Consider the following 63,379-nt stretch of genomic DNA (forward strand, 5'->3'; position numbering starts at 1 on the left):
TTGACTTTCTGGAGGTCGATAATGCGTTGCACATTTACTCACTTTGAGTAGTGCGGGATCTTAATGAGACATAGTGCCACACCACGTCAAATCCTGGCGTTAAAACCAGAATGGGAGCATTCCATATCTCCCCCTAACGACGGGAAGTATGTCTCATCAAAGTGACCGTCTGCTAATATCGCATGATAGAGATCAACGGTTGTAGATTGGAAAATAGCGGACAAGTGTTGGTGATTCATAAATCATAACCAACCAGAATACTTAATCGTTTCAAGTAGACCCATTGAGATAACTACAATACAGGCACCATAAACAACTTTAACCAAATAGGCGTTAGTGAAAAGAACGTTGGGACCGTATCTAGTGACCATCTGGTACGCACTAAACTCTTGGCAAGTTGTGGGTCTGAAACGAATAAGTGTCGCTGCATGCAATATCATTACATATCCCCATGCAAAAATCGGCAGGTTAGTACCCATAACCAAGTCCGAGCTCTGCGAGATCGTGCAGTGAATGAACATGAGGAATAATATGTTCAACGACGATCCCAGTAGACATGCAAAACGAAATCATCAAAGTCGTGGGGGTGAACTTTCCAACGGTATCCATTCAAATAGATTTGAGAGGATAGGAAGGGTGGTGAGCCCTTAGGATGATGATCATAGCTAAAAACTTTAGCGAATGCAGTGTTTCTTGTGGAAAGCAAAGCGACGTGTGACCAACGCGTCGATGCTCTTAACCTATACCATAAAAATACCGAAAAATGTCCGTATTCGGTTGGATAGGGTCCACTAATGTCACCTTAAATACTTTGTAAGAATGGAATGTTCTCGGTTGGAGCCTTAGCAAATAAGGACTTCCTTGAAATCTAGCAAAAGAATAAGCTTTGCAAAATGAGCGATTGGCATCAGAGATTGTCATGGAGACATTAGAAGACACGGGAGGCATCACAAGCTCCTGTGAAGGAAGGGATGCCGCCACCGACGGCCTTAATGCCACGGAGCCGCCAAAATAGGCAGGCTTAGCCTCACTGTGCATGGCACGGATAGGCTCGGCCTCACCGTGTGGAGCATGGGTGAGGTGGTCCTCCAATCGCTTCGTGAACATGAAAAATAGATGATAATGTGAATTTCAAAGAACTCAAATCATCATATCTTGTTCAAAATGACCAAAAAACGATCATGTCAAAACCGAGAAGACAGTAAAACCGAACCCATGATTCAAAGAATCTTGAGTTACATAAAGCTACTGCTGCAGGCAAGCAAAACGATGTCTGCAGGCTAACAAAGCTACTGTCGAAGCTTGAAAAAGATAATGTCAATGAAATCTGACAGATTTATTCCTCTCCATTCTTAACACAAATATCAAGATGAAAATCCATCATTGGCATGAATGGCTTTTAAAACTTAGCAAGGCACGAAGATATACAACACAATCTCCGCACGAGATCCGTAAAACAACTACCTGCACCGTAGGATAGTGTGGGTGGTTACGCAATTAGCAAGACACTCGATTTCACGGCGGGACATTCTCAAAATGAAGATTAAGAGAGTCAACAACGCGGTGAACTTCTCTACACAATACGCCGTAGGATATTGTAAGAGAGGGGATTGAAACAAATGGAAATCCCATCGAATGTATCACATGGCAATAGAACTACATTCTTCAACTCAAGAGTTGGAAAAACATGGTATTGGAGCAGTTGAATACCAAACAATTACGGTGGAAAACCTTCCATTTGGTGCGGGTGGTCACCAATAATAATAAAATCATTTGAGCTATGAAACGACTTGGAGAAAACAGGAAAATTAACCGGAAAACCATGTCAAATTAACTCAAAACCGGGTGAAATTTGGACTGGGAAAACGTGACAGCAAGAACTGCTGAAATATGCGGAAAACATGACGAGAAACGACGGAAAAAAAAACGTCGGAAAAACTCGTCGAAAGCCGGCGGCACCGATTGCCGGAAATCCGGCCGGCAGTGGCCGGACCTGGCCGGTATGGAGGCCATAACTTCAGGTCTGACAGGGAACGCCGTCCGGAACCGGATGTCGGTGCCGGAAACGCCGGAATATGGCCGGAAGGCGGCGAATACGCCGGTAAAACGTCAATAAACGTTCCGGAAATGCCGGAAGAGTAACCGGGAAAAACGACGTCAATTTTGACGTTCCGAGTTCCGTTTTCCAAATTTCAAAGTCCAAAATCACAATGTAGTGCTATTGGGGTCCCATGTAACCCAAAAGCGGCTAATTTAAAAACCACGTGAGTTGCAAACGTTGACCATACATGCTAAGCCAAGGCAAATAAAATTCTCACGAGTCCAAGAAAGACGAGAAATTTTATAGAATATGCCAATATTTAATACAACACAACCAAACTTCCAATTCCAATAGACGACTTAAGCTAAAGTCGAACAAGAAACATGGCAATGCCAACGTCATACTTGAAAAATAGTAAGCAGAAAACATAGTCAAAATAGATTGACTAATCAAAAGTCCGTAGCAACAAAATCTTGCATATCGGATCGAGCGGAGCCTTAGCCTAAGGCTCAAAAATGTTTGCTCACTTGAGAATGGAAGAATGGTACTTTTCCATCTCCAAAATTCCCTCAAGAAATAGATACAGGTGCCAAAAATGGCATGCGTTTCTTGGATATGGAGTATGCATCAAGGTCAACTCTGATAATACAACGTCATAGACGTTCATTAAATCACTTTAAGTGTGTCCCATAGAATTCTTTATTTTTGGGATCTTTTGTCAGCAAATAGTGATGCATCAGAGTAATGAATCAACTCAAATAAATGAGTACGTAGACCTTGGGATTATCGTTTATAGACATGAGTTTAAGAAAACTCAAACATTCAAATAACAGTCGCGATGGCGACGCATCCATAAGAAACGAGGGTTGTATAGGTTTCGAATAATCGAAATATTCAAGTATGTAACTGGAATTATAAGGGTTGTGATGTATATGGTCACAAAATAATCGATGCATATCGGCGATTCTCATGATCGCACCCAAAACAGCGGTGCACTCAGGCGCCCACACGAAATCGATATCTTTCTTTTTAAATAATAACGTGACTCCCCCAGGACCGTCACACGAAAAACGTCGACCAAGAGGGGAATCATATCCCTCTTTGGTCTCATCGGCGTTATAAGAAAGGCCGGAAAAGAAGACATGAAAAAGGCTAATAGCGCCCGATAATTTTTATATATATCTTCAAAAGCAGCAACTTTAAGAAAAACATACTTGTTGGTCTGCCAAATAGACCGCATATAAGTAAATTGCTCTGCAAATCGATCGTCATGCATGAAGTTGCTTGTTGAATTCCTTTTCGATCTTCGTCCGATGACATAAAATCTTGAGAGGGTACGATCAAATTCGTATGTAGATGACAAAAGTATCATCCATCTCGGCATGAATGTCATCACCATAGTACGACGAATGATCACTTTTCCTATGCAAGCACGTGAAACATAGTTAGAAAACGAAAACGTGCACATAAATGATTTAATAAGCAATAGGAAAATAAAAAGGAAAAAAGAGAAATAGTTTAAAGGCCCAAAAGGGTAGAGAAGACGGGAGTAGCTTCTCTTGAGCGAAGAGTTTGCTTGTGCAGTTCGCGTTCATTGCGTATATATGCGGGAGGAGCAATTTTGAATCCTCTGATGCGGGGTTTTTCGGGGCAAAAAGATGTTTTTGCGGAGCGAATGCGGAGGATACCCTGCGGAGCTGCGGAGGCTGCGTGCAGGGGCAACAGGGGGGTCGCAGGGGCAGCAGGGGCCGCAGGGCAGAATCTGCGTGCGGGGCTGCGATGCGGGGGCAGCATGGGTGCGTGCGTGCAGGGCTGCGTTGTGGGGGCTGCAGGGCAGGGCAGCGCGCGGGGCTGCGGGGGTAGCATGCAGGGGCTGCGCGCGGGGCTGCGGGGGCAGCATGCAGGGGCTGCGCGCGGGGCTGCGGGGGCAGCATGCTGGGGCAGCGTGCAGGGGCTGCGCGCGGGGCTGCGGTGGCAGCGTGCAGGGGCTGCGCGCGGGGCTGCGGGGGCAGCGTGCAGGGGCTGCGCGCGGGGCTGCGGGGGCAGCGTGCAGGGGCTGCGGGGGCAGCGTGCAGGGGCTGCAGCGCGGGGCTGGAGGGGCAGCATGCAGGGGCTGCAGCGACGGCGAGCAGGGGCTGCGCCGACGAGGAACGTCGACGGGAAAATGTCGGAGGCCAGAGACGACAGTGGCCGGCGGTGGAGAAGAGAAAAAGTTTCTAGGGCTCTAAAAGTTCAGGGTTTTAGAGCAACGTGCTGATAACGTGTTTCAGGATGAAATAATTGTGTATTATTGAATGATATGGGGGCCTATATATAGGCATTACAAAACCACAATCCCGTAGGATTCGGAGTCCTAATCTATTACGGAGATGTTAATCTATCTCCTAACAGGAAACCTATTAGGCTAAGACACATACAAGGGTAGAGTAGTAATTCTCTCGGAACAGGAACATTTTATTGCATTCCCATTAACACTGATTTAGATAATTTTATATCTTAAGAAGGTCAATTTTATATCTTTCCATTAGTATTCCATTTAGCATATTTAAACACATATATAAGTTAGAAAATTTTGCAAATAGTCATAGTAATTGGATATATATATATACACACATAGTATATTCATTAAATGTGAAGTCCCTGCGTTATTTTATTCCATTGATGTTCAAAGAAAATTAAGATAAATTATGATAAATTTATACGGTAAACTTTTAAATTTAAGATTAATCTCATATCCATATCCCCTATAAAAAAGACTATTTTTATTAATTCTTTTATTTAAGGCTATTAAAAGAAAATCCTACATATGCATCAATTAATAAGGAAATTTACATTGTAAATGTATTTGATTGACGTATAGAGTATTATTTGGGAACATTTTATTACTTTCCCATTAACACTAATTTAGAAATTTGGATATATTAAGAATGTCAATTTTATTTGTTTCCGTTAGTATTCAATTTAGTATATTTAAACACATATATAAGGTAGGAAATTTTGAAAATAGTTGTAGTAATTGGATATATATATATACATATATAGTATATTGATTATACGTGAAGTCCTTGCTTTCCCCAATCGATCAGAATATATGAAAACAAAATGAAACTGAAATCTTAGTGTAGAAATCAAATAAAGGTCTTTTAATCGAAAAATAAAATAAAACAAAGGTGCAGATTGCTCTCCAATTAAAAGACATGGTGTGGATCAATAATGTAAGCCGTTGGATGACCCTATATCTAACGTTTCATACTCACCCACACAACCAAATTCCATCTCCTTCCTCCTCCATTATAATTGACATAAACCAGATCTATATCATTAATCTCCTCTCTTCTTTACTCCTCCATTATAATCGCAGAAACACACAGATCTCCTCTTCTTCCTCCTTCTTTCCCAATCTTTTCTCCATTTAGATCCCAAAACCCACTATTCCGAATCAAGAGCTTCCGGCACCGCCACAATCAACACATATTCGTCACCATTCATCGCCCCACTCATCGTATTCATCGACTAATCCTAATACCCAGGTAAGGAATCAAGGAGTTTCAACAACTTGGGGTTTTGGATGGGCTTTTGGTGGCTCTAAAATTAATTGGTGTATTTGGGATTTAGGTTATCGTCGAGCTCGGATAGTTAGTGGTGGTGTTGGTAATCTAGTGTGAGCTCCGCTGTGTAAATGGTGGTCGTTTTAGGATTTTGAAGGAGAAGGGGAGAGAGAGGCAGTAGGCCGTTTTGCCATTGCTTGGTTGTGGTGGTGGCGCGGTGGTGGTAGTAATGGTTTCAATGGTGGGAAGTCGATGTGGTGGTGAGTTGTGACAGTTTAGGTGGCGGTTGATTAAGGCAATTAAGACTAATGAAACTTAATTAATGTACCAAATAATTTGATTAACCACATGTTAATATTTACTAATTAATATTTAAAAAACAGTATAAAGCAATAATAGAAAAAAACAAAATCATTCATATAACAATTAAATTCAGATATTAATAAAATTCATTAACTAAGGCGACGAATAGTTTAACTATTTACATTTGTCGTTTTATTTATCAGGCGACAAGAGTAATTTTGTCGTCTTACGTTGTACTTAGGTGACGAAAGACAAAGTGTTGTCATCTAAGTACTTGAGTGAGATCGCTAAGTTGACGGAACTTAGATGACAAAATGTTTGTCGCCTAATGACTTAAGACGACAATAATAGAGTTTTATGTGACAAAATGTTGTTGTCCTCTAAGTAATTATTTCTGGTAGTGGGTATTTAAGTTCTTTATTTGGTGATAAAAAAGATAATGAGTAGTCAGTTTTTTTTATTGAAACATTTTCTTAAGGGCTACCGACCCTCAATTTAGAGGCTATTGGAAGTTTAAAACACACTTTAATACTATAGTGACAACCCATGCTACTAACCCATAATTGAGTAGGGCCCTTAGTAAGTTAGTAGAGTACTATTGACTCTCAGTAGGATAATGGTATATTGACTTTGTAGCTAATTTTTCAGTCGCTAATTTTTGTGACGACAAGGTATATAATCCATCGCAAAGTTGTATTTCGTGACGGTCTTTTCCATCGCTTATTGTCGTCGCCTTATTAGTGACGGTGAAGGTGTTACACCTCTTGTAGTGGCGAATAACACTGGCGACCCTGGCAACCCTGGCAACGACGACAATGCGATTGTTGTTGCCACGCTGTCGTCGTTGGTGATTTGCGACGGTAAATAGGCTTTTGGCAGCGGAACTCTGCCATGGTGAGCTGAATTAATATTTGTAGTGGTAGGATAATAGTGCACTGACTCTCAAGAGCTTACTTGTGTGATATTAACCTTCAGTAAGTTACTAGTAACCCCTTCCAAAATTGAACGAAACTCTTCAAAAGCTGTTGCTATGTTTCATCTACCACCACCCCACTCAGATCTATCTATCTTTATCATACAAATCTTTTACCTTTTTTCTAACCCAAAATTCTTAGATCTATCTATCTATCCCCATCCATCTATCTCTCTCTCATACCAATCTTTTACCAATTTTCGGACCCAAAATGACCTTGTAGCTCAATCTTTATTTAGATCTGACCTCCCTAGATACGAAACATCACCGCATCAATACTTCGATCTCTTGCCGGACTGCAAGTTCTTCTCCTAACCGTCTTTAACAAAATCAACGATGTGAAGGGCTTCGGCTACTACTCCATCGATTCCACTCGTAGCCGGAGTACGTAGTAGGTTAAGAAGTCTTTAACAAAATCAACGATGTGAAGGGCTTCGGCTACTACTCCATCGATTCCACTCGTAGCCGGAGTACGTAGTAGGTTAAGAAGAAGAAGAAGAAGAGTGACAAATTTTATATTTAATTGTTGGAGCAATTCAGTAAAATTACAGTAATGAGATATAATTAAAAATGGAAGGGAGTTAACGAAATCTTTGTGCACAGTAAAAAAATAAAATAGAAAATTATTTAATGGTATAGAGCATATTTAAATTAACTAAAAATTTATTTTTTATATAAATTATGACATAAGCTCAAATCTAAATAATAAATAAAACAAAACTGATTAATTAATTAATGTAAGAATATTCAAAATACCCTTATTTTCGTGAAAATTACCAAATGTCACTCTTATATCTAACAAATTTATCTCTCCTCATTTTTTTAGTTTTTTTTCTGGTAAATTGAAGTTTTCCGGCCAAACCACCAGCAATTTGGAGGTGAGCCAATATATAAAGTTGTTACTTATGTCATGGGTTTTCATTTAAGTACCATATTGCATATGTTTTGAGAAATTTTGAAATTTTGAATTTTTGAAATTTTGAATTTTTCTCACAAAAAATCACAGTAGCAGTTAGTTTCTCAGTCGATAATAGCATCTAGACAATAACATGTACCTTCTAAGTCGACAGTAGCAGTTAGATTCATAGTCGACAATAGCATGTACCTTCCAAGTCGACAGTAGCAGGTGTCTTCCAAGTCGATAGTAGCACCTAGTTTTTAACTCGACAATAACAGTTAGTTTTTATAGTCGACAGTAGCTCCATTGATAGTAACAAACACTATGGGTCAAAAAAGGGTAAAAAAGTAAAATATTTTATGATATGTGGCAACTTGCCATCATTTTGTCCTTATTTATAAATTTTGATCATTCTGCTTTATCAAATTAAGTAATGAGTTATTTGTAAACTAAATTGTTGTCTGATACTTTTGAGTAGTTTGTTAAAAATAAAAACATGATTTGCTGGTGGTAGAAATGGACTCAAATATGTAGTTATTGGTAATTTTTTATTTTTAAAATTTGTAATATCTTTTAGGAACCCTTAGTTTTTAAATTTACCGAATGAATAATATAAACACGTAATCTCCGAATCAGGATCCTAGACTTGTATCAAAATATAATTTTAGCCAGGTTATAGATATTACTCGAGGTTCTATTGTATTAGTGATGTAGGTGAATTAAAATGAACATAAAACGCCTTATATGACGTCAACAATGGAACCATGCAAAATTATCAAAACTTTAGGAAAGTCAAATTAGTAGTAATTCTTACCATATGTTAATTGAAAACCATCACAAACCAAAGTAACTGTGAGATCAACAAACTTATTTTGAAAATCAGACCAGTTAACACATAAGGGGTGACCCTGGTCTGGGATTCATCGCATGATCCCTTTACACAAAACCATCTTGGATCCATCCTCCTTTGATACAAACGTCCTAGCACCAAGTCCATGGTTCTTAGCCTTTGGAGTCCCAAGCAGCTTTCAACTCCGGTTTGTTCATAGAGCTCAAAGGGCGTCCAACTTTCCTTTTTTTCCTATTAGGAGTGACATGAAGCAACCCATGCTCATGGGAAAGGTTAAGACGACAGAAAACGAGGCTTTATATGTGGTATTTGCTCCATCACGGTCAATCGATTGCTCCCTTTTTCTCATAGATTGCAATTCGGTTGATCCCTACAAATTCACTACCCCAGTTCGTTTTTGGCTCCGTGAACACTCACTGCAGGTGTAGAGCAAGAAAACTACAAGGGCAATACCAGGGCCGTAGGAGTGCGAAAATGACCGTTGCACACCAAATGTTGACACTCTTGGAATAGAGAACATGAGTTAAGACCAAGGACTAAAATATCGGCGAGAACGAATATATCGACTGTCTAAAAAATAGAAATTTCGACAGAAATTTCGGAAAAATATGATCTAGAAAATTAATTGAGAAATTTGATGGAAATTTAAATAAAATCATGGAAATTTTGAATGAAATTTCGATAGATGTTTCTTTGATTAATTATCTATTATATTTTATAATTAAAAAAATCTTGTATAACTATTAGTCTATAATGAGTTGTAGTCCTTTGAGGTGAAACAATCGTCGATAATTCTTAAAAAATGACTCTAAAATTTAACATCTAATTGAATTGAAAATGAATATAGTAGATAATGTATTGCTAAATTTCCCCCATAAGTTCATCATTAATCTATATGATAGTAGGTAAGTGGTAAAAAAGAATTCAAGAAGAACAAAAGAAAAGAGTAGTGGTACAACAATCTACTCATATTATTACGAACCCCCTTTATATAGGGAAAATATTACATGAAAATGTATCAATCAGTTTAATGACAATAAAGGAAAATTGATCAGTTACATAATTTAGATCCGTAATTAACTAAATATCAATATTGATTGCCCAATTGTCTCCGTCAGTTATTTTGACGAAGACACACTAATAAGGTAATAATGTTTTTCCTTTAACACTCCCCCTTGTGCCAAGTCAAAGACATAGTAGTGCGTGAACTGTTGCCTCATCAAAAACCTTGCCAGATAATAAAACCCAATGGGACAAAATGAATATTGGTCGAAGGGAAAAAGAGTAGAACACACTAATGACATGCGTGGGTCTAGACTCCCACTGACTCTTACTTTAATCAAAGGAGTTCGGAAAGCTTTCGCATTCCTATATTCTTTACATGTTTCTCAAACGTAACTTTAGGCAATGACTTGGTAAATAGAACTGCCACATTCTCCTCAGATTTAACTTGGTTCACTTGAATCTTGAGGAGAGCTTGTTGTTGCTGATTGTAGAAAAACTTTGGAGATATATGTTTCATATTGTCACCCTTGATATAACCTAGCTTCATATGTTCGATGTAAGCTGCATCGTCTTCATAAATGCACGTAGGCTCTTCAGTGGTAGAACTTAAACCACTAGTTCCTCGAATATGAGTAATGATGGACCTTAGCCATACGCACTCACGAACCGCCTCATGTAGAGCAATAATCTCTGAGTGGTTCGAAGAGGTAGCCAAAAGGGTTTGCTTGGTTGATCTCTAAGATATCGCCATTTTCCCAATAGTGAATACATAACCAGTTTGGGAACGGCCTTTATGTGGGTCAGAAAGATACCCAGCATCAGCGAAACCAACCAAAACATTATTTGGGGTTTCAGAGTAGGGGATAGTAATTTTGTCATCGACATTTTCTTTAGGAACTGCAATTCCATTTGCGGATCTTTCTGTCTTACTGTAAGGAAAGAATAAACCCAAGTCAATGGTTCCCTTTAGGTATCAAAATATGTTCTTCACACCACTCCAATGACGCTGAGCTAAATCTAGCTAACAAGTTCACTGAGAATGCAATATCTGGTCGAGTACACTGGGCCAAGTACAATAATGCGCCTATTGCACTTAGGTAGGGAATTTTAGCTCCTAATACCTCTTCGTTCTCTTCCTGTGGGCGAAATAGATCTTTCTTTACATCCAAACTATGACCGATCATGGGAGTGCTAACAGGGTGCACTTTGTCCATGTTAAATCGCCTAAGCATCTTTTGGACATATGCAGACTGGTGGATTAAAATTCCACAAGCTCGGTGCTCTAGTTCAAGGTCTAGACAAAATCGAGTTTTCCCCAGATCTTTCATCTCAAATTAGGATTTCAAATAGCTCGTGGTTTCTCTTATTTCGTCAAGAGTACCTATTATGTTCATGTCATCAACATATACAGCTACAATAGAAAATCCGGAACTTGTTTTCTTTATAAATACGCAGGGGCACAATTCATTATTCTTATATCCCTTCCCAATCAAGTAGTCACTTAGGTGGGTATACCACATCCGCCCGGGTTGCTTTAGTCCGTAAAGTGAGCGTTTCAACCTAATTTGCAAACGCACTCCGTGGTCTAGAGTCACTTGACTTCGGCAATTGAAGGCCATCAGACACTTTCATATATATCTTTGAATCTAGATCCCCATAGAGATATGTTGTAACCACATCCATAAGCTGTATGTCCAGTCCTTCAAAAACTACCAAACTAACAAGGTAGCAAAACGTTATGACGTCCATTACGGGAGAGTATGTCTCCTCATAGTCAATTCCAAGGCGTTGTGTGAAACCTTGCGCCACAAGGTGAGCCTTGTACCTTAGGACTTCGTTCTTCTCATTACGCTTTCTGACAAATACCAATTTATGTCTTACATGCTTTACACTTGGTGGGGTTAGCACTACCAGACCAAATACCTGTCTTTTTGCTAGTGAATCTAATTCTACCTGGATTGCGTCTTTCCATTTAGGCCAATCTTCTCTTTGTTGACATTTTGCAACAGAGTGTGGTTCGATATTATCATGCTCTATTATTTCTTGAGCAACGTTATATGCAAATGCATCATCAATGTGTATGGAAGATCTTTCCATCAACTCATGTGCACTGTCATAATTCATTGAGATTTCTTTGTTCTCTGGAATCATACCAAACATTGGAGGGTCCTCCAGTAATGATTCATGGACATAACTATAATCAAAGATAATCTCATGAGAGGGATTCTCCACATCGATGATTAATGGATCTGGTTGTGCCTTAGTCACCCTTTTCTTCCTTGGGCGAGTATCAGTCTAACCAAGTGGCCTCCCCTTCTTCCTTTGAGGAGCCACAGCCTCAACCACACCTCCACTAAGTGTGATTGCAGTGCCTCCTACTACGGCACTATTCCCCTTTTTGGGGACTTCTAACCTTGCAGGCACATTTGCAGCTGGTATATGTGATCTTGTCACTTTAGCGATATTAGAAAACGCATCAGGCATCGAATCTGCTACGTTCTGAAGATCGATTATTCTTTTCACTTCACTTTCACATTGTGGAGTGCGGGGATCAAAATGAGATTGAGTGGGGACAAACCATGACAATTCATGTCGTTCTCTTTGAAAATCTTTTTTCTTATCTTCCCCTAACGACGGGAAGACTGTCTCATCAAAGTGACAATTCGCAAATCTAGCGGTAAAACGATCGCCTGTCAAAGGTTCCAAATAACAAATAATTTTTGGGGATTCATATCCAACATAAATACCTAGTCGTCTATGAGGACCCATTTTTGGGCGATGTGGGGGCGCAATAGGCACATATACAGCACAACCAAATATGCGTAAGTGTGAAATATCAAGCTCATATCCAGTAACCAACTAGTACGTAGTGGTTGGCTAGCAGTAGGTCTGAAACGAATAAGCAAGGTTGCGTGCAATATTGCATAACCCCATGCACTGATAGGTAAGTTGGTGTGCATAACAAGTGCCCTAGCCACCATCTGTAACCTTTTGATGGTGGCTTCAGCGAGACCATTTTGTGTATGCACATGGGGAACATGATGCTCTACATCGATCCCAATAGACATGCAATAATCATCAAATGGTTTTGATGTAAACTCTCCAGTGTTATCAAGCTTTATAGACTTAATAGGGTGATCAGGGTGGTGAGCCCTTAAACGAATAATCTGTGCTAGAAGTTTAGCAAATGCAGCGTTTCGTGTGGACAATAATGTAACATGTGACCAGTGAGTCGAAGCATCTACCAGAACCATAAAGTACTTAAATGGCCCGTATTCTTGATGGATAGGTCCACAAATATCACCTTGTATCCTTTGTAAGAATGGAATGTTTTGTTTCGTATCTTTAGCATATGAAGGTCTCAATCTTGTTTTTGCCAAAGAGCAGGCTTTGCAAAATGACTGATGTGCCTTGGAAATAGTCATTGAGGCAGAGGGAGGGAACACTTCTAGTACTTTAGAAGGTAATGACTGCATTGGAGCAGTGTAACAAGCACTGTGCATCGTATTGGATTGTTGTCCCCTTTTATTTTTCTCTTGAAAGAAGGGATGCCCGTGTGAATTCTTTAGAATACGGACCATCATGTCCCAACCAGGATGTCCTAATTGGTCATGCCAAAGCCTGTATAAGTCAGTGTCCCAAATTTCATCATTGGTGACAACATAGGATTCAATAATCTGAATGGTAGTAAGATATAGTCCATTGTCTTGACTCTTCATTTTCTCTAAAACGTGTGTCATTCCACATTCAAGAGAAGTAAGACACAAATATTCACTTTCATTCTCACAATAAGTGTTCAGATGATAACTGTTGGTGCGAATATCTTTGAAGCTTAACAAGGTTCGAGGGGCTCTAGGTGCATATAGAGCATTTGTGATTTTCAACAATGTGCCATTTGTCAGGAAAAATTGGGCAATTCCTCGCCCTTTTACTATTTGGTTGGATCCAGTCATAGTAGACAAACATGAATTATAAGGAATTAATTCAACAAATAATTGTCAATTCCTTAATACAGTGTGGGTAGTCACACAATCTGCTAAGCACTCTATTTGTCCTCGATTCATTCCTACAATTAAATTTTGACGTGATCATTAAAAATATATATCTCATATGCATTATAGTATTCTAGCGTAGGTCGAATGATATACTTTTCATTCCAAAAATTTTCTTTTTATTGCATGGATGTATTGCTTTACATCATTAATAGTGTTATTTTCGAACCATGTATAATAATTTAAAAACTTGAACAATCTCAATACTTCAAAATAAAATCTGAAAATTTATTAATAATCCAACGATAATCAAAATAAGTCTCATACATAGAAATCCAATTTCAACAAACCATTATTGAAAAATAACTTTAAGACCAAACCAATAGTCTAATTAAAATAAGGCATTATGCCTTCACACTCAGCTTGGAAATAAATGAAAAAGATTAATCAAAATCTGGAGTATCGCTTAACTTGGCAGGGTCCATCTTGCCATTAAAGTCCGAGATTGTGAGGTTGATATTACGTTCAAGACCTTCTTCCTCCATATAGTGAGCCTTTTGTTCTCTAGACTCTCTATACCTCTTGTAATTGGCTGCTACTCTGTTGCTTGCCTGGTAGTTCTTATACCAATGAGTAGTGTCTCCACACCTATAACAAGGTTCATTGCCAACTCTTTTTCTTTTTGCTTGGGGTTTTTTTGGGCCTTTTGCACTTTGTGACCACTAGATCCAGTGCCACCATGGCCAATAGGACCTGCACCACCATCTATGCGCCATACATTGGGAGGACCTTCACGGGCCATTCCACGGCCCATACCACGGCCTCCATATCTTTTTCCACATGGTGTATTACCCCCACGTGTGTAAGGGTCAACACGTCCAGTCCCCTTTTCTTTAGGGTTCTTTCCATCCTTCACCTTGCCATAGTTGGCCTCGGGAATTTTCTTTGTCCTAACAGGCCTAATATTATTGTTCAGAAGAACTTGATCATTACGCTCACATACTTACAACATGGTGATCAATTTATGGAAGATAGTGATTCTTTTGTTGTCATACTCCAACCTATACTGGTTTGCTAGTATAAGTGCCGAAGTAGGGAAAATGGATAGAGTTTTCTGGATCATATCATCTTTTGTAAGTTCCTTGCCACAGAAATTGAGACGTGCTTTCAAGCGCAACATATCACTGTTGAAGTCATTAACCCTTTTGTAGTCAAGTAAGCGGATTTCATTCCACTGGACAGTTAATTCTGGGAGCAAAGTGTCATTTAGGGCATCCCACAGTTCTTTGGGTGTTTTCAACTGAAGTTACTCCCATACCAAACTTTGATCAATATGCCGCCTCAAGAACATTAGGGCATTGGCTTTAGTTTTTGCCGACGGTTCATATTTTTTGTCGATGGGAGGATAATTGGTGGTTGTGTAGTCCTTTCCCACAAACGCGGTTTCAACATCAGAAACCCAACGCCTCAAATCCTTCTGAGTCCAAAATGGCAAATTCGGGTCGAGTTTGGTCAGCCATCTAAAAAACAAGAGTAAATGTGTATTAATTTTCCAAGAGTGTGAATTGAATTTCGAGACCAAATTTCGTGGTGGTAACATATTTTCTTTCGATGTTTTTTTTGGTGAAAATAGTTTATCACATAGTTACTTTATAAAACTTTATAAAGCGCATGATTGTTCATTATCATGGCAAATAATATATAGGTCGTGCTAAAATAATAATATTGATGTCAAAAACCAAACATGCATATATTTATTTCTTAAGCACATCAAATATGCCACAATCGTAAAATTAATATGTCTTAAATCTACCATGCATAATTGAAAACATTACCAACATAGCATATCCGTGTGCAGTAAACCCGACAAACAAATTATATTGTAGACATGCATATTTACTTATTTTAAAATAAATAACACATAAAAAAACAGTAACCAAACTTTCACATTTACTATTTAAATTTCCAGAATGGTAAAAGTAAATGATTACTATAAATTACTAAAAATAAAAAAAAATTGTGAAAAACTAACCTTAATTTACCAGAATGGTAAATATTTCAGTTTTTTTTTCGAAACGGGTTGCGGATCGAGGGTCGTGGGTTGGGTGTCGTGGATCGGGGGTCGCGGGTCCGGGTCGGGATCGATGGATCTGTCGCAACAGAGGAGATCCGGTGCGGTGTTGGCCGATCAGAAATGGTGAAGCGACGGTGGGTCGGGGGTCACATCGCCGATCTTGCTTGCGGCGTGGTGGATCCTGCCGTGCTGTGTCGTCACAGGGAAGAAGACGGAGTGTCGATGTCGTCGAGCTGCGTCGCCGTAGGGACTGGATGCGGCGGTCTGGGTCGCCGATCGGGGTGGGCCGGAACGACCGGGGAAAAAAAACAATGGTTTTCAGTGTTTTTTTTTGTTTGGCTAAAAACTCAGAATAAAGCGAAATGGTTGATAACGTGTAAACGTGAAACGGAATTGGTCTACTCATATTATTACGAACCCCCTTTATATAGGAGAAATATTACAAGGAAATGTATCAATCAGTTTAATGACAATAAAGGAAAATTGATCCGTTACATAATCTAGATCCGTAATTAACTAAATATCAATACTGATTGCCCAATTGTCTCCGTCAGTTATTTTGACGAAAACACACTAATAAGGTAATAATGTTTTTCCTTTAACATAGTATAATTAGTTGGGATTAGTAAATCATTTTTATAAACTAAGACTAGTAATTAAGGAAAATACATATATAATATAACAGTAAATGGGCTTGATTGAGATGGCTAAGGCATTGCATGTGTAAGGGGCTGATCAGAGGTTCGAATCCCCTCTTCAGCACCTTTAAATTTAAGGTGGTGGTGGCGACACGTGGTGATGTGAGGTTGGTCCATGCAAGATATCGGGATATATCGTGATATTTTTGAAATATCGGACGAAAGTGAGTTGGTATGTGAAAGAAATATCCTCATGTGAGAAAAACGAAAATATCGCCGAAATTTCAATGATATTTTCGATTTTTCAATCATCGCATTAATGCAAGATGGTTGCTAGAGAAGACACCTTGTGAACCCATACCAACACTAAACCCTATCCATAGAGTCAATATAGGGTTAAGGTTTCGAGCAATAAGGAATGTACGTAGAAGGGAAGCCCAAACCAGGTAGAACTATTAGTAATTTAGTATATTAGGGTTAGGGTTTCGGGGACCTCCAACATCTCCGAGTAGCTACACCTCATTCAAAGCCAATGGTCCGTAATAACCTTCAATGGTCTACTTTAGAAATCTGTATGTACGGCAGTAGCCGAAGACTCGGTCAAGTGAGAGAAGCCAAATACTAGTCGAGCCAAGTTCATAAACCATGGCTAGAAGGCTTGACATATTTACTCATAAACGTCTTTTAAAACTGCTGGTTTTGTTAATTTGGGTTACATTATAGTTGCACCTCGCAATTTGTTATGTATACATGTTATCCTCTCCCTCTCTCTCTCTCTCTCTCTCTCTCTCTCTCTCTCTCTCCTTCAATACCTAGTGAAATAAATTATTCTAATTACTTCGTAAAATCAATTTCTTTCACCACTCAATACATGTTTCATCTTAATTCTTACTAAGCCAATCATTATTCATAATATAAATCTGCATGGACTGATTAGACCTGAAGAACTCAAGTCTATGGCTAAACGACGCTTTACATGGAACGAATTGGTGGACAACTAATTAGATTGAGTCATTGAGGTAGTTAATCAATGGAAAGGTTATCAGAAGATACAAAGATGCAAGGATCACCTTATTTTTGCTAATGATAATGATGTGTGGAATCTTATTCCCCATGTTCCTAGACAAAGTTCTTTAACTAACTTGCAGAACTGGCTTAATGAAATTCTTTTCAAGTGCCCGCCAGGGTCGCAAAGGATGGCTTGTTAGCATGTTGGCATCTTTGGAAAACCCGAAACAATGTTATTTTAATTTCCGAGCTGCCACTGCGTCTTCTCAACACATTGCTATTGCTACGGCCTTGCTAGGTTTTGCTTAACGCAATGCTATTAAGAAGAATCGAGAGGTTGCTGCGCCTATCTCACAAGTCACAATAGATCAAGTGAGTTCCCCCCAGCCCCAAATTAGTGTAAGTACGGAGCAGTCACTCCTTCAGCGGCTGCTACGGGATTTGTCATCCGTAATTCTGATAGCCTGGTCATTTGTTTCGAAGCAAGGAGAATTCACACCAACTCTGTCATTGTAGCTGAAGCTTCTCCTCTAAAGGATGGCCTAGTTGCTGCTCCTGATCTTTGTATCACCTCTATTCATATTGAAGGAGATTCAGCCACGCTAATTAAGTGCGTGAATGAGAATCAGAAAATCCCTTGGTTGGTTTTGTCTCTGGTTAAAGATATGAAGTCCCTCCTGGCTAGCTTCACTCATGTCACCATTGATCATATTTTGCGTGAAGCTAACTTCTTGGCGGACTATTGCTGTGGTCGGTCTTACGGTCTTACCTTAGATAGCTCTTGCAGATGGATTGGTAGCATCCCCCCTAAGGCGATTCGAGCGTTTGAACTGGATTGTTTGGGTGTTAGGGGTGGACTTCGGTCTATTCGGTTCGGTCTTAAACATGAATCAAAAACTGAATTGAATTTGAACTTTGGTTCGGTTTAGTTCGGTTTACGGTTTTAAACATGTAAAACTGAAAACTGAACAAATCGGTTCAGTTCGGTTTGGTTTTTTTTATTTCTAAAAAAAACTGAATTAAACTAAAATTGACATATTGAATGTTTTGGAGTTTTCCCTTTTTTTTTACTTATTTGAAAAAAATATAAATATGAATATATAACTACAATAAAACTGAAAAATAAGGGCTTAAATTTAATATTGTAGGCAACATACCACTCTCAATCCTTTATTTACACGACATCTTGAAATTTTATAGATGCATATATGTATATAACTATGCATATAAATATATTTATATGTGTATATATATATGCATATATATATATATTCTTATATATATATATTAAAAATATTTATTCTTATATTATATTGAGGCGGATTTAGTAATTACACATCCGCTTATATATATATATGTATGTTTGTTTTAGCAAACTTATTTGAAACATACATATATGACCCTACATATATATACATATATAGCACTACAAAAGAGAAACATATAATTATATATGATATAAAACCTAAAATCACATTAATCAAATCAAATATTCGGTAAGATAAACGTAAAACGACATTGTTTTATGAATAGTTCGTTTTTCAGTTCGATTCGGTTTTTTATCTGCCCAAACTAGAAACCAAACTAATTAGTTCGGTTCGATTTTCTAAATTTTGATTCGGTTTTTTCTGATTTCGGTTTAGTTTTTTCAACTCGGTTTTCAGTTTTTCGGTTCGGAAACCCTTATTGGGTGTTGGCTGCCCTATGGGTGGATTTTTTTGTAATTTTATTTTCTATTAAAAAAAACTAGGATCACCCTATCTAAATTGTAAAAAGAAAATTAAAAAATCGAAATTTACAAAATATTGTTATCAAGATAATTAGACATGAATAAAAATAGGGGTAAAGCAGAGGAGTGAGAAGCAGCAATAGAAATGGCGGCAGTAGCAGCAGCAGCAGCACTAGGAGTCCCAACCCGGCTCCACCGTCTCCTCCACCACACACCACCACCCTCTTTCCTCATTCCCACCACCGCCATACCCCAACGTTGTCTTCCTTTCATCCCCTCACGCCTCTTGTGCTACTCTCTTCCTTCCACCAAAGCCTCTTTGCAGCCCACCCAACACCTCGATGAGAATGCCCAGATGGTCTTCGACTCTGAAAACGAGGATGAGGCTGGGAAACTGGATACCAACGACGCAGCCCGATTGAATTTAGACCCGGGCACAGTTCTCAAGAGAACCCGGGTCGACCCGGTCGACCTCCCGACGCTTACAGTGAGGGAGAAGAAGGAGTTGGCTTCGTATGCCAACAGTTTGGGGAGGAAGCTCAAGTCCCAGTTGGTGGGAAAGTCTGGTGTTACGCCCAATGTTGCTGCTTCTTTTGTTGAGAATCTTGAATCTAATGAGCTTCTAAAGGTAATGTTTCATTGTTTCTGACATATGTTGTGAAAACTCAACTTGTTTGTGTTTGTGTTTCTCATATTAGTTACATGTGTGAGATTGTAGATTATCCTTGAAGTGCAAAGTTGTTGGAATCTTATATGTGTAGGCATTCTCACTTAACTTGAAATGTCTAGAATTTAGGGGTTTTGGGTAAAATTGATTAGAGAGAATCACCATATAATTTGAAGATTAGGGCAGGGTTGAGCTAAGTTATTGAGGAATGTCGTTCATAGATACTACTTAGCTCTTTAATTTGGCAAAAGATTAAAAAAATTTGGAGAGTTATTTTCTTGTATATCAGTTTTAGCATTGGTAGTTGCCTATGCGGTGACACAAGAGAATCGACTTTAATAGGTATTGAGTGTGTGAGCTAAGTGGGGTGTGCAAGGGATCAAGTGTGTGGGTATAAAATATAGCGTGAAGTGGTACAACTTGTAGTATTTTTCAGGTCCCTTCAGGTTTAAGATCAATCATACTTGTGGACACTCAGACAGGGAGATGGCCGCCGAAACTCCTGTTCTAGTGAATCTGATTTTCAAACATTTCCCCCTGCTTTTAGTTACTTTCCTGCTATCATGTTTGGTTGAAAAGGCTATTCAAACTACATCTATCATAAGCATCTCTTCCAATTAAGTACATATGAGAAGAACTTTTTTTTTTGTTTTTGTAGTTTTAGTTTTAGTTTTCGGATGTAGTATTCAAACCCCTTACCTCCTGCGATACCAGGAAGCGGATATAAACCAATCCCTTGTCCTCAATATGGACTATGAGCCCGTTTAAAGCATCACACAAGTAACCAAGTTGGTATGGTAGTAAGTTCTTGCAACTCTCAGAAATTCTAATATGGAATTTTCCTAGTAGCCCTGCAACCAAAGTAAATGTACAATTAAAACTAGCTAAAAAAAGATGAGTTCTTGTTGTTGCTTTCAATATACAATTCCTTGGGTTTTTCTTTTATATTTATCAATATACTGTAGTGGACTGAAATATCTTTTGTGCTGATAGAAAAATAGAAAGATAACTTGTCTGCTCAGCTAACACTGGTTGCAAATTTGAATGTGGTGAACAGGTTAAGATACATGGGACATGTCCAGCGGAGCTTGATGATACGGTGAAGCAATTGGAGGCAGCAACTGGTTCAGTTGTTGTCGGCCAGATCGGTAGAACAGTTATCCTTTACAGGCCAAGTCTCACCAAGCTGAAAGCAGAGGAGAAAAAAGAGCAGATGCGGAAGATATTTTTAAAGCGAAAGCAGAGATATTCAAGACCAACATCTATGGAATTCCAGAAAAAGGGTAGACCGAGGATGTTGGTTCGTGATAGCCGTGGAAGACCCAAGGTCTAGTTTCTGTCAAATTATGGTAATGGAACTCTGGGCGTGGTAAGAACTGCTCTATCACTTGTACCTTCAAAGTTATGCGTGTAAATACTATAGATTTTACCATGCCAAGGAAAATATAAACCAAAAGATCTCTTTGGATCATTCAGGGTGTATGTAGCTGACAGCTGAAATGTGGCCAAAATCAACACCTTCGACAATATAGGATGTAAGTTCAGGAGTTGAGTATCTTTGGGAGGTGCGTGAATTTTGATGTTGATGCTTGTATTAAGCATGTTTGGAGTTGCAAGGACGAATATGCATATGCCATTTTACTTCATGTTCTTTGCCATTGCATCTGAAAATCAAAAATTTGCTCCCATAGTGTTACTTATTCATTTCAGAACTTGTCATATTTCGGTTCAGAGGACATTAACCAAAAAGGTTGTACACACCTCACAAGCATACCAATAAGCTAATAAGCTATTGTTCTTGGACTCTTGGTGATACTTTTTATCGACATTGTTGAATGAGGGGGAAATATCACACTAAGATACTACTATTATAACGATGAGCAAAGTCAGCCAAATGATTCGTCACAAAGATGCTTATCGGTAAATATGCTGGAATTTTCAACCGATTTTCGTTTCAGAGGAGAGGCAAAAATGTGTATTTAAAAAAAATGCAAAAGGCAAGTATGTATGTTGATGGAATACTGGTATGTCCTCTCCAGTAGGACGTCGATCAAAAATGTTGTAGACTACAGACCAAAGAAGCACACACCAATAACAAATATAGCCGCCTCGCAATGGACATGCCGGAACACTGGTAGACATGTCGGAACACCAGTTATTGAAACTAAGCTGGCAATAACTGAATCTATATTGGACCAGCACTTTGATGCATGGAAGGAGTGGGAGGGATCTTCCCCATGTACACATTCAATCAACAGCTTTAAGTTTCCTTCAACAATCACCTCATTCACCTGCTTGTAGTGGTTTAAAAGTTGCCTTCACATAAGACAATAGCAGTGTGAAGACCTTCACGTAAAACAGTTGCCTCAGCAACATAGACTGATAGACACCGGGCCAGCATTGCCAAAGATTTACCGGCAGCGACCTAAAGGTTACCATGGACATATCACAAAGCCGTTCACGTACTACAGCGTACACAGCCATAAAAAAAGTTTATGCTTACTAGTTACGATGTCAGAGCTATATCCATATAGTTTACACATAATTTGAATCCAGTTTGAACTCCCAAGTTATTAGTCATAAAATTTTGACCAGGAAATTGAATACCCAGAAAGCAATACATGGTTTACCAAAACTAATATATTGTTGATAGTTGATGCATACAACATTTTTTGAGTGAGCTTCGGGGGACTTAATATCAAGAGGCTTGTTTTATCTGTACTCTTCCATCGGTAAACTATATGACGAACACAATCACTGGGTGATTGACAGAAGGGTGTAAAAGCCAATATCTAAACGAATTGATAGGTTGCAGAGAAGTAAACGAACACCTACCAACTTAGTGAAGGTGAGCCATAGACCTGAGTCAGTGCATCCCTTTTACAGCAAAAGCGCACAATATAAAGACAAAAATATGCATTAGCTTGCTAAAGCAGCTAAACGCGAGCGAAATTGTTGGTAACCTATGTTGTTTACACGCCATCTCTTTTTCACTGGTGTTGGTAGTTTCCAACCTAATTTAGTTGGTCATCTAACGAAGTGATCTTTACTTTCAAAATATATTCCTGCAATATAAAGCCTATTACCAGTGAGGCAGTGACAATACTTTGAACTGTTTATAGTGGAGGAAAACTTGATATTACTATAAGGACACATTCTTATAAGGTTATTTCTAACATGGAGTTTTGAGATTGTTCTTATAAGGTTCTTCCGAACTGTCCAGACAATCCAGTGAGGAAGCTGAATTTTGAGGTACGTATGAGGTATGACACATGGAGTTTGTGAATTGTGAGATGTTGCATTTGTGCATCGTAACATTCTGAACGAACTCGGCTTTAAAACTCGAGAAGTTTATATATGGATATGCACTGTGAAAGTTGGTCATCAGACTGTTCACTTCATTAGCAGGAATCTGGAAAACCAAATGACTTTACTTTTTTTTTCGTATCCTCAATAAAACATGGCGGATGTCGATCCTTTAATATCAAGGAAAGTGTTTGACAACTCAATTTGACGTGTCTAAGCAAACTTGAACGAGAGTGCAGAATCCTAGTGTTTTTTTTTTTGATACGTGCAGAATCCTAGTTAAATTACGATATATCGTGATTATAGGAAGAATGTTTCCTATCTATTCGAATAAGAGTTGTGCTTGTATATTATATACACCCAATCTTGAGAAAATTACATATATCTCAATCAAATATCGAATTTCCTTAAACCCTAAGAGAGGAAAAATTAGGTGCAGAACGAGGAGATCCTGCCACGGCAGAATATCTCAGCGTATTGTGTTTGCCGGAGGACGTGGTGGAGGAAATCCTGTCCAGATTGCCTCCAAAATCTCTGATGCGATTCAAATGCGTAAGTAAATCATGGTACAATCTGATAAACTCTCCTATCTTTGTGGCCAAGAACCCTTCTTATTCCAAGAACAACACTTGCATGAGTTGTATCCTCTTCCTGCGTACAGTCCACAAGGACAAAATCATCAAGGGTGAGAATGAACTTGCTTCAATCCTAAGCAGTGAGTTGAACGACGATATCGTCATGGAAACTTTGCTTTCATTTGTCACTCTTGAAGATGATCAAAATGACTATGGTCACCCTGTTCAAGAAATTTTTTGCATCGTTTATATCCCATTGTAGGTCATTGTGATGGGATTGTTTGTATTTCTCCTTCTTTCGGCAAGGATGTTATTCTGTGCAATCCGGAAATCAATGAAGATTTCGAATACCTTCCCAAGTCATGCCTCAAACATCCTAATGATTTCGACGATGGAGATGATTATTATGATACGTTTGGATCGTCCTCGCAAGCCGTAGGGTTTGGATGTGATGCAAAAGCTAAAGTTTACGAGGCTGTAAGGATTGTGTCAGATTTCTTCAAAACTCTACCTTCTTCTAGAGCAGAGGTTTTCACAGTGGGTTCTGCTTCTTGGAGAGAGATCAACTTTGATACGAAAGCCTGGGTTCATGGGGGACCTTCTTGTAACGTATGCTTCAAGGGTATTTGCTATTTCAATGCATATTCTGCAGCGTCTAGAGAAATCCTCATTGCAGTTGATATGGGTGAAGAACTATTTCATGAGATATCAATTCCAGAGAGTATCCAACATGGAGTTTGCTTAACGAGCCTTTCTGCGTGGAAAGAATCCATTGCTCTTATTTCCTACAATATGTATGACAAATCAGAGTTCCTAGATGTATGGGTGATCGGTGGTGAGTCAATGTTTTAAAAAACGTGTCTGAGGAGGCGCAAGGCGTAGGCTAAAAAAAAGCCTTAGTCTTAGTTATCTAGGCACGAAAGGCGCCAAATGCGAAAGCCTAAAAAAACAAACAAATTAGTTCAAGATTTTTTTTAATAGACAATTTTTTATTTAAAAAAATATTTTTTTAGATGGGGTCTTTTAGGTTTTGAGATTGAGACTTTAGAAATACCACATCTACCAATACCCTCTACCAAACCTATATTAGTGTTGGAGATGATGTTGTTGGAGGTGTCGGTGTTGGAAGTGATGGTGATAGTGACATTTGGATGATGATTTAAATGGTGATATTCTAATTGATGATGATGGCGATTTTTGAAGTTTAAAGCTAGTATAACATTGTTTTTGCTTCTTTTATATATATTTCAAGACTAGTTAGTACTTTAATATATTGATTTATGTTATACAAGGTGATTTGATTAATTGCATGATTTTGATATATATTTGTTATGAAGGAATAACCATTTATCATGTCTATTTTGATTACAAATAATGTTATATATAAGACTACATATAAGACTAATGAATGCACACGTACAAGAATTCATACATAAGGCTTACGCCTTTTGCCTCAAGGCTTACGCCTTGGCGAGACTTTTCCAAAAACGGCTCGGCAACGCCTTAGCCTGGTGTTTTTTGGACAAAGCACGCAAGTATTGGACCTGTAGAATGTCACAGACCATTAAAATTTTGGAAGAGTGACGAGATTCTTATGCGTATTGATGATCGAAGCGTAGTCTCCTACAACATATGTACCCAGAAGCTCAAGTGTCTTCCATTTTATGCTGATGACTGTCTGGTTTATGTAAACAGTATTATTTCTGTAAAGGGAATCAAAAGCTAGTGAGAGTATCGATTGATTAGTGACTTTGTTTTGAAGCCAAATTATGATTATGCAATACTTGTTTAGAGCTGCCTGTGCATGTGTGAACACTGGCCTTTTCCATGCAAAGGCATATATAAACCGAAAGTTTTCTTTGGATCAGTCTGACTGTGGCTGACATATGTGTCTAAAATCGACACTTTTGACAAACTTGGGATGCAAGTTTATGAGATGTAAAAGCACCTTAGGGAGATGCTTGAATTATGATGGTTGATGCTCGTATTACGCTTGAATATGCTATCATACTTCATGTTTTTCTTTGTCCATTGCATCCGAAAATCAAATATTCAATCCCAGAACATTATGTATCTGCAATTCAGAACTTCGTATCGTTTATTTTTTCGGTTCAGAAATAGGCAAAAGGGCGTAATGTAGGAGGTCAACCAAAAATGTTGCATGTACAGATCTTACAAGCCCTAATATTTTGTATTCACAATGTTGAATTAGGTTGTATTACACCGAATACTATAATATTGTTGGTGCTATTATTATCTATTCTCAGGATAATGAAGCCCCACACAGTAACATACTACTGCTCGTGCTGTGTTTCTAGCATATAACCTTATACTTTTTTTTACTATGACAGCGTTTTGTTTCCAAAACCCATAAATCAAAAAAGACGGTCACAGAAGACATGTCAAGGCAGGAACTTTTAATTCCAAAATTTCTAAAGTGCATAACAATTACAACAAGTGACCAAAGAGAACAAAGGTGCTGCTTAGACATACTAAATCTTGGGACCATTTTGTTATCAGTTCATCAATTCTAGAGGCAGCACCTCAGCTTCTACTTCTAGGGTCGATGAATGAATAAAGGCAGCCTCATATTGCAGAAAAAAAGTAATGGGGGCAACCTTATCCCCACTAGCTTTATCTCATGATTCATCTATTCCTACACTAAACAGCTCTGAGCTTTTCGAGTTCATACCGGCTCATATCTTCCGAGTGAAGTACACCATCCGGGGATATAAGGCGGCATAGAGAGAGGAAAAACTGAGCCTGAGAAAGGAGATTCATTACTCAAAAAATCAAATAGGACAAAATCAAATAGGACAATCAGATATGTAAAGCCGTAGATTTTTCTTACCCATTGAAATCCTGCCAATGCCCACCAGACACCTGCTAAACCAAATCCCCTACTACTCACAAGCTGGTCATATGAAAATGGGGAGAGAATGCGGTCAGGGTATCTTCAAAAAAAAAAACACAATAGCTGTTGAAGTAATTTAACAACACAAAAAGAACAAGACCGTACTAGCAGTAGAAGTGCACCCAAAGAGAAGCATCCACTCATTGACAGACTAATAAATCTCAGATCTCGTCCAGCCTGAAAATAAATGAACACTGCATTTAGAGCCAAATTTCATACTTGTGATATCAGAGGACTATCTTCATATTTATACATTAATTGAATCCATGTTTGACTGCTTAATCATAACTGATAAAATACTGCCCTGGAATTTGAATAACAACATTCTGAAATATAAGGGCAAAGAAATTTCATCACTTCCAGCTCCACAGAAATTTCCAAAACACCTATAAGGAGCATCAATGACCTTTGGGGGGCTTTATCTCAAGAGGTGTATGTTTATATGTACTTTCAGACTTTCACAATAGTTAATTTCTAGAAATAATTATTGGCAAAATGATTTAAAATGCCCTAAATCTAAGGGAACTCTAGGCTGAAGAGAACTGAACAATCTTAGCGAAGGTGCGCGCCACAGGCCTGAAAGTGTATCCCTTTTACGGCAAAGCAATAGAAAGACAATGACCTGTTGATCATATGCATTAGAGGTTTGTTACCAGTGACAATTATTGGAAAAGGAGGAAACAGATGTATCATCACCATAAATCGGACCTAAGATGGTGAATGGTTGGGTATACTGGTCCCCTTAAGATCAGTGCAGATTCCATGATTAATAAGAAAAATACCAAGAAACTCCCTCAGACATTTAACCATCTGTACGTAAAAAATCTCATTCAAGGATCATAACTATATTAATTGAATTCCTTCCAAGAAGGTTGACATCATTAATATAGAAGATATAGACTCATAGTTTTCATCAATATTTGGTTCAAAAGACAAAACAGAGCTTTTAAAGTATGCATTAGAAAATCATCAGTGAAGATAAAAGAAAATATACCAGTAATGTTCCCTCAAGGCAGTGAGTCGGGGGTGTTACAGCTAATGCAATGAAATATGGTATTAGCACCTTATGCATCTGCATCAACAAAAGATTGAGTATCAAGAGGAATTAAACTTAGCGAACTTTTTTTTAGTGAATACAAATCAGTGTAGATTAAATGGTAATTATTCACAGTACAACTAATAGTCACCAGTCACAACCCACTGATTGTAGCTTGCTGGAAAGCTGCATATATCATATACGTATAATAGAGCTATAAAACACAACTACATTTCCCCTTATGATGATACTATAGCACAAGTTATTAATCATGCCAGCAAAAGATATATGCATTGGGATTGTTTGAAAAAAGGGACAGAACCAACCTCTAGTACGATATTCTGATCAGGTGTAAAGATATTAGGGAAGAACCATGGAACACATGTTCCAACTATTCCTAATACTGAACCAAGAATAGTTCCGATGATGACAAGTGACTTGAGCAATGTACGGGCCTGTTCCATATCATAGGATTTTCAGAAGAAAGAACAAATAAAGATCAATATAGAATAGATTATGTTAATAGGACAAATTAAATTATATTTATTGAAAAAGGAGTTCTACATACAGTTTACTTGTTCACACTTCACAACAAAATACACGAGAACTTAATTCTTTACCTATAGTAAAATAAGAGTGATAAGTTGAATGTTATGACATCAAAAAGCTCGAGTATGACAAACCTTAGGCAAACTATGATTCACTCCAAACAGAAATTCCGGCATAAATGATTGTGCAGTTTGAGAGAGAGGTTCACCCCACATTGTACACATGCAGAATGTTTGTATCATGACCTAAAGTAAATATAGATCATCAATACAAATAACAATCACTTGTCTCCAAAAGAAGATCAACTATTACAACATTTTTAACCGAAACTAACCTGATGAGCTGCCATGGTATGTGTACCCATAGATGTCGCAAAATAGACAAGGAGATAGTAGAAAGCCACCTGTACATAACAATCTCTCTTTTAGAGAATGAAGTATATTCTAAGATTCCAAGTAAAAATATTTTGGTTGCATAAAGTGCTTCATATGTGATTCAGCTTCTCAAGTCAGGTGGCTTGATGTTCTTTCAACTCCTATTTGGATTAAGGTAGGATTTCTCTTGAAATTCCATTAAGGTTGTCAACAAGCAACCTAAGTCTCCCATTTTCTTAACATGGCATGAGGATATCAATCTGCAACCTAGTCTCAAACAGATCAGTTGACAACCTAAGTCTCCCATTTTCTTAACATGGCATGAGGATATCAATCTGCAACCTAGTCTCAAACAGATCAGTTGACAAAGTCTCCCATTTTCTTAACATGGCATGAGGATATCAATCTGCAACCTAGTCTCAAACAGATCAGTCCTTTTTTATTTCTAAAGAATTGTTTACTATGGATGGGGTATATGGACAACTTGGAGAAAGTTGAGAGTACTAAGGATGTTGTAGATTAGGTTGACAAAAGATAAAGAGAAGATGTTGTCGATAAGCAATGAATGCCAAATGATGAAACAATCGCATGCGTTTTTAAAACGGAATTGTAACCTTTGAAATCATTGTCACAAATACTGGAGCAGCAAGCCCAAATACTGTCAGAAGATCCTTGGATGATGGAATGGAGAGAGCATACCCTTTGTAACCTTTTTTGTTCAGAGCTTCAATGATCATATATCCTGCAACAACCTAAACTTACAGTAGTTATTAAGTAGTGGAAGCGAAAAACAATGCAGCAATAAGAAATATGATAAAATTGAATTCATATATCTTCTTTTAGTATCTCCTTTAAACACACCTGTGACACCATGGTTGCCCATGCTGCACCAGCAATACCATAGCCTAAATAGCTGCACAGGAATACATCACCAACACCATTTATGACACTGGCCGCAGCCAAGGCCTTCAAAGGACCCCAAGAATCTTTCATGCCAAGGCTGCAACATAAAATGAATAAAATGAAAATATCAGTGTGGAAACAGAGTAACAACTGATCCAAATTCTGAATCTCTCTAGTCTCTAACATAAAACTATAAAGTACCGCCAAAGAATCTTCCATAAAGCAATAATGATTAATTGAACTATGTGTATGCGTGTTTCAAGCTAGATTTTAACAAGCTATTCCATTTACTCACTCATATCTACTTGTATAAAGATTTTCTTATGCCTTGAAGGTACCAATTTTTTTTAGCAGTAATTAAATATAAAAAATAAAAATAAGAAAAGTCAGCAATCCCAATGCTTGAGAGCTATTACTTTAAAATATCCATTATGAAAAGGACCACTGGAGCTCCTATGATTTATAGATCACTTGTATATATTTAACAGTAAATCTATGCTCTAGAAATGCATTGGATGAGGTATACTAACCTTGCACTCTGAGCAACCCAACCAACAAGGAGTGCCAGCCATGCCAATCCTCGTATCTGCAACATATATAGTGTTCAAGTACACTTCAAAGAAAGCAAAACAGATAGAAAACCATCAAAATAACTTGACCCACAACATGTGATAAATTTTGGGCACAATGTCAATATATCTGAAATTCCTTCACAAGTTTGGTTTTCTATAGTTTCTCCTTATCGTATGGAAGGTCTACCTAAGGATAAACCAATTTATCTTGAATGGTATATGGTATTTCATTACCATTTAACATCGGATCAATTTATCTTGACAACGAGGTAATCTCAACTCTGCTAACATGCGCAAACATCAACCCTCAGGTATATGTGTGCCATGTAAGATCTAAGAGCATATGAACTGTAGTGGGGGTTTGCACGTTGCAGCTCTATAGCTATGAGAATTATTCCTTACAAGGCTGTACCCAACTAGCCCCCCCCCCCCCCCCCCCCCCCCCGGAATCTCCCCTCCCCCAATGTCATAATTTTTAGAAAAGAGCATATGGAGTGTAAAGTAAGGAACAAAGGGAAAAGGCTATTACTGTGTTTAATCAGTGAACCGCACTATCGACATTTATATTATGGTTTACCAAAATAAAGGAAGAACTTTGAAATAGGAGTCACCAACACATAAAGCTCAATGAAAAAAGCACACGAACAATTAAAAAAATAAAATAGATACCTGAACGTATCTATTTGCTGCAGCAATTATCTCTGCATTCTTTGATCCAGTGAAAGCTGAAAAGGCATAATTGCATAGGTCATTTATCACCTAACTACCTGTAACAACTCTGAACAATCATCCACTATTTATTACATGATACAAAATAAAAATAGAAAGTAAAGGAGAAAAAGACACAAGCAAACAGAAAGATAGTATAAGCGTTTAGACATCCTTCTTACCAGTTAGTGCCCATGAACTGAAGAACATCGTAAATAAAAGCATTAAAAAGCCAGAGGCCAATCCAAGAAAGAGCAAGATAGATATCTGATGTTGCACTTCATTCTTGTCCTGTATACTAATCAATCAAAATATAAAACTAATATAAAGAACATAAAAAATGCACGGAAAATAGTGGCAATTTAGCATATTATCGAGCATGAAAACTCACATGCCTAGAAGAACTAATAGATTTAAATATATATTTCAGTCATATAAAAACGACACCTATATTTTCAGTCTGTTAGTGATCGACTTACTATTTCATGCCCATTTCATAATTAACAGTAAGTGAACACATGTGCAGAACGTAATTAGGACTTTGTTACTGCATCTGTAATGAAATTTTGGGTCCTAACTTCTGAGCATCAAAGATCAGACGAGGTTCATGGTCCTTACATTTGACAGATAGTATTAGAGTATGTTACACTTAATACGGTGTTGGGCTTGTGTTCGAACTCCTACGAACTTAGCCTTGGAACATGTGGTGGTACTTTACATGTACTATGTTTTGCTGCCTCAACAAGAATGGGATGGAAAGAAGTGTGTTATCACAGGAAGTGACATCTACAGTATAGCTCCAGTTAACTGTATTCAGTTACATAGTAGGCGACGAAAATAGCAATATATGTACTAAAACATGTTAATTGTTAACAAAGTAGGAGCCTTCACAAAATGACTGAAAATCAAAGCCAAAATCTTTCAAGATCAATTCTCATAGCAACACAAGCAACGTACACCTAAAAGTTAAAAGGAACAAACCCGTCTCGCAAGTGAAGTGGCAACCAAATTCGAAGCCGCAATCGAAAGGAACATGAACACATAGCTCATATAGTCACACATTACAGTTCCAGGCCCTGCCATCATTTCAAAAAAAAAAAGTAAATAAACTTCAACAACCTCAGCCAAATAAAATCTACCATGACTGAAAATAACAAAACAAAAACTGAATACCTAAAGCTGCGAGCTCAATTGTGCTTCCCTGACCGATGACCACAGTGTCAATGAGGCTCATGAGTGGGCCGCACAGCCACAGCCCAGTAGCGGGCCCAGTGAACATCGCGATCTCCTTCATCTGGTTCCATATACTCTCGACTCTCCAACTCCTCCGCCTTCACCTCCACGCTTCAGGGACCAAAACGCCATCGTCTCCATCGTACTCGACGCTTTCACGAACGCTGCAAGAGGTTAATAGAGCAGTACGGCGCCGTATTGGCGCGGAGCTTCGGGAGGCGAGGCGGGAGAGGGAAGGAAGGGGGAGCGAGGTGCGGCGGTTAGGGCTTGGGAGGAGAATGGGGTGAGATATTGGGGTTTTGGTTTGCATTTTGAGTTGGGGTTAGTTGGGAAATGGCGGGGGCAGAGAAAGCTCCGCCCGGGAAGATGAAGAATGATGTGGAAAATGAAGAAAAAGGAAAATAATTCAAACGGAGAGGAGCTGACCGCTCATGCCACGTAGGACGCTTGGCGGCCCTTTCCTTTTTGCTTTTCTGATGTCATTCAACTCGGCTTTCTTCTTCAGACTGGGACCCCCCACCGAGGAGGAGCTCCATTTTCACAGTTTCAAGCACATCTGAAGAATTACAGGGCATCGATACTCGATTCGATTCATCAAGCTGGATTTCGTTTTTACTAGAGGTAAACAAATACAGAGTAACTTTTCTTTTTTACGTTTTGGTAAAATTGTTTCGTGTTTTTGAATTCTTTTTAGGGATTAGGATTAAATGAGCTGGAATTCAAATGATGAGCTGGCAAATTCCCTAACGGTAATAACTCCCAAAACCGACCTCTAATCCTTATTTAAGGAGGAGCCGTAAAATGGAAACCAAAGTCTACTGTCAACTCTACTCCACTCTCGTACACTCTTCTTCTTCTGATCTTCTTCTTTCCAAATCAAATCGATCTCCAGTACTCTCTCATTTTCAGATCTAGTTCCTCAAAACCTGAAAACTCAACGATGCCCAAGAGAAACAGACAAGAATCTCCCTTCTCCATCTCTATGGCTTCTCCACTTCCGTTCACTCCTCCTCAACTTTGCCCCGAAGCCGTTAGGGTTTCGTCCACCGCCGGCGCCACCAAAAGAATCGACTCCCAAAAGGCAAAAGGCCATCTCTTGGCGACGGGATGGACTCTTTTTCTGGGTAGAAAATCCAACGGCCGCTCGGAGCTCCGGTATCGGTCGCCGGCCGGGAAGATATACTATTCCCTTCGCACCGCATGTAGGAGCGTCCCCCCTGAAACCCTAGACTCCAAAACGACGTCCTGCGCTGTGATAAAGACGAAAGACTACCAAACGACGTCGTTGCCACCTTTGTTCTGCATGGAGACAGAGACCTGTTCATCATCGAGAAATAAAAGAAGAAAGTCGACAAAGATGAGATCAATGGAGGATATAATGAAGGACGACAGGTCCTTGGTCTCCGGCGTCGATTGGGTTTTGGGAGGGCCGAGTCCGGTGACCGGCCGGGGGGATCTTTCATGGACTTTGCTTAAGTCCGAGTTGAAACAGAGCATGATTCACTGCCACAAACTTAACCAAGCCTTAGAAGTTATGCACCAGAGCTTTGAGCCTTGTGAGGACCCTGTCACCCACAAAGACGTAGCGGAGGACATCATATTTAACCAAGAAAGAGACTTCTTCACAGTGGTCTTGGAGAAGGGAGACAAAGTGGTCACCGCCGCGAATGTGAGGATTCATGAGGGTGGTGTTGTGGCAGAACTACCACTAGCGGCGACTGGGTTCGAGTTCCGGAGACAAGGGATGCTGAAGGTGTTAATGAATGAGATTGAGAACTGGCTCCGGAACATTGGGATTGAGAGGCTTGTGTTGCCCTCGGCACAAAGCGCATTGAAGACCTGGACAAGCAGTTCCATTGGGTTCTCAACTATGAGGGAGGATGAGAAAGAACATCTTTTCAGTGCCTATGACTGCTTGGACTTCCAAGACACTACAATGTGCCAGAAGCAACTGTCGAAGAACAATGAAAAATGGGAATCCATGTGCCAGAAGCAACTCTTGAAGAACGGTGAAACATGTGGTTATGAATCCAGTTCTAGTGATGGCTCAACGATATCCCACGAAGACATCACCAGAAAAATTCTCTTGTCGAACATAAGTATACCTGCCATGTGAAAGAAGATTGAAGATTGACAGCTGAACAAATCTGAAAACCAAGACATCAATTGTATATATTTATTAGAATGTGTCTTATTTAGTTTGGTTTTGTAGGCTTCTGCATTGTAATTAACTTTGTATATGAAATTCAACTCAATTCTTTTATTCATGGCTCTGTTTACTTGATTTGAAGTACTCTGTTCTTACTTTACTATGCTTAATCTCTCAAAAGCTTCATAACAGATCCAACGAATAAGACAAATATATGTCAGTTAATTTTCAGTCACAAATGTTGATGTAATTGACCATGTGTCTCTGTCTTGAATTTGTTGTAACCATTTGGGGTTTGCTAGTCATACTGGATCCATTACTCCGTTTCTGTGTATTTATACCAAACCATGTCCCGATAGTGATGGAGTATGCAACATATTTGCTATTATATATCAAAGAATTAGAGATAAGGGATATATCTGCTGTGATCAAATTTGTTATCAGTGTAGTACAGATAGACAAATAGGTAACCTCTTAGTCAGCCTCTGTCTCTTCTTCTTTTTCCTCCTGTAAATATGTATAATCGTATATTAGTTTGCTCAAAGTTAAGGGCATTGGTTCCTTTAGGTTTCAATTGTATGTCAATTGTCAGCTGTTGCTGTATGAAGTTTTTTCACTGAGATCGATAAACTTAGAAACGAGTTTGATATTCCATCAGCATACAAATATAACAGGCTATCATAGATTGCGTCTCAAGATTGATGCTAAAAAAATCAAGTTCTTAGGCTTTAGAGGTCGTTTTGTTGATGTCATTCTTTTAAACTCCATGAAACTTGTTGAAGTCTGGATTTATCAGGAGCCTAATGTTAACCAACAATGGGTTCCTGCCTTTCCCGGTGGTTTAACAAACTGTGACTTTTCTTTGTTGGAGAATTTCTGGGTAAAAATGAATTGTGGAGATGGAACAAACCAAACAAACGTGTCTTTTGGAATGAAAGGACACGACTTCTGGGTTTCAACTAAAGTGAATAGTCATACTCTTTCAAAGCATCACCAATCTTCTATATAAGGATGACAAACCAAAGCAGATGGTTAATCAATTAATTTTCTCCTCTCTTTTCTTTTCTCAATATTTCTGAGAAACACAAAGTAGAATTTGCCAGGGATTCAATTGAAGTGCTTCGATTGAATTCGATAGTTGTATCATGTAAGACAGACGTCCAAAGATCTACAAGCACAAGTGTATGGGCGAATTTCTGTTTTAGGAGATTGCAACAAGCAAGCCTCTATCAAAATCAACAAGTCAGTTTCTTTGTTTTTCAATCTTTTTTATTTCAGTTTAATTGAAATTGATATTATTGTATTCATAGAATTGAAATTGTGTTCTTCAAATTCATTTTATAGTTGTAATATTACTGTATTTATAGAATTGGAATTGGGTTCTTAAAACTCAATTTACTGCTGTAATTAGAAGTATAAATCAAAGGCTATTTTATACAACATCGTGTGTTGATTAAGTTGATTCCATTACTTACTGAACCTGTGTTCTAACAATCTAAAACAGAAATTCTATTTGTTGAAATGGATCAACCTGCTGCTGTTGGTGTTAAGAACAACATTGAGAAGCCTTTTGTGTTCAAAGGTGTGGATTTCAAAAGATAGCAGCAAAAGATGTTGTTTTATCTAACAACATTGAACTTGGCACAAGTGATTACATCTGAGGCTCCTGAATTGCCAGCAGAGGGTGATATCCATGATGCAACTATGAAAGTTGTTGAAGCTTGGGAGCACAACGAATTTATGTGTAAGAATTACATCCTGAATTCATTAGATGATTCTTTGTATGATGTTTATTCTACATTCAAAACTGCAAAAGAGATGTGGGATTCTTTGGATAAGAAATACAAGTCTAAAGTTGCAAGTGCCAAGAAATTTGTTGTTGGAAAATTTCTGAATTGTAAGATGAGTGATGCCAAGTCTGTCGTGAAGCAAGTGGAAGAACTCCATATTACTGCTCATGAATTAGTTGCTGAAGGTATGGGACTCAATGAGACTTTTCTTGTTGCTTCCATTATTGAAAAGTTGCCTCCCTCTTGGAAGGATTTTAAGATTTATCGTAAGCACCTATCTGAAGAGATGAACCTTGAGCAATTGATTCTTAAGCTTCGTGTGGAGGAAGAGAATCGAAAGAATGAAAAATCTGATTGGTCCTCAATGGAAGCAAAAGCCAATGTGATTGAAGGCAATACTTCTAGGTCCAAATTTTCTCACAATCAGAAGAAGGGAAAAGATAATGCCAAGAGAGCACTTACTGCCCCAAAAGTTGTTATGTTCAAAAAGAAAATTCAAGGTGCATGTTGGGTGTGCGGGAAGCCTGGTCATAAAGCTATGGATTGTCGCCACAAGAAGAACAAGCCTGTTGAAAATAAAAATCAGGCAAACATGGCAGAAGACCAATTTATTGCTGTTGTATCTGAAGTAAATTTGATGACCAATAGCAATGATTGGTGGATTGACATAGGTGCATCAAGGCATGTGTGTGCTGAAAGGAGCATGTTTACAACATATGTGCAAGGATCTGGTGGAGAGAACCTTTATATGGGAAACTCTAGCACTGCTGCAATTGAAGGAAAAGGAAAAGTGATACTGAAACTCACTTCTGGAAAAGAACTTGCACTCACTAATGTGTTCCATGTTCCTGAGATTAGAAAGAATCTAATTTCTGGTTCTCTTCTTATCAACAAAGGCTTTAAGTTAGTGTTTGAATCTGATAAATTTGTACTCACCAAGGGTGGGATGTATGTAGGAAAAGGTTATCTTTCTGAGGGGTTGTTCAAACTCCATGTAATTCCTACTGCTGATATTAATAATAATAATAATAATAATAATAATAATAATAATGCAGGCAATAGCACTGCTTCTATTTACTTTCTTGATTCAGTTGATTTATGGCATGAAAGATTAGGTCATGTGAATTATCGTTCTCTAAACATGATGATAAACTTGGGTTTGTTACCAAAATGCAAGCCTAAGTTAGAATGTATATCAAACAGCAGAAATAATGCTGATAAGCATAAATGTGAAGTCTGTATTGAATCAAAATATGCAAGGCACTCTTACAAATCTGTTGAAAAATCCAATGAAGTGCTTGGATTGATTCATAGTGATCTTTGTGACTTCCAATCAACTCCAAGTAGATCTGGAAAGAATTATTATATTACTTTCATCGATGATTGTAGCAAATTTTGCTATGTTTATTTAATAACAAGTAAAAATGAAGCTTTAAGTATGTTTAAGATATATAAAGCTGAAGTTGAAAATCAATTAGACAAGAAGATAAAAATATTGAGATCAGATCGTGGTGGAGAATACATATCAAATGAATTCTCTGAATTTTGTTCTACACATGGAATTATTCATCAAACAACAACACCCTACACTCCAATGCATAATGGAGTTACTGAGCGTAAGAACAGAACTCTCAAAGAAATGATGAATTCCATGTTGAACAATTCAGGTGCTCCACAAAGTTTATGGGGTGAAGCTCTATTATATGCAAACTCAATATTGAATAAAATTCCTCTTAAAAGGAATGATCAGTCCTCATATGAAATCTGGAAAGGAAGGCCACCTTCATATAAAACCATGAAAGTGTGGGGTTGTCTTGCAAAAGTGAGAATTCCTCCTCTAAAAATGCAAACGGTTGGACCTAAAACAGTAGACTGTGTATATATTGGACCTGCAATTAATAGTGCAGCAAATAGATTTTTTTAGTTCACAAATCTGGAAATGAAGAAGTGCATGTGAACACAATTCTTGAGTCCAATGAAGCTGAATTCTTTGAGGATATATTTCCATACAAAGATAGATTAAGTACTCCAAAGAAAAGAGTACATGAAGATTCAAATACACAGAAAAATAATAACAATGCTTCTACGTCAAAGGTTCAAAACCAAGAATTAGAACCAAGAAGAAGCAAAAGAGCAAGAGTTGCAAAAGACTTTGGTCCGGATTTTGTGGCTCTTACTGAACAAGAACCTCAAACATATAAGGCTGCAATGGCATCTGCAGAAGCACCTTATTGGAAGGAAGCAATCCAAAGTGAAGTGGAATCCATTATGAATAACCATACATGGAAATTGGTTGATTTACCACCTGGATGTAAACCAATTGGTTATAAATGGATATTCAAAAAGAAATTAAAACCAGATGGTTCCATAGATAAATATAAAGCAAGACTAGTCGCAAAAGGTTTTCGACAAAAAGAAGATCTTGATTTCTTTGACACCTATTCTCCGGTCACTCGAATTACTTCTATTCGAATGTTAATAGAAATTGCTGCTATATATGATCTTGAAATACACCAGATGGATGTCAAGACGACATTCTTAAATGGAGAATTAGAGGAAGAAATCTATATGGAACAATCCGAAGGCTTCATTATTAAAGGGCAAGAGAAGAAAGTCTGTAAACTTGTTAAATCGTTATATGGACTTAAACAAGCCCCAAAACAATGGCATGAGAAGTTTGATTATACAATGATGTCTGCTGGATTCAAAATAAACGAGTGTGATAAATGTGTTTATATCAAGCAAACTAAAAATGCTTGCATCATTGTATGTTTATACGTGGATGACATGTTGATAATGGGAACTAACAAGGACATTATCAACTCCACAAAGAAGATGCTTAGTTCTAAATTTGAAATGAAGGATATGGGATTAGCAAATTTAATCCTTGGAGTGAGAATTAAAAGAGATAGTAATGGCTACACACTCACACTCACACTCACTTAATCTCATTATGTGGAGAAAGTACTAAAGAAATTTGGACACTATGATGGTAGGACGATGATGACTCCATTTGATCCAACATGTAAGCTTGCAAAGAATAATGGTGAAAGTGTGTCTCAATTAGAATACACACAAATAATAGGAAGCTTGATGTACATTAAGAATTGTACAAGACCGGATTTGGCTTATTCTATAACTCGATTAAGTCGATATTCAAGCAATCCTAATAAACACCATTGGCATGCTTTGATAAGAGTACTAAGGTACTTAAAGTATACAATGGACTACGGTCTACATTATACAAAATATCATCCTGTTTTGGAAGGATATAGTGATGCAAATTGGATTTCGGGTAGCACAGAAAGTAAGTCCACAAGTGGTTATGTGTTTACACTTGGTGGAGGAGCCGTGTCATGTAAGTCATCCAAACAAACTTGTATAACACGATCTACAATGGAATTAGAATTCTTTGCCATGGATACAGCTGCCGAAGAAGCCGAATGGCTTAGAAATTTTGTTGAAGATATTCCATTGTGGCCTAAGCCTCTAACACCCCTTTGTATTCATTGTGATAATATGGCTGCCTTACATAGAGCCAAAAATAAAATATACAATGGGAAATCTAGGCATATAAGGCGAAGACATGCTACAATACGACAATTGCTCTCCAATGGAGTAATAGCATTGGACTACATCAAATCAAAGGAAAATTTAGCCGATCCTTTGACCAAAGGCCTACCTAAAGAGCAAGTCGTATTTACATCGAGGGGAATGGGTCTCAAGCCAATACAATGAATCATTACTTGGCGGAAACCTCACCTAGCAACATTGGAGATCCCATGGTCTAGGTTCAATAGGCAAACTGGTTAAGGAAGATTCAAAAGCATGACACATATGTGCCTATTCCTATGATGTAACAATGTGTGTAATCCGTTGACGATTAAGGGATGAATATTAATTTATTCTTAATAATGCTAATAACTTTCTAAAGTGGGATAGAACGGACTATTCTTAATTAGCATTACCTATATGAGAGTGATGTGGGTCGCATCCATGAGAATTGATATGGCTAAATTCTCTAGAGCTCTCATGAAGTCGGGATTTGTTCAAGACCAAAATGAACACAACCGTATAAATTTGAAATGTGAAGATGATATATGTGTGATACTTGTTGTCTCGTATTACTACCATATAGTGAACAGTTCAAGATGAAAAATTTCACTGTTTCACTAGGTAATACCGATAAGTTATCACTAGGAATGGTTCAAGTCCAAAAGACACCATTTCCGACGCATATTGATTCTATTTTCTCTGAAATGACATTAAGTTACAACGACTAATATGTAGCTTATTTTCTATTCAAATGTGGGGTATTTTCTTATTTGAATAGAAAATGTAGGGTATTGTTGGAGAATTTCTGGGTAAAAATGAATTGTGGAGATGGAACAAACCAAACAAACGTGTCTTTTGGAATGAAAGGACACGACTTCTGGGTTTCAACTAAAGTGAATAGTCATACCCTTTCAAAGCATCACCAATCTTCTATATAAGGATGACAAACCAAAGCAGATGGTTAATCAATTAATTTTCTCCTCTCTTTTCTTTCCTCAATATTGCTGAGAAACACAAAGTAGAATTTGCCAGGGATTCAATTGAAGTGCTTCGATTGAATTCGATAGTTGTATCCTACAAGACAGACGTCCAAAGATTTACAAGCACAAGTGTAGGGGCGAATTTCTGTTTTAGGAGATTGCAACAAGCAAGCCTCTATCAAAATCAACAAGTCAGTTTCTTTGTTTTTCAATCTTTTTTATTTCAGTTTAATTGAAATTGATATTACTGTATTCATAGAATTGAAATTGTGTTCTTCAAATTCATTTTATAGTTGTAATATTACTGTATTTATAGAATTGGAATTGGGTTCTTAAAACTCAATTTACTGCTGTAATTAGAAGTATAAATCAAAGACTATTTTATACAACATCGTGTGTTGATTAAATTGATTCCATTACTTACTGAACCGGTGTTCTAACATTCTTCCTTCACCTTCTTGGTGTTTGCAAGACTGGCAATCATGGATAACTTGTTAAAAGTAATGAGCTTGTGATTTCATACACTCTGGTGAAGAATTAAGTACTTACATTATTCGCGTCTGCTTCTTTCTGCATCCTTCCTGCTCCAGTATTTGTCTGTTGGTGTGTCTTAACAAGCAAACCATGTTTTCATCTGAAGTTTCTTACTATAGAAGTATACTTCAATGATCTAAAATGAGATTGCTACTGCTCTACGCTTTCTGATGAGCTCCCGTCTTACAAGAACTAGAGGTATGTTTTGCCTTATTGCTGAAAGAAAGACCTTGAGATGGGGTTAAATAAAATTTTACAATGATTTCTCATCGTAGGGCGAAAGAATTAAAATAGAAGAAATATCACAAACAACTCTACCCCAGAAATTTGTTTTAAAGATCTGTATGCTTAAAAGGTTGATATTCTGACGCTATAAGTTTCTGTAGGCCTGTGCAAATGAACGAGCTGCTGTGGGAAAAAAATGATCTCTACGTTGGAAGACAATGATTTGATCATTTACTGGACTGCAACATGTGAAATTAACCAGCATCTCTGGCGCCAAAGCCGAGCTGGAAATCATTAGATTTTTGCTTTTAAGTTCACCTGTGCTTAGGGGGATGACTATTAAGCCTGCTTCTGTTGCTGGTTCATCAATTCAGGTTGCTTCGATTTGGCCGTGCTTCTGTGCATTCAGAGATATAATCTACTTGGACCCATAATTCATCAGTGAAATTGTTGCAGCTGAGATAGGAGAACCTACTTGCAGAAATTATTGTTGCAGCTGAGATAGAACCTACTTGCAGAAATTATTGTGGCTGTGACTGTTTGCTGGTGGTGCAGGGGCCTCGTACGTGGCTGTTGGTATTTCTCCATTCTGCAAGTCCTCAGGACTATCACTGCTGAAAATCTTCAGAAGAAATCTCTAGAATTGGTATCATTTTCTTCAAATCAATGATATTTGACTGCAGAGTATTTCCATAACAGATATCCAAAGTCACTTAGAAAGCCATTTCAAGTTAATTTTAGAAGCACTGCTTTGGTACAGAAGATGAGATGGTGTCTAGTATACTAGAATTTTATTTTTCATCACCATTTTGGATTTATTTTAGTACACCACCAAAATATGGAAATTATTGAAGAGAGAAGCTTCACAAACGAATTTGATAAGGAGCCTTGAATTACCTCAAGTCTTGACTTTAGCGCTGAATATTGTAAGTTACAGAGCAATTACAACAATTGATCAAAAGGACCATCAGCTACTAGAGATCATTTTCTTGACCCCATCTACTGTCTTCATGTGCTCAATGGATCTTGACTCCATATTTGGTCGTGCTGTCTGCCTTGTTGCAAATATAAAGGACTAGCGCCGACTTCATCTTTTGATACTTTGTATAAGGGAAGACATTAATACAAGAACTTTGACCCTTGCTATATTGTGTTCTTATCACTAGGAGATTCATATCTTCAGAGTACAGTATCCCATCAGGTGATATAAGGCATCGTAAACAGAGGAAAAGCTGAGCCTAAGAGTTAAAGCTTGTGATTAGATAAGTTGAAAAAGTTCGATAATATGCCATGTAAAGCCGTAGATGGGACTACTTACCCATTGAAATGCTACAAGCACCCACCAGCAGCCTACTAAACCACATCCTCTGCTACTCACAAGCTGATGAAACAAAAATGGGATGGCAGTGAATACATGAAGAATCAATAGCTTCTATAATTCAGAAAAATGTAAAACATAAAACCTACCAGCAATAGAAGTGCACCTAAAGAGCAGCAGCTGCTCATTGTTAGACTAATGAATCCAAGATCTCGTCCAGCCTGACGATACAAACAAAAACAGTACACTGACATAAGAGGAACATTCTGTGCATGTACCACAGATGAACTACAAATTATCTGTTGTACAAAATCAGAGATGGGGCACAAGATTTGCAACAACAATGCTTGTTATCAAGTTAAAACCAAACACACCAGCAATGTTCCCTCAAAGCTGAGAATGGCGGGTGTCACAGCCAATGCCAGAAAAAATGGTATCAGCAGTACACATAAAAAAAAAGTGAAGAATAACATTTCCGAATAATTTATTATACCTTTTCAGGGAGACCTTATCATTGGAAATTTAAATGGTTATGACTCGGTTAATAAGAGTTGTCATCTTATATCATGTGATTCAATGAAAAGCTGCAGACACTATACAGTTTCTGACAACTTAGTAGAAAAGAGTAAACCCAACAGGATAATAAATGTTACAGAAGTCGATTCACGACAAATACGTCAAAGAAAAAAACAAAGAACCAACTACTTGTATGATCCTCTGATCAGGTGTATACATGTTAGGAAACAACCATGGAATAGATGTTCCAACAATCCCTAAAACCAGACCAAGGATTCCTCCAATGATGACAAGTGACTTTAGCAGCATTTGAGCCTGTTTCATTTCACTAAATTTCAGAAGACAATTTGGTTAAAGTTACCATATGAACAAAAATTCACTATGAGTCACAAATCATAACAAACCTTGGGCAAACTACGATTCACTCCATATATCAACTCAGGCATAAATGACTGCCGTTTGAGAGAGAGGTTCTCCCCACACCGTGCAGATCATGAATGTTTGAATCATGACCTAGAGTAAGTGGTAAGTCAGTAATACATAAAATAATTTATCTCCATAGATAAAAGCCATAACATGACAAGCTTATCCAAAACTAACCTGATGAGCAGCAGTTGTATATGTGCCCATTGAAGTTGCAAAGTATACAATGAGAGAGTACAAAGCAACCTACAAATTGCAGTTTTTTTTTGTTCGAGAGGATTTGAGGTCTCCTACTGCGGTGTGGACTAGTTTCATAAATGAAGTGACTGGTTGCTATAGTTTCTTTTTTGTGATTGGGATTGTTTGAACTGTCTCTTAAGGTATGGTTAAATAAATCTACTGAAGAGTTCTCTGAGGCTGGATACCTATAATTGTGCAATTGAATAAATATAATTGTGCAAATTGTAACCTTAGATATCATTGTAACCAACACTGGAGCAGCAAGCCCAATCAGCAGTCAATGCTTCTCCCCAAGAAATTTGAGAAAAGAGGGTAACTAAATCATCAACCTCATTATACATAATTATTCAATTTACAGAACTGGTTTGTAGGGTAGATAATATATGGTCAAGATATCTGACCTTGCACTCTGGGCAACCCAACCAACAAGAACAGCAGGCCATGCCAAACTCCGTATCTACCCGTAGAAAGTAATAAATTTAGTTATGAAGCCATTTAGAAGGAATCTGATATTAGAATATGTTGTAAATATCCATGATAAGAATGACTTGTGAAAGACGAAGTACAAGGATATGCAACTGAAATTCTAGGAGGATGACATCATGCCAACCAACTCTACACAATTTTTCTGAGTTCCGGATTAAGCTATCAATTACTTTTCAAATGTGATTAAGCAGATATATTTTTCAGAACTTCCTTAACAACTATCTATTTCGACCTTGTGAGGGTTAAATGAAGATAATAATACTTTGTGAAAGAAATAGCAAAAGAATGACCCCTTGGTCATGGTACATATTGGCAAGACAATGTAAATTCTACCAGAAATTTTATTTATAGTATGTAACCAAATGAAAAGATAAATAGAGAAGGCTTTGATTTTATTTTAACACTTCTAAGAATCTCATGATAAATTGAGTAACCAACAACTGTTAGCTGAAAGAAGAAAGTGTACCTGAACATATGTATTTGCTGCTGGAATAATCCGTAAGTTCTTTGATCCAGTAAAAGTTGAAAATCATTAGATGCAGCAATTATTATAGTCATGAATCCAACTTTGACAGATTCAAATTCGCATTGATGGCAAAAGCAAAACAAACAAAAATCAAGCATTATATCTTTCAGAATCGCGAATTCATGTCTTTAACATTTCTCATTGCCAGTGAGTGCCCATGAGCTGAAAAATCTTGTAAATAAATGCATTCAGAAGCCACAGGACAATGCAACACAGAGCAAGGTGGATATGTGATGTTGCACTTCATCTTTATCTTGCACGAAAAGCTAGATGGTCAAACAATGCATTCAGAAAAGATGTTTTATACATCAAAAGACTAGTGATCAATGATATACATCAGAAGATAAGCTTTTGGAATTAATGCTAACTTCATGAAGGCAAGCATTAGCATGGAACATCACAGACGGTATCAATTCTCATAACAACAGTCAGAGTTCAGCTGGGTACCATGTATTTAGAATGTCCCCTTTAAAAGGAAACCTATTTACATCAGATTACATGAAATGAGAAATTACTTGACTTAAGAGTCAACTACTTATGCCAAATATAGGGCCTATCCAATTTAGCTAAATATAGCAGAAAAGAGCACCAGCTTTCAATTAGTATATGGCCAACAATAAGTCATCTTTCTAGTCTGTGGGCATTTTACGTATCTGGGCTGTCTACATCATAAAATCCCCACAAGAAAGAAGTCTAAAAAGAGTCCAACGGGCTTATCTTAATTTCAGAAACACAGAAATCCCCAGAGCAAAATGAATCAATAAAAACTCAGAGCAAAACATGTGAACCAATACACTTCAAAAATAGTAACAAATAGTGATTCATCCTTAGTAAAACTAGTGTGCAACAACTCCCCTAAAACATGTCAGTTCATTATTACGAGACACAATTCTCACTTTAATTTCAAATATAAGAAAATCAATGTCCCTTAAAGTGCATTGCTGTAATAACCCGATTTTTCGGGACGAGTCATTATACTTTTCCTAAGTTATAAGTTTTCGAAAATTTTAAAGTGTGCTCGTTTCTTTTATAAACGTCGGAAATCGGCAACGAAAACGTAATCGGAACGTTTAATTCGAAAAACGTTACGTTTCCGAAAGTATTTATCGATTTTTATTTCCGTCGCTCGGTTGCGAAAACTTCCTTCACGAAAGTTGTAGAACTCGTCAATACGAGTTCGGGAGTATGTGACATGTTCGAATCGGACGTCGGAGGTAAAAGTTATTAACGTCGGAAGTTAGTTTCCGATTTTTGAAACGAGTATAAATAGAAACTTTTCAGATTAGGGTTTCCATTATTGGAAACCCTTCTCTCTCTCCTTCTCCCCGCCGCTCTCTCTTCTCTCTCTCTTTCTTCTTCCTTCCCGAGCTTCCTTCCTCTCTTCCCTTTCTCTCTCTCGGTTCTCTCTTCTCCCATCTTCCATCTCCCTCTCGACCCCGAGCTCCCTCCCATCTCTCTCACTCACTCTCTCGGTTCTCTTTCTCCCTATCATGCTCTCCCTCTCACTTGAAACCTCGCGATGTCTCCATTGCCCAAACGCCCCACCGGTGAGACCAAGGCATAAGGACTGCACCACCACCATCTCTCCTCACCCCTAGTGCCTCCTGTGACAAGATCGGCGATTGAAAACCGCGATAGGCACCGCCACTTCTCAACTGCAAGGCCGCCGGCACCTCGAGCTCTTCAACATCGATTGGACAATCCAAAGGTTCGAATCAAGGTGAGGTTTAGCTAGGTTGCTCATTGTGATGTTGTTGATGTAATTGTGGATCGATTGTGGTGTTTTGGTGGGGGATCGGCGGAGGTGGAGGAGAGGAGATACCGCCGCCTAGAGGCGGCGCGTGAGGAGACTAGGGGTGGCCTAGGGGTAGGCGGAGGCCGTAGGGAGATAGAGGAGGAGGAGGGGGAGGGTTTAGGCACGGCGGTGGCATAACACGCGCCTTGGATGGCGTCGGTGCGTGGGCCCCACGCGCAGCCGGCCGGAGGTGGCGCGTGTGCCACACGCGCCGCCGTGTGAGGCGGCGTGATTAGTTTTGACTGAAAGGGTATTTTGGTAATTTACGGTGTACGGTAAATGTAAATGTAATTTTTATTTACTACGGTAAATGTAATTAAATTTTACCTTCGGTAAATGTAAATATAAATTACTTTCAGTAAATGTAAAAAGTAATTTGTAAAAGGTAAATAGTAAATTTTATTTACTGAATTTGTATTTACATTTAAATCATACGTATACGTACAGAAATACGTATTAATATTTATACGTACAGAATTACGTATATAATATTTATACGTACAGAAATACGTATTAATATTTATACGTACAGAAATACGTATTAATATTTATACGTACAGAAATACGTATTTATATTTATACGTACATAAATACGTATATAATATTTATACGTACAGAAATATGCATATAGTATTTATACGTACAGAAATACGTATATAATATTTATACGTACAGAAATACGTATATAATATTTATACGTACAGAAATACGTATTAAGTGCATATTTGTACAGTATCCGGGAATAGTAACAGTGAATAGTACCACTGAACAGTAACTTCGTAAAACCGAAAATTGCTGAACAGTAACCGATTATTACTGTTTCGGCATTTAAAGGTTACGAAACGATTCTAAATTCTTTTCTTATATGTTCAAGGTGATCATTAAATCGAGGAAAGGAATATCATCGGGAATTGTGGAATTACGCTCGAGTCGATAAGGTGAGTAAAATCTCACTTATTTACGAATCTACCCTTGCGGTGATTCAAGATTTTGCAAGAATTTTTAATATTAAATTACGACACGTATACAATATAGTGGATTACATATATATCGTATAAATGGTAATAAGTACATATATATATAGTTTGTTATATTATATACTGTTATGAATTCATTGGAATTGGTCATTTCGAATGACGAGAATTAAATATTGAGCATGTGATTTGATTTTTGTACAATATGAGGTGTGATTATTGTACGTGGTTTTAACATGAGTTTGTTAAAATGTTTTGTCTTCGGACGAGTTTTTTTGTCTTCGGACGTGTTTATGAAATATGACATGTATATGATATAATGGATTATATATATATTGTATAAATGGTAAATATGTACATATATATATAGTTTGCTATATAATATACTGTTATGATTTTATCGTGATTTATGTCATTTCGATGACGAGATTTATATATCGAGCATGTGATTTTGATTTGTACAATATGATGTGAGATTATTGTACGTGATTTTAATATTGAGATTGTTAAAATGTTGATTTGTCTTCGGACACGATTTTTGGTACAATATGATGTGAGATTATTGTACGTGATTTTAACATTGAGATTGTTAAAATGTTGATTTGTCTTCGGACATGATTTTTGGTACAATATGATGTGAGATTATTGTACGTGATTTTAACATTGAGATTGTTAAAATGTTGATTTGTCTTCGGACGTGATTTGGTACAATATGATGTGAGATTATTGTACGTGTTTGGCAAGTCGAAACCTAGCCTTTGGCCGGGCGAAAGTTACGATACAGTTAGAGCTCTAGTCTGTCTGCCTTAGTACTGCATGCGAGGTAACGGGTGGTTATCTGCTCATGGGTACTCGGTGTATTTTGGATGTTGGGTAGCGGGTGGCTATCCAACATCAACGGTGTATTACGAGAGGGGTAACAGATGTGTACCAGCGTTCTTGGTACCCGTATTATAAATGCATTGGGTAACCAGAAGGGTTACTTAATTTCCTCATGAACGTTTTATTTCATATTTCTTTGGGTCAACCAGATGGGCTGACGAGTGACTCATGAGGGCATTTATATTTGTTGTTTTGTGATCTTTCGTATATTTTGATATGCGAATTATATTTTGATTTTACTCATACGAGCTGTAAAGCTTACCGGGTTTGTGTTTACAATCCCGGTGCACCAATTCGATGGTGTAGTGGATGACTCCGCAGGTGTAGATTAGCGGGAATTGACGGACCGCTCAGAGGACTTGAAGTGATTTACCTCCAGCTTGTGTGAGGATTTTGTGTGACTATTTTGTGAGAGATTGTGAGGATTATTACATTCCAACTTACGTAATGTAAATTATAATTTGAGTTGTAATAATTGGTTTTCTGAGTTGTATTGATAACTCAGTGACGATCCGCTGTGCACTTAAATGATTTCGATTTTATTGAGATTATTTTGTGTTTAATGACTTTAGAATTTTGAGTTTTTAAGCTCGAAATTTTGGGGTCGTTACAATTGCATTGGTAGTTAATGATTCAGACACAACAAAACCAATATAAGAAAATCAATGTGCATACAAAGTTCAAAACTGACCCCGCTTGCAAGCGAAGTAGCGACCATATTTGAAGTAGCAATCGAAAGAAACATGAACACGTAGCTCATATTATCACATTACAGTTCCCGGACCTGCAAACCAACACAGAGAACTCAGCTAATGTAAAATTCCACCAAATTAATAATAAAATAAAGAAACTAAAGCAAAGAGGCTTGGAAATGAAGACCTAGAGCAGCAAACTCAATGGAGCTTCCCTGACCGACGACAGTGTCGATGAGGCTCATAAGTGGACCGCTGATCCAGATCCCAGTCGCCGGCCCAGTAAAAAAATGAAAAAAAATGAAATTAGGCTACTTTAACATTCCTGTTCTTATCAGGTATATCATTCATTCCCAGTACTTCCTGCTTGATTTGCTTCATTGCCATACATATGACTTTACTAGGATTCAAACCCAAAAGTTGGTGCATTAATCAGCTAAAAAAAAACATAAAAATCGCAAAAGGGCATAATCCCTGCAGGGTAAACGACACCATCATCTGAAACAGCACCCTCCAAGTAGTCTTTTCAAAATTCTCAATAATGTTTTACATGTGAAAATCCACTGTTCTCATTCATTAGATACTTCAGAGATGACTCTGATTCGAAAAAAACTAAGTAAAACCTGCATGTATTGCTGACTAAAACAAACAAAAAGTTAGTAGATACTTCAGAACCACAAAAGGTAGTGCATAAACCAAAAGTTAGTAGGCTTCAAATCCAAAAGTTAATGCATAAACCAACTCAAAAATGAAAATAAGAAAAAAAAAATCACAAAAGAGCATAATCCCCCAGCAGGGTAAATGGCACCATCATCCAAAACAGCACCCTCCGAATAGTCTTTTCACAATTTCTCAGTAATTTTTGACATGTGAAAATCCACTGTTCTCATTCATTAGATACTTCAGAGAAGACTCTGATTTAAAAAAGACTTAAGTAAAACATGCATGTGCCAAGATATGTTCAGGACAACCCTGACTAAATCTAACAAAAAGTTAGTAGATACTTCAGAACCACAAAAGGTAGTGCATAAACCAAAAGTTAGTAGGATTCAAACCCAAAAGTTAGTGCGTGAAACAGCTAAAAATACAAAAAAAAAAAAAAGAAAAAAAAATCACAAGAGCATAACCCCTGCAGGTAAATGGCACCATCATCCGAAACAGCACCCTCCGAATTTTGAAATTCTCAATAATTTTTTACATGTGAAAATCCACTGTTCTCATTCATAAGATACTTCAGAGATGACTCTGCTTCAAAAAAGACTAAAGCTAACTAAGATATGTTCAGAACCACACTGACTAAAGCTAACAGCACCTACTGTGACAAATTTCCCTACTCTGTACCTCAGCTCTACTGTAATGGAAGGACCTACCTGAAACAATGAAAGAATACAGTCAGAAAGATATGGATGTTGGAACTCAATGAAGACAAATTTGGATGTACAAGCACACAAACCTTCTGTACAGAACCTTCACATCTTCCGCCAATGCTGGACTTTCAAGAAAAAAATCACCACACTCCTTCACATCATCAACAGTATCCACTTCAAAATCCCGATAGCCACAATATTCATTCCATTCGAACCACATCTTGGCAATCAACTCTTTCTGGAAGCAAGTACTATGATCTTCTTCTTCGGGGGAATCAGCAGCTACCAATCTACATACAAATACTTTCCTCTTTTGACCAGGTCTAAATGCACGGCCAATTGCTTGCCGTGTCACAGAGGGATTAAGATGAACATCCAAAATCAAGACTCGTGAAGCCCCTACTAAAGATATACCCTCTCCGCATGCCTTGATCGAACCAAAGAAGACCTTAGCATCAGGGGAATTGTTAAATCTCTCCATGGACCACTCCCTATTCTCAGACTTTGATTCCCCTGTGATCACAAACATTTCTCTCCCAGGACTCCAACCCTTTGTTTTGGCAGTTAATCTCTATAAAAACTTCAAAGGTGGGAGGTATTGACTGAAAACCAATAGTTTCTCACCAGATGATTCGCACAACCTAAGAATATTCATAAAGAATTTTGCCTTGATTCCTTCATTCAGGTCTATGGTCTCGACCAATTCATCCATTTTTTCATTTGAATCAATGTGTTTCCAGTCCTTAGAAACGGAGTAAAGTTTTGGGTGCAGATAAACAGCACTGCCAACTGAACTTTGCTTGAACTTCCTTGCAAACTTCTTGAATTCCTTCTGGATTTTATCCTTCTGCCAGGCGCTTAGATTGAGTACCACAGTGAAATCAATGAGTCCGGGAAGCTCATCCAGGGAATCTCCACTATAGTAATGAAGAACCCTGCTGGTCATCTCACGCAAATCATGTATGACTGTCACTTTCCTTCTAAAATCCTTATCCTTCTGGAGAGTGTCCTCCACTAGACCATAAAAAACATCATCAGCACCAGCTTTGAACTGCTTCCTAGCACCTTGTATATGCACCCTACTCATTATTCGCTTGATGATGGGTCGGGAAGTTTCTGATCTTAAGAACTTGGGACGAACCAGATTCAGAATGTTGAATACTTCCTTCACGTGATTTTGATAAATCGTTCCAGAAAGTACAACCTTCCTAGGAGTCTGCAATCTTGCAATGGACTGGAACACATCAGTATTGTCATTCCGAGGGGTGTGCCCTTCATCCATGATAAGAATTGACAGAACCTTAAGCAATATCTCCTGACATGAAGTTGATATCTGGTTAGTTTCTCGATCACAAAAAATAGAGGAGAACTGTTTGTACCCTAAGAACAGGATACTTTTCTGATCGACCCACTTCTTCAACACCTCAAGCTGCTGTGACCGATTGTCTGCTTTGGCCTCATAGAAGTCATACAAAGGAATATCCTCCACTTGCCAATATTTGAACTCCTTCCATGTATCCAATATTCCTTTAGGAAGAACAACCAGTGGTCTAGCATTTGGATACTTAGCCAGGAAACTTTGCATGAAACTAATTATCATAAATGTTTTTCCGGACCCTGGAGCATGGGCCAAGATGCAACCACCAGGATTATCACCAACCAAGTTGCTAACAAGAAAATTGAAACCCTCCACTTGATGAGATTTCATTTGCTTCATGTGTCTTGGGTGAGCAGATATTTCAGTTATGATCAAACCATCTTCTGAAAGTTTAACACCATCCATTTCAGCTGAATCTCTGTCTTTCCCATTTCGAGAATCTGGCATGTACGTTCTTGTACTCCTTTTGACCTGAAATTGTAAGGGAATACATGACACAATGAAACTTTATTTCCATCAGAGGATATGTAGCCATTAGCATTAGATAACTAGTCAATTAGATTAAGAAGACCAATCTAGTGTTTTTAACTAATAACATAACAACAAGGAAAGCATAGAGGCTAGAATCTAAGGCATAATAAACAGTTTAACTCAGTACAACTTGAATCCAAGGCATAATTAAGATGTTCAACTCAGACATCATTACCAGAGAATTCATTTTCATCCAGCAGTAAAGTATCATGTATTATAAGCCTTCACCAAATTTCATTACCAATTATTGCCGTCTCTTACTCTCAATAACATGATTAACTCATTTTACTTAGCAGAGTAAAACATTTTCAGATCCCTTGAAGATGGACCTTTATATAGGAGTTTAACATACTGTAGTGGATCTCAGGAGTAGCAAGAAGCCACCCCTTATTTTGTTTCCAAAAACAAAATTACTTTTTTCAACTAGAGGAATGACTCATATTCTAAAAGTGTTGAGAACTTGGGATGGACTGAAGGTTCAGAAGGCCCAACATTAATTTCAGCATACCAATTCCTAGCACGATTTCTATATCAAAAGCAGTGTTAAAACTAAAGCTGGTACAAAACTTAGTAACCAGAACCCATCTAATTAATCTCAAATGAAAGACCACCCACTTATTCAAGGGATGGTAACAATTTCTGTTTTCCTGGTAGCTTAGCCCTACTACCAATTTTCTACATCACCACTACTTGCTCAGATGATATTCAAAAGGAAAGTAAATTGAAGAAGCAACTAAGCAGGCTGATGATACTAAAATGATGGTATTTTTAAGTATTCAAGGGAGAAGCTATACCCTGTTATACTGAAACTCAAATATCTGATCAATTCCTTTGTCAATGACTCCACAGATTCGGCAAACATATCCAAGATCATCTTTTAAGACAAAAGAATGATCACAGTCATTTTCACTCGTTCTTTCTTCAGATGAAAGGATCCACAGCGACCTCCTATCAGAAGGAGATGGAAATCAATATAAGATAATGATCGAATACCACAACTGCAGCTTTCAATATGTTCAGAATTCTCGCACAAAACAACCCGATAGCTCATACCAAACACTTGACATCGAAACACTTAATAAAGATAGAATATAAACAATACCTTTGAAGATTCTAATACCATGGACATTTCCATCCATGCATCTCCTAAACCATCATCCTCTTCTGTACTTTCTTCATCTTCTACAGCCACATAAACACCTGGATCTGTATTTGATTCAGTTTCTTCCACTTGACCCTTCACCCGAACAGGGCAATCCAATCACTTAATCGATACCAAGAATACGGATGACAATAAATGCTCACCAAGTACAATTAAAATTGTCATATATAAAAAAACAATTGCACTACTCATTATCTCATAAGACGTATGAGTCGAACATACCCCAAGGTCCCTCCTCAAAACTTGTTCAGATGGCTGTGGCAGAATGACATCCTTGGAAGACGGTTGTGTCATAAAAATCTCCTGGAAAGAGTAAGAAGGCCTCCGATCTTCACTTGGTTCCTCATCTGAATCGATGATTACAATAGCCGACGATGCTGCTGGGGCATTTATGTCAACAGTGTCATCCTCCAAATCAATGACATTAATTTCTGCCGGAGGAGCTGGTTGAACTGCTAATTCAGGATCCAATTGACTTTGCCTTCTTTCCTCTTTAAAGTATTTGTTTGACAAAGGGGGGTATCTTGCAAATAAGGGGTTCAGTACTTGATGAATCTGAGCATTAAATGCCTTAATGTCTTTGGCAACACTTCCATATTTACCATCATAATCTAATCCATCCAGCAAGTTTTGTATAGCCAACGGATCAGAGTAATCAACAATTGCAGCGGTTGAACTTGGTTTCTTCTGTAAAGTTTCTCTGTGCATATCATAAGATAACTTCAACCTCTTATGCCCCTTGGAATACAGACTTGATTTCATATAATAACATTAGCAAGATATAAGAAACTCGTGGGGAATACAAAAAATCATTAAATCAACAGGAAAACCACGTATCTAAGGTATCAAAACAAACACCAGAACAGGAAACAAGATATAATTTTGACAAAACTTCCATTTCTGATTTGTGAGTACCATAACTGGTATAAAAATGCCGTACAAATTGGGCACATATAATTGCATTTAAAGCAGCGTAACATAAATGCATTGACACAAGCAGAGACAGTATATCTGCTCCTTACACCTCCTAAGGTCTGATATTTTTGTGCGGAAGAAGAATAGTTTGACAGATCACAAAACTCACTTTAAACAGAAATATCTTCTTACTCTTTAACTTCAGACCCAATCAATCATCACCTAATCCCCAATATCGCCCATGCAAGTTTGGTCCATTTGTATGATGACAAAAATCAACAAGGTTTTACTCACACCATAGCTAAAAAGGCTGCAAAGGCTATGTTAACAACCTAATACAAATTCTTCTATAAAGCCATAGAATTCTCTGTGCAAACACAATGGTTATACACAAAAAGATGCGAGTCAGGAGAGTTATACCTTCATCAGTGGAGTCTTCACAGGGCCTTGTATCCAGTGCCAGCTCCATTCCTCACAAATTATGCACAACACACTAAACGCAAGACCAGCAAAAACACCAAAACATAGTTTAGTTTAATTAATATTACTGAAAAGATTACAAATTCACCGGCTTTAATGGTGATTTAGGGTTCAAACTAATCAAGTTAATCCTTCAAAATTGAAAAAATTACGAGGAAGAAAAGAATTGGGGATCATGTTCCTCTGATAAGAATTCGGAAACAAACAAGACAAAATCAGCTTGATTTTATGAAGCGAATTACAGAATACGAATCGCCATTGGCGGACTAAGAGCTCTGAAACTGCAGCTATATATAGGAGTGATTTTCACTTTCAGCGAGTGAAAATCAATTTGAAAAAGCTCGAAATTGGGGGTGGATGGAGGAAGAGGGGACTCACATTTTTTGTGATTGTGGCACCAAGAGACTTTGATCAAATTGTATGAAGTTGTATTACTGAGATCGATAAACACAGAAACTAGTTTGATGCTCCATCAGCATGCGAATATAACTTGCTATCACAGACCTCCGTCCCAAGATTGATGCTCCAAAAATCAACTTCTTAGGCTTTTTTAGAGGTCGTTTTGTTGATGTCATTCTTTTAAAAGTAATGAGCTTGTGAATTCAGCACTTATATTAATCTGTGTCTGCTTCTTTCTGCATCCTTCCTGCTCTAGTATTTGTCTGTTGGCGTCTTAACAAGCTAACCTTGTTCTCATCTGAAGTTTCTTACTATAGAAGTACACTTCAATGATCCGGATGAGATTGCAACTGCTCTACGCCTTCTGATGAGCTCCCGTCTTACAAGAACTAGAAATTGAATATGGAAATGATTTAATTTGAATAAGGAGCCTTGAATTACCCCAAGTCTTGGTAAGTTACAGAGCAATTACAAGTTTTTAATTTAAAACAATTGGTCCAAAAAGGACCATCAGCTACTTGAGATCCATTACTTGACCCCATCTACTGTCTTCAAGTGCTCAATGGATCTTGACTCCATATTTGGTGGTGCTGTCTGCCTTGTTGCAAATATAAAGGACTAGCGCCGACCTCATCTTTTGATACTTTGTACAAGGGTAGACGCAATTACAAGAACTTTGCCCCTTGCCGAGATGCTACCATCTATCTTATGTTCTTATCACTCTGGGACTCCTAAACTATACAGCTCTGAGTTCGTCCAGTTTGTACCGGCTCATATCTTCAGAGTAGAGTATGCCATCAGGTGATATAAGGCGTCGTAAAGAGAGGAAAAGCCGAGCCTAAGAATTAAAGCTTGTGTTTAGATAAGTTGAAAATCAAAATTAATATGTCATGTAAAGCCGTAGATCAGACCACTTACCCATTGAAATGATACCAGCACCCACCAGCAGCCTACTAAACCACATCCTCTGCTACTCACAAGCTGATGAAACAAAAATGGGCTGGCAGTGAATACATGAAGAATCAATAGCTTCTTTAATTCAGAAAAATGTTAAACATAAAACCTACCAGCAATAGAAGTGCGCCTAAAGAGCAGCAGCTACTCATTGTTAGACTAATGAATCTAAGATCTCGTCCAGCCTGAGGAACCAAACAAAAACAGTACACTGACATAAGAGGAACATTCTGTGCATGTAACACAGATGAACTACGAATCATCTGTGGTACAAAATCAGAGATGGGGCACAAGATATGCAACAACAATGCTTGTTATCAAGTAAAAACTATACACACCAACAATGTTCCCTCAAAGCTGAGAATGGCGGGTGTCACAGCCAATGCCAGAAAAAATGGTATCAGTAGTTTATGCATCTGCATAAACACATAAATAAAACATGAGGAATAACATTTCTGAATAATCTATTAAACCTTTTCAGGGAGACCTTATCATTGTATAATTAAATGGTTATGACTCGGTTAATAAGAGTTATCAACTTATATCATGTGATTTAATGAAAAGCTGCAGATACTAAACATGATAATCAATGAAAAGCTGTAGTTTCTGACAACTTAGTAGAATTGAGTAAACCAAACATGATAATCAATGTTACAGAAGTCGATTCACGACAAATACGTCAAAGAAAAAAACAAAGAACCAACCTCTTGTATGATCCTCTGATCAGGTGTATACATGTTAGGAAACAACCATGGAATAGATGTTCCAACAATGCCTAAAACCAGACCAAGGATTCCTCCAATGATGACAAGGGACTTGAGCAGCATTCGAGCCTGTTTCATTTCACTAATTTTCAGAAGAATATATATAAATGATGATCAATATAGAAAACAATTTGGTTAAAGTTACCATATGGACAGAAATTCACTATGAGTCACAAGGCATAACAAACCTTGGGCAAACTACGATTCACTCCATATATCAACTCAGGCATAAATGACTGTGCCGTTTGAGAAAGAGGTTCTCCCCACACCGTACAGATCATGAATGTTTGAATCATGACCTAGAGTAAGTGGTAAATCGTTAATACATGCAACAATTTATATCCAAAGAGAAAAGCCATAACATGACAAGCTTATCCAAAACTAACCTGATGAGCAGCAGTTGTATATGTGCCCATTGATGTTGCAAAGTATACAATGAGAGAGTAGAAAGCAACCTACAAATTGCAGTTTTGTTTTTGTTAGAGAGGATTTGAGGTCTCCTACTACGGTGTGGACTAGTTTCATAAATGAAGTGACTTGTTGCTATAGTTTCTTTTTTGTGATTGGGATTGTTTGAACTGTCTCTTAAGGTATGGTTAAATAAATGTACTGAAGAGTTCTCTGAGGCTGGATACCTATAATTGTGCAAATTGTGCAATTAAATAAATATAATCGTGCAAATTGTAACCTTAGATATCATTGTAACCAACACTGGAGCTGCAAGCCCAATCAGAGTTAGAAGTTCTTTGGGTGAGGGAACAGATATAGCATAAGAGTTGTATCCTTTCTTGTTCAGAGATTCAATCATCATGTATCCTGCAACAATCTAGTATTACACCAGTCAATAAAAGTGGAAAGGGAAGCTTATATGTCAGTAACAAAAACATGTTATAAATTAATTACCCAATAATTCATATTCAAAACATGGAAGTTCTGCATACCTGTGAAAACATTGTCGCCCATGCTGCACCAGCAATACCATAGCCTAAAACGCTGCACAGCAGTATATCACCAAGGCCATTAATAGCACTGGCTACAGCTAAGGCCTTCAAAGGACCCCATGAATCTTTCATGCCAAGACTGGAAACAGATGGAGATTATCAGAGTACGAACATGAAGAAACAGCTGCTCACACTCTCATTAACCTCAGCATTTAAAACTCCCCTGCCACAGATAACTTTGCCTTAGGCAATAAATAAGTAACTCGAGTCAAAATGATAGTGTGTGTGTGTGTGTGTGTGCACGCGCGTGTGGTACTTATTACATTTGACATGACATTTTTGTAACCAACTCATAAACTTGGTGGTATTTCACATTATAATCCATACTTGGTCGTGCCGAGAAATTTTACTTTCAGCAGTCAATTCTTCTTCTCCCCATAAACATTGAGCAAATAGGATAACTAAATCACCAACCTCATTATACATAATTATTCAATTTACAAAACTGGTTTGTAGGGTAGATAATGTATGGTCAAGATATCTCCACCTTGCACTCTGGGTAACCCAACCAACAAGAACAGCAGGCCATGCCAAACTCCGTATCTACCCATAGAAAGTAATAAATGTAGTTATGAAGCCATTTAGAAGAAATCTGATATTAGAATATGTTATAAATATCCATGATAAGAATGACTTGTGAAAGACGAAGTACAAGGATATGCAACTGAAGATTCTACGAGGATGACATCATGCCACCCAAGTCTACACAATTTGTCTGAGTTCTGGATTAAGCTATCAATTGCTTTTTGAATGTGATTATGCAGATATATTTTTCAGAACTTCCTTAACAACTATCTATTTGGACCTTGTGAGGGTTAATATGAAGATGATATTACTTTGTGAAAGAATAGCAAAAGGATGACCCCTTGGTCATGGTACATGTTGACAAGACAATGTAAAGTCAACCATAACTTTTATTTATAGTATGTAACCAAATGAAAAGATAAATAGAAAAGGCTTTGATTTTATTTTAACACATCAAAGAATCGTATGATAAATGGAGTAATCAACAACTGTTAACTGAAAGAAGAAAGTATACCTGAACATATGTATTTGCTGCTGGAATAATCTGTAAGTTCTTTGATCCAGTAAAAGCTGAAAATCATTAGATGCAGCAATTATTATAGTCACAAATCCAACTTTGACAGACTCAGATTCGCATTAATGGCAATAGCAAAAAACAAAAAACAAAAAAAAAAGCATTCTATCTTTCAGAATCGCTAATTCATATCTTTTAACATTTCTTATTACCAGTGAGTGCCCATGAGCCGAAAAATCTTGTAAATAAAAGCATTAAGAAGCCACAGGTCAATGCAACAAAGAGCAAGGTGGATATGTGATGTTGCACTTCATCTTTATCCTGCATGAAAAAAGCTAGTTGGTCAAACAATGCATTCAGAAAAGATGTTTTATGCATCAGAAGACTAGTGATCAAGCATATACATCAGAAGCCTTCAAAAATAGAGAGAGAGGGAGAGGGAGAGAGAGAGAGAGAGAGAGAGAGTGAGTGAGTGAGTGAAAGACTGGTATGTATTGCTTGACAATTCTTGGGTGTGACCTAACAATTTGAAATGGGAGATTACTTGACTTAAGAGTAAAATCTATTTATGCTAACTATAGGGCCTTTCTAATTTAGCTAAATATAGCGGAAAGGGTACCAGCTTTCAACTAGCATATAGACAACCATAACTCATTTTTATACTGTGGGCATTTTACGAATCTGGGCTGTCTACATCATAAAATCCCCACACTTTCAAAGAAAGAAGTCGAGGAAAAGTGTCCAACGGGAATATCTTAATTTCAGAAACACAGAAATCCCCAGAGCAAAATGAATCAATAAAAACTCGGAGCAAAACATGTGAACCCATGCACTTCAAAAATAGTAACAAATAGTGATTCATCCAACAACTCCCCTAAAACATGTCACTCCAATACTGCCCGACACAATTCTCATCATAGTTCTAAACACCTCCCCTTAAAGTGCATTGCATTGGTAGTTAATGATTCAGACACAACAATACCAATATAAGAAACTCAATGTGCATACGAAGCTCGAAACTAACCCCTCTCGCAAGCGAAGTGGCGACCATATTCGAAGTAGCAATCGAAAGAAACATGAACACGTAGCTCATATTATCACACAGTACAGTTCCCGGACCTGCAAGCAAACACAGAGAACTCAGCAAATTTAAACTTCCGCCACATTAATAATAAATAAAGAACTAAAGCAAAGAGGCTGGGAAATGAAGACCTAAAGCAGCGAGCTCAATGGAGCTTCCCTGGCCGACGACGACAGTGTCGATGAGGCTCATAAGCGGGCCGCTGATCCAGATCCCGGTCGCCGGCCCAGTAAACATGACAATCTCCTTCATCTGGTTCCATATACTCTGACTCTCCAGCTCTCCACCTCCTCCTCCTCCAACCTCCGCAGCTTCTTTCGACTCCGAAACCTCGGACATTCCTCCGCCGCCATCGCCAATGCAAGAGATTACAGGCCGAATCGAACGGCGTCGTACTGGAGCTGAGCAGGAGGAGGAGAAGCGCGAGCTCGGGAATCGAGGCGGTGCGGGGTGGAAGCGTGGGGCGGAGGAGGAAGAGGAAGAGGAAGAGGGAGGTGGAGGAGTAGTGGAGAAGAGGAGAGAGGGTTGGGAAGAGAGAGAGTGAGAAATGAGAGCTTGCATTTTTGGGGTTGTTACTGCAAAATGGGGCAGAGAGAGAGAGAGAGAGAGCCCCAAATAAGCAGAAAAGGGGGACAGGGGGGACAGGGTTTATAGCGGTGAGTGGTTTATATAGTTTTCAAATTTAAACCCAAAGTAGGTGAGCCACGTGGACAATTGGCGACCTTTTCTTTTTTCTTTCTTCAACCTTTGCTTATCACTGTTATGACTTGTCACGGACTCTTCTCTTTCATTTGCTCGAGCCGTTGGTGATTAGAAATTTGGAATTTAGTTAAATTTTTATACTTTTTAACTCTACTTTTTATTATTGTATTATTTAGAACTAGTTGTTACGAATCTAACTATTTAGCCCCCATACTTGGTATATGCGGTGCTCTGTGTCACACCACAGGACAATTTTCGGTCCCGAAATGAAGCAGTAATCACCGTAGTCCTACGTTAGTATCAATTGATACAGGATCCTATGCTTCGACAATGCCAACTTACGACTACAAGGCTATGAGGATAAGTGAATAATAGTAAATTCAGGATAAAAGTAAATGAAGCTCAATTTACTGATAAATACGAATAAATGAAAGATAGCAAATAAAATGAAAGTGCAAGTATGACAAGAGAAAAGCACATCATCACAACAAATACGAGGCAAAGGGAACAACCGCATGACTAAAATGCAATGTAACAGAGTACGCGTCGTGCGATTGTTGAAGTAGGAACGGAGGTCGGGTAAATAAGAAGTCACACCGGAAGTTGGCTCCTCAGTATTGAAAGTGAACCACGAGCGATACAACGCCACTAGCACATAGTCCAAGTGTTCACGAACCGACTGTCAGGTACATGAAAAGTAAGGGTGAGCACTCATCCTCGCTAACCCGATACTGGTGAGACGACCCAACTGTAGTTAGGTTTGAAAACCATTTATATAAATATAACAGTACATATATAAACGGTTACCGTAAAAACACGTAACAAAAGTCAAACCGAAACAATAACATGTCTCCTGAAAAATAGGGCAAGTTAATAGAAACCATGCATATGTGAAATACGCCGGTGGCGTATACACAACCCAACCAGCTCCAAGGTATCGCCTTCGGGCGAACCGAGAGTTAAAAATGTATTACGGTGCCAGACACTGGCATCACTGTAACAATAAATATAAACTACGATGCCAGACACGGGCATCAGCGTAATAAATAAGCATAACCCACAGTGTCAGACATGGGCATCATCGTAGTAATATACATGAACTACGGTGCCAGACACGGGCATCACCGTAGAATAAATATGACATAAAATAAAAGGTCAGTGTCGAGACATAACGACCAAAGTATAGTGCAAGTGGATGCAAACATGCGATAAAAGACATATAGCATAAACATTATATATATAGAAAAATACTAACCCGGAAGGTATCGGCTCACCCTACTTGATATAGCAGTGTCGAAGTCCGCACCCCAAGTCTCACTCTGAGTAGAATCACATACGTCAAGCTCGTCTCGTAACTAAACAATAACGGAAAAATGGAAAATTAAGGTCCATGACATTTTTAGTCAATTTAGTAATTGAACGTCGGTTTGACTAGTTTGACTACCCGAGTCGAGCTCTCGGAATGATCGGTTGACTTTTCTAAAGATGAGTGTGAATTTATTTTATAGATATTTGTATCTTAGATTTAAAACACGAAAGATCAGTAAATGAAATCTTAAATTTATTCTTCCGGCATTTAAATCTCTCACTCTTAAGAGTTCTTTGATTTCCGATCCGAGAGGAAATTGAGTTTATGGTTTAACCGTAAAGCTAAAAACTACGTTTTAGTGAAAGGTTACTAATTTTCCTTAATCTGATTTAAATCGAGAAACCTAAGGTAAAAATGTTGAAATGAGATTTCAGTAAAAAAGTAAATTAATTATTGTTTGGGTAAAATGGTAACTTTTCAACTTATTTACTACTAGGGGCAAGACCGTAATTTTTTTAATTCAATACGGGTAGAAATGTCATTTTACAGTAAAAATGTAAGTTATATACGTTCAAAACTAGGGTTTTACCTTTCCTCCTCCGATCACCCATTCTGCCAAAACTTTAACTCTGATCAACTCAAAATCAACATGCAAATATACCAAACGAATCGAAACGATGTTACAAACACAACAACACCAAAATCAAAGGAATCGGAGTTCGATTGATACCTCAATGAAGCACCGGAAATACATCATGTCGGTTCCGTGCTCCGCCACTTCTATTTCGAGCTATTGGGACTTCCTCCTCACCTCCCAAACATTTCTGCTATGGGTCTGAGTTCCACCACCTCCCCAGAGATCCAAACAAAGTTATGGTAATGAAGGTTAACAATCACTAGAGTCGATTCCACAAACCGAAGGTAAAACCAAGAAAAGATAGAAATTAGGGCTAGGATCTAATAGATCGAAGGAAATAAGGAGTATGAAAGAGGATGGAGGCTCGGGTTTACCAGACAAATGAGTGATGAGGTCGCCAGAGCCGAAGAACTCGACACCGGAGCTCATCCACTTCAAAACTCTAACTTGCCGAAATGGGTTGCATGTCGGTTCTAAGGGCACCATCGGAGAGAGGAGAGGGAGAGGATCGCGGCGGTGGTCGTCTCAAGGTAAGGCGTCGCCGAACGGCAGCAATGCATTTTGGAGAAGGCTGCAGCTGTTGCTGCTACCTCTGTTTTGTAGCATATGAGAGAGAGAATAGAAGGCATGGGGTGAGGGAGAGAAAGGGAGAGAAAGAGAGAGAGAAGGAAAATGAAAA

The 63,379-nt window shown here is 38.1% G+C and overlaps 4 protein-coding genes and 2 pseudogenes across 4 annotated transcripts; 2 read left to right on the forward strand and 4 right to left on the reverse strand.

Annotated features, from left to right (window-relative positions):
- Positions 1–19,192: 19,192 nt before the first annotated feature.
- Positions 19,193–21,428, forward strand: LOC126784446 (uncharacterized). The gene is made up of 3 exons (XM_050509909.1): positions 19,193–19,687; positions 20,784–21,095; positions 21,203–21,428. Exons 1-2 carry the CDS (start codon positions 19,205–19,207, stop codon positions 21,057–21,059), a joined length of 759 nt encoding a protein of 252 aa, XP_050365866.1. The 5' UTR covers positions 19,193–19,204; the 3' UTR covers positions 21,060–21,095; positions 21,203–21,428.
- Positions 21,429–21,739: 311 nt separating this feature from the next.
- LOC126783904 (F-box/kelch-repeat protein At3g23880-like) lies at positions 21,740–25,333 on the forward strand (annotated as a pseudogene).
- A 705-nt stretch (positions 25,334–26,038) lies between these two features.
- On the reverse strand, positions 26,039–32,249 carry LOC126782538 (protein DETOXIFICATION 46, chloroplastic-like). Its single transcript, XM_050507797.1, is given in 14 exon segments — positions 26,039–26,370; positions 26,459–26,521; positions 26,627–26,698; positions 27,516–27,593; positions 27,884–28,012; positions 28,241–28,351; positions 28,441–28,509; positions 29,095–29,232; positions 29,342–29,480; positions 29,914–29,969; positions 30,625–30,680; positions 30,846–30,954; positions 31,645–31,739; positions 31,837–32,249. Coding segments are annotated over 14 exon segments (1,587 nt in total). The 5' UTR covers positions 32,207–32,249; the 3' UTR covers positions 26,039–26,268.
- A 9,219-nt stretch (positions 32,250–41,468) lies between these two features.
- LOC126783905 (protein DETOXIFICATION 47, chloroplastic-like) lies at positions 41,469–49,362 on the reverse strand (annotated as a pseudogene).
- Positions 49,363–50,128: 766 nt separating this feature from the next.
- LOC126782070 (protein CHROMATIN REMODELING 35-like) lies at positions 50,129–54,165 on the reverse strand. The gene is given in 6 exon segments (XM_050507230.1): positions 50,129–50,351; positions 50,435–52,197; positions 53,052–53,183; positions 53,185–53,205; positions 53,360–53,481; positions 53,605–54,165. Coding segments are annotated over 6 exon segments (2,565 nt in total). The 5' UTR covers positions 54,128–54,165; the 3' UTR covers positions 50,129–50,347.
- Positions 54,166–55,671: 1,506 nt separating this feature from the next.
- On the reverse strand, positions 55,672–60,667 carry LOC126782069 (protein DETOXIFICATION 46, chloroplastic-like). Its single transcript, XM_050507229.1, has 14 exons — positions 60,184–60,667; positions 59,996–60,090; positions 59,184–59,292; positions 58,972–59,027; positions 58,420–58,475; positions 57,873–58,011; positions 57,620–57,757; positions 57,318–57,386; positions 57,120–57,230; positions 56,872–57,000; positions 56,506–56,583; positions 56,281–56,352; positions 56,132–56,194; positions 55,672–56,051 (listed from the first exon to the last, which is right to left on the reverse strand). The coding sequence occupies exons 1-14, from the start codon at positions 60,611–60,613 to the stop codon at positions 55,950–55,952; spliced, it is 1,647 nt and encodes a 548-aa protein (XP_050363186.1). The 5' UTR covers positions 60,614–60,667; the 3' UTR covers positions 55,672–55,949.
- Positions 60,668–63,379: the final 2,712 nt, after the last annotated feature.

Source organism: Argentina anserina, chromosome 2 (assembly GCF_933775445.1).
Source record: "Argentina anserina chromosome 2, drPotAnse1.1, whole genome shotgun sequence".
Classification (NCBI taxonomy): domain Eukaryota; kingdom Viridiplantae; phylum Streptophyta; class Magnoliopsida; order Rosales; family Rosaceae; genus Argentina; species Argentina anserina.

Bases quoted from the DNA above. Each gene is read 5' to 3' on its own strand.
- LOC126784446 (XM_050509909.1), top strand. From the start codon at position 19,205: ATGGCGGCAGTAGCAGCAGCAGCAGCACTAGGAGTCCCAACCCGGCTC. The intron at 19,688-20,783 runs GTAATGTTTCAT...TGTGGTGAACAG, and splicing joins AATCTAATGAGCTTCTAAAG to GTTAAGATACATGGGACATG.
- LOC126782069 (XM_050507229.1), bottom strand. From the start codon at position 60,613: ATGCAAGCTCTCATTTCTCACTCTCTCTCTTCCCAACCCTCTCTCCTC. The intron at 57,758-57,872 runs GTATGCAGAACT...GTGTAATACTAG, and splicing joins GGGCGACAATGTTTTCACAG to ATTGTTGCAGGATACATGAT. The intron at 56,195-56,280 runs GTAGGTTTTATG...TTGTTTCATCAG, and splicing joins TAGGCGCACTTCTATTGCTG to CTTGTGAGTAGCAGAGGATG.